This window comes from Ursus arctos, unplaced genomic scaffold (assembly GCF_023065955.2).
Source record: "Ursus arctos isolate Adak ecotype North America unplaced genomic scaffold, UrsArc2.0 scaffold_9, whole genome shotgun sequence".
Classification (NCBI taxonomy): Eukaryota; Metazoa; Chordata; class Mammalia; order Carnivora; family Ursidae; genus Ursus; species Ursus arctos.
In genome coordinates this window covers 34686248-34758336 of record NW_026623111.1, presented here as the reverse complement: position 1 = coordinate 34758336, position 72089 = coordinate 34686248, and the positions used below count along the sequence as shown (strand labels likewise).

Below are 72089 nucleotides of genomic sequence, written 5' to 3'. Positions count from 1 at the left end.
TTTTCCATGCCCGCAGAAATTCCCCAAGATTGTTTCAGTTTTATGTATTTATCATTAAGCACTTTAATTTCCAGTCTGTGTACAAAAATTGATAGAGGAGCACGTTATTTTCGTGATTCTAGGGAAACCGCTTCCTCCCGCTTACTAGCTGCATAAACTTTCAAACTATAAAAACTCAGCAGAGTCCGTTAATTCCTTTGAGTCATCTCTTTGTATGTCAAGGTAAGGGCGAGAACGGCTCGTAGGACAAAGCCGATCCTTCTGAAATGTGATTTCCCTTCCCTCTTGCTTTCCTCTCCAGAGAGTTCAGTATATTAAGACCTTTTGAGAAAAATGCATTTTGTTAATGTTTGCAACATTTTATTTAAAAAGTTTCAGGCCTTCAGAAAAGTTCAAAAAATAAGGGAGGTGGAGCATATAAGACTATGGTCAAATGGGCCTTTTTTTTTAAGATTTTATTTATTTATTTATTTATTTATTTATTTATTTATTTATTTATTGAGACAGAGAGAGAGAGAGAGAGATAGCGAGAGAGAGCACAAGCGGGGAGGAGAGGGAGAAGCAGGGTCTCCGCTCAGCAGGGAGCCCCATGTGGGGCTCGATGCCAGGACCCTGAGATAATGACCTGAGCCGAAGGCAGCCATTTAACAGACTGAGCTACCCAAGCGCCCTCCAAATGGGACTTTTTAATTTGCAAAAACATCGGTGAACTAGGTGAAAAGTATGGGAGCCTTCTTTTTATTTTATTTTATTATTTTATTTTATTTTATTTTTTATAGTAATTTTTATTATGTTATGTTAGTCATCATACAGTACATCCCAAGTTTTTGATGTAAAGTTCCATGATTCATTACTTGCATATAACACCCAGTGCTCCATGCAATATGTGCCCTCCTTAATACCCATCACCGGCCTATCCCAATCCCCCATTGCCATCCCCTCTGAAGCCCTGAGTTTGTTTCCCAGAGTCCATAGTCTCTCATGCTTCATTCCCCCTTCTGTTTACCCCCCCTTCCTTCTTCCCTTTCTTCTCCTACCAATCTTCCTACTTCTTATGTTCCATAAATGAGTGAAACCATATGATAATTGTCTTTCTTTGCTTGCCTTATTTCGCTTAGCATTATCTCCTCCAGTCCCGTCCATGTTGCTGCAAATGTTGGGTAATCACTCTTTCTGATGGCTGAGTAATATTCCATTGTATATAGGACCACATCTTCTTAATCCAGTCATCTGTTGAAGGGCATCTTGGCTCCCTCCATGATTTAGCTATTGTGGACAATGCTGCTATGAACATTGGGGTGCATATGGCTCTTCTCTTTACTATGTCTGTATCTTTGGGGTAAATACCCAGTAGTGCAATGGCTGGATCATAGGATAGCTCAATTTTTAACTTTTTAAGGGACCTCCGCACTGTTTTCCAAAGTGGCTGTACCAACTTGCATTCCCACCAACAATGTAAGAGGGATCCCCTTTCTCCACATCCTCTCCAACATTTGTTGTTTCTTGCCTTGTCAATTTTTGCCATGCTAACTGGTGTAAGGTGGTATCTCAATGTGGTTTTGATTTGAATTCTTTGTACCTAGGTTGAACCATGGAACTGCTATTTTTATAGGGTAAAAGTGCTTAATATCTGCAGTTTCACGTGATTCAAAGTAAATACAGCTAACATACATATACCTTTTGCCTAGGTTCACCAATTGTTCATGTTTTGCTGATTTGGTCACCCTTCTAGACACAGAAATAAATGCAGGTAAAGATGTATAGATTTATTCATTCATATGTCTATTCATTTATTCACTGCCTGCCTCACACACATAATATTCATATTTCTTGTTCTTTTTTAAAGGTACATAGTACGCCATTGTGGGGTTGGAGACGTGCCATAGATGAGTCAAGCATTCTCTGTATGAGATTAAGGATATTCTCGGTATTCTGCTATTATAACTAATTTAAAAATGATTATGATTATGCATAATTATTGTTGTTTTAGTTTTTTGTTGCTTTAAACTAATGGAATTCAATTCCTAGGAGCAGAATTGTTGAGTAAATGGGTAAATACATATATACTTAATGCTATATACTGCTGAATGTCCCTCCAAAGAAGAACACTATTTTAAAATTCTATCAGTGTATGAGAATGCCTATTTCCTCATAGGGTATTGTCAATCTGTGGTCAGTCTAATAGCTGGGAAAGACAATCACAGCGTGATTTTGTGTTTCTCTTATTTTAAGAGAAAATGAGTGTATTTTTGTATGTTTGGTTAAATAAGGGCCATTTGTACATATGATTTAAGAGTTTTAAAAAGCATATTAAAAACTTAAATTTTAACTTCTCTCTATTGTAAATACATATTCTCAATTTGTTATTTACTTCTTTTACTTTGTATATGTATTTTTCCAGGCAGGTTCTTTGCTGTCGTTGTTTTTTAGGGGGGCTTTTGGTAGTCAAATTTATCACTTTTTCTGTATTGCATACCCAGGTTATAAAGAAAGCTATTCATATTTTCTTCAAGGATTTATATGTTTTCTGAGTTTGATCTCATACCCATTTTGAGTCTATTCTCAATTTTTTATTGTTTTGTGAGGTACAGCTACAGTTTCATCTTTTTTCAAATGGCTATCCAAATTATTGATACTATTTGTTTAAATGTCCATCCTTTCTCAAGGTGCCTGGCTGGCTCAGTCAGGGGAGAATGTGACTCTTGATCTCAGGGTTGTGAGTTCAAGCCCCAAGTTGAGTGTAGAGATTACTTAAATAAATAAATCTTTAAAAATAAAGTTTTTAAATAAAAAATAAAATAAATGTCCATCCTTTCTCTATGGTTTTGAATACCACCCTTCACATATACTAAATTTCTGTTTGAACTATGTATATGTCTGAACTTTCTTTCTGTTCTATATATTCATGTGTGCATTCTACACTTTGGTTGTTTTTTTAACTGGGGTTTGTAATATGTTCAAAACCTAGTAGTTCTATTGACAGAACTCCTTCAATGCTCCTTTTTCCCCATTTCTTCTGTGCTGTACTAGCATGTTAAATTTTTTTTTTAAATTTGAACCTAAAAATAAACTTTTCTAGTTCTAGGACAAAACCCAATCCAAACAAGCAAACATTTATTAATTTGGCATTTTGTGATGTGAAATTAACATACTTAAATTAAAATTAGATCTTTATTTGTTCAAGTCTAGTTCTTTGTCTTTTTGTAGTATTTGATAATTTCTTGTTTGAATAAAGCTTTTCCCCTAACAGGAATTCCTCCTCTTAGGAACGCCTCTCGAGATAATCTTCCCTGAGCTCTTGTCTATTTAAAGCTATTTTCCTATACGCTTGATACTTTAAGAACAACTTAGCTCACTATAAAATCCTTGGCCCCCAATTTGTTTGTTTTTAATGTGTGATTGAGAAGTTGAAGAAAATCCAGTGTGCTTTCTTTTGCAATTTGGTCTATTTTTTTTCCTTAATGTTTGAAGTCTAATAATTTTATTAGTCTGTTTCTCATGATTTTCTGTTCTAGTACATTCTTCCCAGGTACATGGTGATTTTTAAAATTGAGTCATTTATTTCCAGAATTTTTTTTTTTGTGGACAAAGGTTTTAAATATTACATCGCTTCATTATTTTTGCTTTTTCAAGAACTAAAATTATAGGTACAATGGACTGTCTTTCCTGTTCTCTACATCAATTGCCTTGTCTGAATCTTTTCACCTTTTTATTTATTTCATTTTGTTCTCAGAGATATTTTCATGTAATTTTTCAAGACTCTCATTATATTTTCAGTCAAATGTATTTTATTCTGACACCTTATAATTTAATTTTTCTAAAGTTACTTTTTCTCTTTCTCCCATTTCTTTCCTGAGTTTATATGAGCTTTCATTTCACAGATTCTTATGTTTTTTTCCACTTACATTATAAACTTTGAATCATGTATTCAATTACTTTTTCAAATCTATAAATGCTTGATAAAAGATATTTCATTCTATTCAAATGTTGTGTCATAGTTTCCTTCTGTTTTTTGTTGTTTGGTGGAGAGCATTTTCAACAGCTAAAATATTTTGATCTGCCTTCTTTTGTTAGTTGCTACTTCCTGTTTATTTTTAAATGTCTTTTTTTTTTTTTTAAGATTTTATTATTTATTTGACAGAGAGAGAGAGACAGCCATCGAGAGAGGGAACACAAGTGGGGAGGGGGGGAGTGGGAGAGGAAGAAGCAGGCTCCCAGCAGAGCAGGGAGCCCGAAGTGGGGCTGGATACCAGGACTTCAGGATCACACCCTCAGCTGAAGACAGAAGCTTAACGACCAAGCCACGCAGGCGCCCCTATTTTTAAATGTCTTGTTACAGTTTCATGTGGAGAGCAGTAAGGGGTTTGGGCTGCAGCAGCCATTGTTGGGGCTCTGCTTGGCTCTCGTAGGATCTCTTTGCTGACTGGATGTGTCACTCCGTAGGTGCTGTGGCCCTTGCTGCTAATACCTCACACTTTCTCATTTCTCCAGGGGATTGCTCTTGGACAACTGGAACTGTATCACCTGGAAATTCCCATTTCCCCCATGATAACCCAATAACTGATCTGTAAAGACCTACAGAAAAACAGTTCCCTTGCCTTAAGGTACAATAAAGTCTATGGTTCCACTTATGCTCGGGAGTTCCTGTAGGATATGGTGAATCTGAATGTCCCCTGAAACTACAGCCTTGCTTAGCGTCTTCCCTTTCGTTATCAAGGTGTTCTTCCTGTCTTCCTCCCTTTCTGTAATGCTTCTTCCTTCCAGTTTATCCTGGGACTACTCATTTAATATCACTTGCACATGGATTCACCTTTTGGCTTCTAGGAACCCCAATCTAAGGTAGTCATTTACAAGCTTTTTGTTGTGGTGGTTTTATTCAAGGGCACCATTTTAGGGGGGCTGGTATATCTTCTAACTTTGTGATTTAATTTTCTTTCTTAATTGTAATTTCAATTACAATTCAATTGTAAGTTCAATTGCAATTGAATTATGTAATTCCTTTTCTTTATATAGAGGGATAGAGGACCCAAGTCACGTCCCCTCATTCCAAGCAACATGCCACCTCTGTTCTTATGCACTTTCAAGGCCTTGTCTTTGGATTCCTCAGAAGTTGGCCCTTTAATCTATCAGTTCTTGATTATGATCTTAGAATTTCCCAACTCAATGGCAAGGCTTTCTCTTTCTGAGATGAATTTATCTGTTGTAGCTTACACTTTTGCCTTCCTTTTTCACCAAGTCTCCCCTGGAGTCTGTACTCATTGTGAGATCTGGAGATGGTGCTGTTGGATTTGGTTATATTTTTCCCTATCTATATATAATATAAATATATGATATTAAATTATTTAGTGTTTTCTGTTTTCTAGTTTTGTCTAATTTATTTATTTATATAAATCAATTTTAATAAATGTGCCCTTAAATCCATGGGATTGAGTACCTTCGGGTCACAGAAAAACTAACAATGAGTCTCAGTAATTTCCTAACCAAGGGTGAAAAAAAATTAACCTTCTTCAGACTTTATCTCTACTGCTTCTATAACTAAAATACATCAAAAAGGAAGTTATGAGACTCTGACAATTTGAAATAAAGTACACATGTCTGGGCCACCGGGGTGGCTTAGTCAGTTAAGCATCTGCCTTCATTCTCAGTTCATGATCCTGGGGTCCTGGGATTGAGTCCTGGCATCTGGCTCCCTGCTCTGTGGGGAGTCTGCATCTCCTTCTGCCCCTCTTCCTCGCTCATGCATACTCCCTTTTTCTCACTCTCTCTAGTAAAAACAAATAAATAAAATCTTTTAAAAAAAAAGAGTGTACATGTCTGCTTTTATTTATGACGAACAACCAGAGTTTACTCAAATGCAAAGAATTTTCTTGGAACCAAACAACTTCTTGGGAAAATCCTTCTACAGAAAAGGAAATCCTTCTGGAATTCCTTAATCTGACAAAGTTTAAAACCCTGCCTTGCTGTAGAATAGCTATTTATTGTGTTAATTTGTTAGATTTTTAAAGTAACTATATTAAGTATCTTATTTAAATTTTTGACATTCGTTATTTACTTAATAAAATAAATTAGATAATTACAACTAATTCACAAAATTTCTCTGGCCCTATTTTGCTCAAATGAAATTAGACACCGAATTTAAAATAAATCAGGTAATTTTTATGTGATTAATATTCAGACATATCACCTAAGTAACATGGTTTTTAGAGCTGACCCAAAACTTTAAAAATTTGTCTATATTTTCATCATTTTCTATTTTTTCATTGATTTGTGTTATTCTGGTTGTGTTACTGTAATAAGAAGCAATAAAAGGAGAGAATTGAAAATTACTATTTCAAAATGTTGCAATTCTACATAAAATATGAGCCTAGAGATTATTGAAAATAATTTTTGTACTTTTGTCATTTATCTTCAGAAATGTAATAGTTGTTATTTTACTATCCTGATAATAATAGCTTCCTTCATAGAGTATAAACTGCCTGTTCATTGGTATATCTCTAGGTCCTATGAGAATACATAGAATAAAGTATGTCCTTAAAAGGTATTTATTGAATGATGGAATGGTGCATATTTTAAAAAGGTTTAAAACCACTTTTTCCTCCTTCTTGGACTTTCTCTCCCATTTCTCCTCTGTACACTTTTCCTTATCTTTCCCTCACTCTTTGGTTCTCCCCTGAGGCAGCACCTTTTCAAGGAACGCCTTCTCTGATTTCCCTGAGTAGGACAATTCACCGGGGCTCTCCATGCACCCAGAAACTCTCATCAAGAATATTTGTTCACCACTGCAGTTTGGCATTTGTTTATCAAAATTTCACTTGTATATAGCTCTGATGAGTGTCCTAGGGCTGCTGGTGGCTTAAAAACATCCAAACTGTTAGTCTATCACAGTTCAAGAGGTCAGACATCTGAAATCTAGGTGTGGGTTGGTGTTGGCAGGGTTGTTTCCTTGCGGAAGCTCTAAAGGACAATCTTTCCTAGTTCAGGCTGCTGTAGATTAAAGAACAATTTATTTCTCATGGTTCTGGAGGCTGGAAGTCAAACACTCAGGTGCCAGCAGATCTCTGTTTGGTGAGAGCACTCCTGATATGCCAATGACCATCTTCTCACTGTTTCCTGACATGGCAGAGAAAGAGAGCCCTAGTCTCTTTCTCTTCTTTCAATCCCATCCTTTGGGCCATACTCTCGTTGTCTCATCCCAACCTGATTACCTCTCAAGATCCCACCTCCTTCTACTTCACTGGGGGTTAGGGTTTCAACATAAATTTCTGGTGGGGGGAAGCAAACATGCAATTCATAGTATTTCATCCCTGACCCTCCAGATTTCTAGCCTTCCCAGATGCAAAATACCTCCATTCCATCTCAAAGGCCCCCAAAGTCTTTATGGCAGCATTAAAAGTTTAATGTCCAAAGTCCTACCTGACCATTATCTAAATCATAAATAATTCATCCTGAAAGGAAATTCCTTTTCAGTGGTGAACCTGTGAAACCAAACGAGTCATGAGCTCCCAAAATGCAATGGCGGGACAGCCGTGGGAGAGACATTTCCATTCCAAAAGGGAGAAACTGAAGAGAAGGAAGGAGTGAAAGGAGCCAAGCAAGTTCACAACAGAAGGTAAATCCCGTGAGATCTTAAGGCTCAAGAGTAATCCTCTTTGGTTTGATGCTCTGTCTTCCAGGACCACTGGGGTGGTAAATGTCACCCCCACAGCTGGACAAGGCACTGGCCCTGCTCACGCTGCCATTCTGCCAGGCCTCACCCACGCTGAGCCTCTGCCGGTGCCTGGGTCACATTCCCACAGCTTCTGCTGTAAGACACCTTCCTTATTGAAATCTTGACAGGGAGCTCGATGACTTCTGAATCAATCTCAGGGCAATTTTACTAGTTTCTTGAACAATGCAGGTTTATAGCTGAATAGTGTTGCAGGAATTCTCTGCCTTTAATGCCCTCAGTTCTTGGTCACGCCAGTTCGAAGAATGAAGAGGTAGACCAGACGAAGAGTGGTGGGCAGCAAAGCAAAGTTTATTGAGCGATAGTATAAAGCTCCCAGAGAGGGAGGGGCTCCTGATACAGTTGCCCTTGGAGTTTCTAAGTTTAGGGGTTTTTATGAACTCTTTTGCGGAACTATCTTAAGCAATCAGGGTGTGCTGAGTCATGCCAATCAGGGCTTTGGTCACCTACCTGTCTACCTATTAGGTTAATGTCCACATGCTGATGGTCTTTTTTGCTGACATCTGGGGGTGTTATGTCTTAACTGCCCCTTGCCTGTGATAGTGACAGATGCTCTGTGGTTAATCGTCTTACTTTAGGACATTTTGCATAAGTCTTATCTTCAAAGGCTATAAAACAGAATGCTAAACTGCAAAACAAGATGTTAGTGTGTTTTATTTTAGCTATCCTGACTCCATATTTTCTTGTTGGGGACCCTGGCCCCAACTACCTGTCTACTAACTCCTAACAATAGCTTTATCATTCTGTCCTGTAGGCTCTAAGTGTGACAGCCTTCTTTCAGTCTTGCCCATTTTCCCCTCAGTTCAAACTGGCAGCTTTCCTGCTGGGGTTGCTGATTAAGTTTGGGTCGCACCCATACTAATCTCCTTATCAAAAGTTTACTCGGCCACACCCCTCATTCTCTTTTCAGAATATGCTTTCTTGGGGTGCCTGGGTGGCACAGTCTGTTAAGCCTCGAACTCTTGGTTTCTGCTCAGGTTGTGATTTCAGGGTCATGATCTCAGGATCGTGAATCAGGCCCCAAACTGGGCTGCTTGGTGAGGAGTTTGCTTGAGAGTCTTTCTTCCTCTCCCCTTGCCCCCCTACTCATGCTTTCACTCTTTCTTGCTCTCAAATAAACAAATAATTCTTTAGAAAAAAAAAGAATATGTTTTCTTATTTCTTGCAATATGGATAGGCTGAAAATTTTCCAAATCTTTAATTCTGGTTCTTTTTTGCTGAACAACTCCCTTCTTTCTTCTTGGGTTTTACTAGGAACCAAGCCTCTCCTGAAACATTTTGCTTAGTAATCTTCTCAGCTAAGAATCCAATTTCATCACTTGCAAGTTCTATCTTCTGCAACAAAACTAGAACACAAACAATTCAGCTAAGTTCTCTGACACTTTATAACAATGTTACTTTTCCTCCAGTTTTGAATAACATGTTCATTTCTGCCTGAGATGGCCTTTATTTTCCATATTTCCACCAACATTTGGTTCATGGTTATTTTCATATTCTCGGAGAAGATAGAGGCTTTCTCTCCCGCTCTTCTTTTTTTCTTTCTAAACTCTCATTGGAGTCACTTTTGAAAGTCACTCTGTGGCCGTTTCAGTTTTTCCTAGCGTGCATCCCAAACTTATTCCAGCCTCTACTCATTATCCATTTTCAAAGCTGCTTTCAAACAGACCCTCACTTCTCAGTATCAGTCGGTGTCTGTCTTAGTTTGGACTATTACAAAGAATATCATAAACAGTGTATTAAACAATAAAAATTTATTTCTCACAGTTCTGGAGGCTGGAAAGTCCAAGTTCAAGGTGCTAGCCAATCTCTTGTCTGGTGAGAACACTCTTCCTGGTTTGCAGATGGCGATCTTCTTGTTATATCCTCATCTGACAGGAAAACTAATCTCTTTATCTTGTTATAAAAACAATACTCTCATCATTTGGACCCCACTTTCATATTTTATCTAAACCTAATTACTTTCCCAAGATCCTCTTCCTAATACTATCTCATTGGGGATTAGGATTTCAACATATGAATTGTGAGGGGACATAGAAGCATGCGGTCCCTAACACCGCTCCGCGCTTCTCTCCTAGCTTCCTGGGCATTGCTGGCAGTCTTTGGTTCGTAGATGTACCAGTCTATTGCCTCCACTGTCACATGAACTTCTTCGCTGTATATCTTCACATAACCTTCTCCTAAAGACACTAGTCATGGGACTTAGGGCCCACTATAATCCGATATGACCTCATTTTAACCAATTCCATCTGCAAAGATCCTATTTCCTAATAAGGTCACATGTGTCTGGACATAAATTGAGGGGAAGCAATATTCATCCCAATATATTCTCCCACTAGATTTTAAATTATACTGGGACAGAAATAGAGTAGGTGTCTGGTCACGGTTGTACTCCTATCATCCATCTATGTAGATGCTCGGTACATAAACAGGAATGAATGACACACTTTCCGACTTTATCTGATTACAAATATATTGTGGTACTTGTGGCAATGGTGAGAAGGCAGAATATGAATGTTCCAGTAGAATAGGTTTTTACTGATAAAAAATTACTGAACAACTGATTACTGAATCACTCTGATTACTCGTCATTTTGCAACTGGAATCAAAAAGGGGGGGGGGACCAAAACAATACATTTTTGTTTAAGAGGGAAAATGAGATGTGCATTCCAGAGCTCGCTAGAATCACAACTTCTTAAAGTGAATATTTTAACCAGCCTGAGAGATTATTACAATTATTGTTTATAAAATAGATAGTATAGGGATTTCAAAAGTGAACATTACTCCTTTCTTTCCTTTGTGTGTCTGGCAACTTAATGGTTCTGCTGTCATATAATGTCTGTGATAGTGCCTGATAATGCTTATGTGGCGAAGTGAGCTGAGATCAGCACAGTAAACATTTGAGATTAAGATCAATTCATAGTATTTTGAAGACTCTGGCATGATCATAAAATTATTTTTTATTTCATATTTAATATGAAATACCAAGTTTTCATTGCCTTATTCCATGAAAAGATGTTCTTAAATCTGAACAAGTTATACCACCTATTCTGATATGAGCTAAAATGCTTTATGGACTTTTTAATAACAGATCACAAGAAAAATCTTTTAGCTAAGGCATTAATATAAGTAATACCTGGATATTCCTGTAATGTAACTGAAATAAAAAATAAAATATCGGGGCGCCTGGGTAGCACAGTCGTTAAGCGTCTGCCTTCGGCTCAGGGCGTGATCCCGGCGTTCCGGGATCGAGTCCCACATCGGGCTTCTCTGCTGGGAGCCTGCTTCTTCCTCTCCTACTCCCCTGCTATGTTCCCTCTCTCGCTGGCTGTCTCTCTGTCACATATATAAATAAAATCTTAAATAAATAAATAAATAAATTATCAATTCTTTTTTGGAGAGGGTAGAATTTACTTGTGGAAGCACAAGAAGACTTTCTGGAGTGATAGAAACATTCTGGATCATGACTGTGGACTGGTTACATGACTATATACATTTTTAAAAATTAATTTTATACTTAAAACTAGCAAATTTTATTATATGTAAATTATATCTTAATAAGATAATTTTTACTATTTTAATATTTTTATTGAATTAAAATTAACATACAGTGTTATATTAGTTTCACATGTACAATATAGTGATTCAACAATTCTATGTGTTACTCAGTGCTCATCACAATAAATGTCCTCTTAACCCCCTTCACCTATTTCACCCATCCCACCCACCCTTCCTCTGGTAACCATCAGTTTGTTCTCTGTATTTAAGAATCTTTTTGCTTCTCTCTCTTTTTAAAATTTGTTCATTTGTTTTATTTCTTAAATTCCACCTATGAATAAAATCATATGGTATTTGTCTTTCTCTTACTGACTTAGCATTATACCCTCCAGGTCCATCCATGTATTGCAAAAGTCAAGATCTCATTCTTCTTTATAGCCTAATAATATATATAATAACATAATGTATATACCATATTTTCTTTATGCATTCATCCATGGGTGGACACTTGATTTGCTTCCATAACTTAGCTAATGTAGGGATGCCTGAGTGGCTCAGTTGGTTAAGTGTCTGCCTTTGGCTCAGGTCATGATACCAGGGTCCTGGGATCAAGTCCCACATAGGGCTCCTTGCTCAGCAGGGAGCCTGCTGCTCTTCTTGCTTGTGTGCTCTCTCTCTTTCTCTGGCAAATAAATAAATAAAACCTTAAAAAAAAACTTAGCTATTATAAATAGTGATGCAGTAAGCATAAGGATGCATATATCTTTTTGAATTAGTGTTTTCATTTTGGTGAGAGGGGGTAGATACCAGTATTGGAATTACTGGGTTATACGGTAATTCTATTTTTAATTTTTTAAGGAACCTCCATACTGTTTTCTAAAGAAAACACAATTTGCCAACAGACACATGAAAAGATGATCAGCATGACTATTCGTCAGGGAAATGCAAATCCAAACCACAATGAGTTATCACATGACACCTGTCAGTATGGCTAGAATCAAAAAGATGAGAAATAACAAGTGTTGGTGAGGATGTGAAGAAAACGGAACCCTTGTTCGCTGTTGATGGGAATGCAAATACCATAGTTTTAAAAAAATGTTGATTCTCATGTTTTTCTGATGACCCAAGGACATATTTAATCTTTGCCTAATCTTTGATCTTGACTCAAATAATACAAGAGCTGGTCTGATGATTTATGTTTTGCTTTGTATATAAGGTTGTTCTTAATTAGATTAAGCAGTCAGTCGTTCAATAACATCTGCCATTTCCTGAGTAAGCACCTTGCAAACACAGGAAGGTGATGAGCACCGACTGTGAGAAACACCTCTGGTTCAGAACAGTGCAAGCTGCGCCTGGACTCTAATAACTGTGTGACATTTTGGACAGCCTTCTTATGCTGAAAAGTCCAGTCCTAAAATATGTCCTTTCTCTGGTAATGAAGGACTTTAACTTTAAACATGTTTTTAAGGAAACTGATATTTCTTAAAAATACTTATAATATTGAAATGTCTCTACAAAATGTTTGTTTCTTACTTTTACAGAAGTGGGGTAGTGTTTCAACTCAGTGGGGAGGCTAAGAGAAGCATGGATAAAGTAGTGCAAAAAATTAGTAGTTTATATTGTATTTATTTTTCTTTTACCACTCAATTATTTTACTAATCTTACTAATGGAGCATATTAAACATCTTGAATCAATCAGAATCTCCAGGGAAACAACGTATGAAATTATACATGATTAACTCTAATTATTTTTCAATGAACTAATATAATTTGGGCATCTGCAGTAGCATCATTGATGGTGATCTGATAATTAGTTTGAGTAACGCTTCGTTGTTATGGACCGAATTTTTGTGTTGCCCCCAATCCCAAAATTAATGGATTGGGTCCTAACCCCCAGTGTAATGATACTAGGAGGTGAGGCCTTTGGGAGGTAATTAGGTGGAACCTCTGTGAATGGGATTGATGTTCTGAAAATAAATGAAAGAGATGAGAATTAAAATAAAATCTTTTAAGTTTTATTAAGAATGATCTCTTTCCGCCATGTAAGATTACAATAAGACAACCCTCCCAACTCAGAAAGAGTGCTCTCACCAGACACTGGATCTGCTGGGACCTTGATCTTGGACTTGCCAGCCTCCAGAACTGAGAGACAAATTTCTGTTTAAGGCTTCCCTCCCCCACCCCACAATTTATGATATTCTGTTATACCAGCCCAAACTGATTAAGGTGGTTGTACCAAGGCCTTCCTTTTCACCAAGGTATTAGGGACATAAGTAACTGCAGGCCCCGGATCTTGCTGCTACTTTATATTCACAGTGCTCTAGTAGTTTTCATAAATATTAGATTCTTATGACAAAAGCATGGGTGTAGCCAATTGACTTTTTAAGATTAATTAAAAAAAAAACATGTTTACTTTGATTCATAAACTCTTCTTCAAATGTGACTTACATGACAAAGCTTACTTTTTAACACACACACACACACACACACACACACACACACACACACATATATATATATATATATATATATATATTTGGTTCAATAAGTAAATTCCATTTAAATTGAATTTGTGACTACTGATATCTCCAAAGATACCTTGGGAAGTCTGAAACAACTTTCTGTAGATAGTCTATTCTAATGAGGCTGTCATTATAAAATGATGGTTAGTGATACAAACCAATTCTTTCCAAAGAGTTCATTAAGTGTGAATGCAAGTGGAAGATTCTGGATTAGAAAATCACACTGCAATGCTATTGCATTGCTTCCAGTCTATCAAATGTATTAATAAACAATTGTTCTAAGAGAGACTGTGACACATAATAGACTCCACTGCTAGCTGCAATTTTGTATTTACCATTGTTATGATTGTCACAGTCCTTGAATATAAGAATAGAACCTTAGTGTTGATTGCCGGAAATCCTATGCAAATTTCTAAAAATAAGAAAAAAAAATCTGCTGTGTTAAATGGGCCTGATATTATGTAGTTAATTGAAAATTAAATTCTGAGAAACATACCAATGCATTTTGATTGGCTAATTCATTTTTCTGAGCCAATCAAAATCAATGTCTTTTGGTCTTGATTTCTACCGAAAGTTCTATTAATTACAAATTAGTGTATCATGTCACATAAAACACTCCTGATGTGAGGTGGTAGAGGCATAGCTCTGGGGTGTAGAGTTCTGTACTTAACGCCTTCAAATTATGAAGAAGGGATACAGGTTTTGGTTACCTCTGCTGATATTTTATTGTAAATCATAGAGAAGCTAGAAAACAAGAGATTCATTCTTTCAGCAGATTCAAGAAGTGGAACCTCTCTCATGGGTATTCATATTAAATAGGAGTTCCAGTGATCTAGTGGCAACACCGATGAGCCTGTGATCAGGCAGTCAGCCTCATGTACCCATTCATGTACCCTCCTTCCTGTAGTGAATCCACTTCTTTGCTTGTGAACTAGCTCATCTCTGGCTCTTTCTCAACCTCTCCTCCTGCTTTTTCTGTAGCATCTGCTTCTCTGCTACGAAAAGTTACCTGTCTGTGACCTAGGAGGTCAGGTCAACCCACTTTCACTGAACATATCAGTAAAGCACCACAAAGACAGGTGTCTCAGTCTATTTGGGCTGCTAAAAAAATACCACAGATCGAGTGGCTTATAGAGAAACTAATTTCTCACAGTTCTGGAGGCTGAGTCGTCCAAGGTCAAAACGCTCACATGGTTGCTTTCTGGTGAGGGTCTACTTAATGGTTCATAGCTGGCCTTCTTGCTCTCTCCTCCAATGATGGAAAGGGGCTTATGCACTCTCTGGGTTCTTTTTTACAAGAGCACTCATCCCATTCATGAAGGATCCACCTTCATGACTAAGCACCTTCCAAATGCCCCACCTTCTAATGCCATCATCTTTGGGGATTAAGATCTCAAAATATAAATATTGAGGGGGGCATAAATATTCAAATGATAGCGGAGGTTATGTCTAGTACATTAAACTCATAGTAGGTGACTGACAGATTGGGAGAGTAATATTTTTGATAAAAAAAGATGGAATAATATTTAAAATATACAAAGACCTCTTGTAAATCAACAATAACAACAAAAATGATGGGGGGAAAAACAAGTACAAATGGAGAAATAAATTGCAAAAAGTCCCCAGAAATTTTAGATGGAGAAATGCACATGACTAGCCTTACTAGTAATTAGGGAAAGGAAAACTAAAATAACCAGAAAGGACTCCTTACCCATCAGATTGGTGAAAGATAAAAAAAAAAGATATTTTAAAAGGTTGATAATACCAAAAAAGAGGGATAATGGGATCCTCATGCAGTGCTGGCAAGAGTGTAATAGAGTGAAGTCATTATATAGTGGAACCCATCAGTATTTAGGGAAATAAAATAGATGTAAATTTTGTCATTCACCAGGCTGATTCCTGGGTATGGATGCCAAGGGAATTTTGCCTGGGTCTCTGAGGTTTCTCATAAAAGGCTATCCATTGTCATGAAATTTCAGTGGTTGAGGTTTAAAACCAGGTAGGTTATCTATCAATAGGCAAGTGGATGAATAAAATTTGGTAGATGCATAACATTGAGTAAATGCAGAGAAAACTATTTGAAACATTCAAACATGAAACAAGACTGATTAAACAAATTCTCTTCTTTATTATCGCTTCCTAAAAAGTTGAAGCTGAAAATAATTCTCGGCCCTTAAAATACTGTTTAATGTCATAAAGGATGAGCAGATTGAAAAAAAAAATTATAGAACACTTTTACTCCCTTTCAGTGGGGCAAATGCACTTCAATATTCTGAAGTTCAGTATCCTGATCCATCAACATAAAGATTTGCAAAGATGTAATATATGCCGTTGCTATGCAATTCACTTTTTGATTGAATCTAAAAATTACTTCATAGGCAGTCAACCCAGTCTGACTGTACCAAAAGACAAACTTAAAAACAGCACATATTCATTCACTTTAGTCCTAAAAAAAAAAAAAAAAAGGTGAACTTGAGCATTGTAGTAATTTACCTGAAATACATAATATTTAAGTGGCTTTACCCTCAGGACCAAAATCCCCAAGTCAAGTACCTCTTGGACCATGTAGGCACAATAACTAAGAGGCTGTATATAGCTATGAAATATATGTGTATAAGGTGGCCAATTTCATACTCGCAGAGCTCCATTGAAAAGAGGCATTTGTCCACTTTTGTTCATCCTTCCGTCATACTAGTCAGTGGAAGCTATTTAACATATAGAAAACAGCATCCCATAGATTATTCCAAAGTAGCTCTGGTATAGTATAGGACCAGGCAAAATTGTGAAGTAGGAAATAGTCTTTCAAGATTTGTTTCCTCTTCCCATTCTTCTGCTGCCTATATCACCATCCCATTCACTTACCCTGTTTATTCCCTTTACCTGGTATCTTTTCCATCTCACTTTTTTTTTTGAACTTTGGGTTTGAGTAGGCCATGGGGAAAAGTCAAGTAGGAGGGCTTGCAGCTAAGAAACTGATATTGCCACTCAACTTCAGGCCCCAAGGCACAAAAATAGCTTTAGGTTATGGGAGGAATCAAGACATGATGGAGGGTAGGTTGCGTTGTTTTGATGACTGCTGACAGGTGGCCAATTACCCTCTGGAAAAGTCCAGCAAGGAATGAGTATGTCCCAAGAGTTGAAGGACCATGGTAATGGCAAATTCAGAAGTAGGCAATGTACAGAGGCTCAGGTCAGCAAGCTAGGAATCAAATTTTCAACTTTCAACAAATTAACAGAAACAAGTTCCACATCATAGGGCTAGAGATCAGTGGAAGGAAACATGGCAATCAGAGTAAGACTGACCAAAGCAAGACAGGATAACAATTACTGGGCATGTATTTCAGGTAAATACCAATAACTATCAGGACTGAGTGCCATCACTGAAAACCAACTTTTTAATCAGAGAAACACAACATATATGATGTCTAGATTATGCACTGTTGCTATGGAATTTACTTCATTATTGAATGTATAAATTGTGCCATATAAGCTTGACAGGGACAAATGCCACTGTACTTGCTTAAGTACTTTGTATTAGTGATTAGAAATGAGACAAGGGGGGCATAATGTAGAAGGTTAACTATATGGTGAGACATTGAAGTATTGATTGAAGTTTCCCTTTCCATACTAAACCAAGGGCATGATTATTCCTAAAGTGCTGATTATCTTGAATTTACAGTCCAGGGTCAAGGAGGCTAGTTCTGTGGACTACCAATCAGTCAGAGCTTCAGAACCAGTAACTGATAAGCTGTTAGAAGAAAATGACTTCCAGATATATTTGCATTTTAATAAGAGAAATCTTCAGTTCTCTAGAAATTAGTCTTTGAAGTTGGAACTATCAGGAAGTGATAAAGATATTTATAAGTAAGAAGTCTTATCGAGGTACTCAATATGTATGTAGCACAGATAACCATTTTCTTAAGTGTAAAGTTAATATCTTACACATATCTTAATTATGTGTAAGAACAAACAGAACTGAAGCTTTCCCTTATAGTCAGTCATTTTTTCACAGACACACGAAAATGTAATACTGGCTCATCGCGTTTGAACAAAAATCTAGATCAGATGCCATGTCTCAGTTGGTTCTCGGACTTCTGCCATACTTAAACTAAATTGTTCCCTCAATTCTGCACCCATAATTCTTAATAATATTCTTATATTATCCTGTGCTACAGTGAGACTCAGATGTTTGTATCTCCAGCCAGAACATGATCGTTTTTGAGTATAAAAATTTTATACAATTTTTTCTGCCTTTTTAATAAGCAGTATACTGGTATTCGGTTCTCCAAAGGAAACAAACAAACAAAAAATCTCTGACTTGTGGCATCTTCCAATTTCTGAGCTAGAAATATTCCCACCATGCCACACATTGAGTGACAAATCTGACTTCAAACTGAACGTACAGCTGGGGAGGAATATACACAGTTGGTTCTGAAAAAGCCTGTAAGATCTGGCTTCTTCAGACTTCAACTCTCTGGATTTGAATATTGGTTCAAATATCTACAAGCTACATGATCTTGGTCAAAAGATCTGTCATGAAGATGATTATAGCTTTTCTATCACAGGATTGCTGTGTGGACTGGGTGTGTTTGTATGTTTGAAGTAATTAGCATACGATGAGGGAAGGGAAGGCTGGCTGAAGGCAAAGCAGAAGCTGACACGCGGCACCCTTCCCCCACACCCCCACTCCTGGGTGGGATACACGTGATGTTCTTCCAGGAATCTCCCAGGAATCCTAATGTTAATGCTTTACTAGAGGGATAAACAACCGGAACCTGACAATGGCAAGGCCTGGGTTATCTTGTAGGTCCTCTTTAGCATATGAAAGTTCTTTCAAACCTCCCTTTTTCCTTATCTCCCCCAACCCCTTAGTATATAATCAGCCACACACCCTCACAACCCCAGTGCCGCCCTCGGGGTCCTATCCCCTTGCTTTAATAAAATCACCGTTTTGTACCAAAGACGTCTCAAGAATTCTTTCTTAGTCATCAGCTCTGGACCTCACCCCACTGAACCCCGCCTATATTCCAAAACCACATCACCGAACACAGAGCAAGCAAGTCAAATTTCTTTCTTTTTTTTTTTTTTTAAAGATTTTATTTATTTATTTGACACAGAGAGAGAGAGACAGCCAGCGAGAGAGGGAGCACAAGCAGGGCGAGTGGGAGAGGAAGAAGCAGGCTCCCAGCAAAGGAGCCTGATGTGGGGCTCGATCCCAGAACCCTGGGATCACGCCCTGAGCCGAAGGCAGACACTTAACGACTGCGCCACCCAGGTGCCCCAGCAAGTCAAATTTCTAACTTATTTTACTTTACTGTCATAATTGGAGAGACATGTAGAAGTCATGCACAGTAGAGATCCCCTGTTCTGATGACAAAAAGTTTAGAATCATTGGTTAAGCACGAAAGAGGATTTCGAAGGAAATTCCTTTCTGAGAGGAGTGGAAATACATATTTTAGAAAAGTGTTTAACCAGAATCATGAAAGTGATTTTTTAATAGAATGTAGATTCTGTTGCTACATCAAAGATAATAAATAATGGACTAATTTATAAGAGAAAAGCTCATTTCTTTTTTATCTAATACCCTGAGTTTATGTAATCCAGGCTTGATATGACGGGGTCCCAAGTGCATTCTATTTTCTGCCGTTCTTCAAATATAGCCCGTGTCTACATCGTCTAAGGTGGTTCACTACCAAATTCAGAAGAGAGAAGTTCCAAGAAGTCAAGTAAAGAGCAAATATAGGGCAGGATGGAGAAGGTCTGTCATGAGCTCGCTATGAAGGCACGCACGTGACGTGTGTCTTTCCACAATGTCAGCTTTATTCAATCATAAAGCCAAGTTAAATCACAATTATAAAGCAGGTTCAGGATGTCAAACTCAATGACAGTTCACCATGTGATTAAACTTGGCTTCTTCCACAGCACACAGAGCAGGACAGAAGACAAACCACACAACAAACAAGATAACAGAAGGGGTGCAGGAAGGTAACAAACCAAACGCCAAGTCAGTCTGTGGGCACGCAGTTGAGATAAGGACTCGGTCTCCGGTCAGCTCTCGGCATGACTGCTTCTGATGTTCAAGCCGGGAAGGATCTTGGTTCTGTTTGGAGAGCAATGGGCCGAGCCTGTCGCAGCAGTTGCCTTTTTTAAGTGGTCAGACCTAGAGGGGTCAGGTCTGAAGAGTCTAACAGTTTGCTGTCAAAATCCTTCCCTTTTTAAAGGGATTTAATTGGTTTTGGGTCCCTGCGGACCTCCTCTGGTTCTGCTCGATATCGGTTCTGGGGGGTCAGCTGACGTTGGTCCCAGCCATATCTCTTAGCTGCCATACCTTACCTGCTTGCATCATTGCTGGACACAGACCCCTGCTTGACACAGGCTCCTGCTTGACGTGAGAGACTCCATTTTGATCTCCGCAAGGAGCATCAGTCAGCTTCACTCACAGCTATTGGTGAGAACGTATTTGTGAGGGCATCTCTGTGGCTGCAAAGTAGTCTGAGACATGTTGGCTTGATTCTGGGGCAGATTGAGCTAAAATGCAAAGTTTCTATTCCTAAGGAAAGAAAAGGAGAATGGCTATGAGGGTAAAAGAAGACCTCTTTGCCAGCTGCGGTAGTCATGTGTGATGCCTTCCTTCTGCTCATGGGTCATGTGGGGGTCCATGCAATGTGAAAGAGTATGTGATCCTCTAGAAGACGATCTAGATATGCACTAATAGCCTAATTCCTGTTATTTCCTTTCCACAGGACCTTCAGAACCATGGCAATCCCTGATTGCCCTATTTTAGATACTATAATTATTTTGCCTTGGTTGCTATTCTAACTTTAAATGCAATTTGTACATCCTGGGTTGATAATGTAGCTAAGTGCATTCAGGTGAAGTGGGAGTTCTCATGTCTCAGAAAGTAATGAACCTTATCATAGGCATAATCCAGCTGGTTCAGGCACGTTAGCTATTAGCAGATGTTCCTTTTGGCTCTCCTTGATTGACGGCTCTCCTTGATTCTCCTCATCCTGATTTTTTTTTTTTTTTTTACGGTGCCAAAGATCATTATCTCCAAGGAGACACCACAAATAAGGAAACAGGATTCACAGAAATTCACCAATAAAGTATACGTAATTTTTGAGTCATGATATGACAGGAATATTCTGCATGTTTCAGAATATATGGCTGAAGGCAACGTTTCGTGGTACCTGAATTAAAGATCTTTAAAGCACAAGTAGCTTGCTTGAGAATTAGTGTCGTAATGTGATGCTGGAAGGGAAGGGAAGGAGAAAAGCAGATCTCGATTGGTAATTTATTTTTATTTTGTTTTGTTCTGACTGTTTCTTAAACTTTTTTTTTAACCCAAGCTATGTCAAAGAATGTCTTTGAAAATAATTATCCCCCCTTATTAATAAGTAATATTTTTAAATGTGGAACTTGTTTACAATTAACCAATTATTTCAGGAACAAGCCCTTAGCCACGTGGATTACATAATGAATAAAAAATAATTGTTCTGAGATTTAAAAAACTCTGATAACTTATTTTTCATTCATGATTCTACAAATCTTACTACCTTTCATGGGCTCTAAAAATAATGATAGTATTGATGAGGGAGCAGAAGGCTGGCTGAAGACAAGGCATAAGCTGACACCCTGTGATCTCCCCCCAACACCTCCCCCCTCCTGGGTGGAATATGTGTGATATTCTTCCAGCAAGATCCCAATTGTCTTAATGTTATTGCTTTACTAGAGGGAAAAACAACCTTAACTTGACATTGGCAAGGCCTCCGGTATCTCATAGGTCCTCTTTGGCATATGAAAGTTCTTTTGGAAACCTCCCTTTTTCCTTACCTCCCTCAACTCCATTGTGTATAATCAATTGCTCTCACTGCTCTTTCTGCCCTCGGGCCTGTCCCCGTGCTTTAATAAAACCACCTTTTTGCACCAAAGATGTCTCAAGAATTCTTTCTTGGCCATCAGCTTCAGAACCCACCCAACAAACCGCACCTATATTCCAAATCCGCATCAGTATGTTTCCCATGTTGAGAGTGTAGCTCAATTGAGAGGAGGGCGGTCTAACTCATACTCCACCTCTCACTCCCAGGGCTCTTGTCTGTCAGGACTGGGGCTTAGAGAGACAGAAGGAAAGAGCGTGTGCTTTAGAATCAGACTTTCGGAGTTCGACTCATGATCTCACTCTTCTGTAGCTTTGTGAACCTGGATGATAGGCTTGTCCTTCTGTGTTCTTTCTCACTCTTTATCACCATTCACATCCTCCCTGACTCCTTCAGATAGACTCACCTGGGTCTCTAGTTTCCGTTTGGGCTCAGCCAAGAGTCGGCCCTTTCAGAAGCAGGGGCATATCATGCTCTCAGAGACCTGAAATTTTGAGGACTCCCTGATGGAAGAATATATACAAATTACATACAAATTATACATACAAAATTAGGTAGGAAAGTAAATAATTATTTACGCTGAGGGAAGAAACCACAATAGATTATACATTTTAAGAATACATAGAACAAACTCTTTTTTTTAATAAGAAAATTAAAATGTTGTATTGGTTTGCTCTGAAAAACACTTTCTCTACAAAAATTCTATAGGTTATATATTTCTGATTTCAATGTTGATGGGGTTTTGGAATATAGGTGAAGTTTGGTGGGGTAAGCCAAGCCAAGAAAGATTTCGTCTCTGGGGCAAAAAGGTGCTTTTATTAAAGCACGGGGACAGGACCCGTGGGCAGAAAAAGCTACCCCAGGTTTGTGAGGGGTGGCTGATTATATACTTGGGAATTGGAGGAGGTATGGAAAAGGGAGGTTTCAAAGGATCTTTGTATGTTGAAGAAGACTCACAGGATACCAGAGGCCTTGCCCTTGTCAGATAAGGTTATTTATCCTTCTAGTAAAGCATTAACAGTAAGATAGTTGGGACCTTCCTGGAGGAACATTACACTCTGCCCACTTCGAGTATCTGTCAATGGGCTGTAGATTATAAGGACATTTAATTGTATCTACATTCCCTTCTAGAAGCTAGACCATTGATAGAAATGCTTTATTCTTGTAAATTGCTGAAACTTTTGTAAACTGAGGGAGACTCCTGTCCTGCTGGATTGTAATCTCTATAAATTAACTATTTGTTTTTCCTTTAGGGCAACCAGGAGTGCCATAGGAGTGTCACATACATCCCAATGGGGGGGGGGGGGCTGTCAGCTTCTGCCCCTCCTCAGGAAGCCTTCTGCTCCCTCATCAAATGTTTTCTTTTTAGTATTTATTTAAGTTCCAGTTAGTTAACATACAGTGTAATGAGTTTCAAGTATACAGTTTAGTGATTCAACGCTTACATAAACAAACTGATGGTTACCAGAGGGGAGATGGGTGGGGGATGGGTTAAATGAGTGATGGGGATTAAGGAGTGCACTTGTGATGAGCCCTGGGTGTTTCAGGTAAACTTTGCATCACTAAATTGTACATAGGACAAATTCTTAAAGAAATGTTCAAGACAAATGCCACGGATATCACAAAATATAAGGAAAAAGCATATTTTTCTATTAACTATCTCTTCAATGTTTTCCCCTTACATTACTTTTCATATGATGCTGATTTTAATAATAACATTCTCTCTAGAAAGAATAGAAAGATAATTCTGTATTTATTCCTGCATGATTGAACATAACATAATTTTGTTTCTTACTATATAAAGAGTTTAGAAAGTTTCTTTCAACCTTACAAATTTGGGGGCTGGGGTAATATGTAAATATTTGAGATTTTTGGTGAAAAGAAACAATAGACCCAATTGGAGCCACTTATGTTAAGCTCCACCAAGATACAATACCTAACCTAATTGTAGTTTCAGCCTCTCCTGGAAGTGGAATTTTAAACCAGTCAGTCTGAAATTTCCTGATTTGTACTAGGAATTACATCTGCATGATAAGACACCCTACCCTTCCACCTAAGGGAAGGTGACCTTTCCTGAATGCATCCTTTCTTTTCTTTTGTAGTAACTTCCTTTTCCCACCCTGTTTCTGCCTGTAGAAGCCTTCTCTGTGCACCTTCTAGTAGAGGGGATGCTCCCCCACTTAGGGATTATTAAATAAAGCCAGTTAGATCTTTAAATTTATGCAGTCGAAGTTTTGTTCAACATTGTCAAATATGGGAAAATGTCAGGGTTTTGGGGTTTTACGTATTAAGTATAAGATTTGGAACATTTTTCCAAAGATAGATTTCAATATTTTAACCTTGTTGCTCCTTTTTTTTTAAAGGTTTTTATTTTTAAGTAATCTCCACACTTAATGTGGGGCTCAAACTTACGACCCCAAGAGTCGCAGGCTCTACCAACTGAGCCAGCCAAGCGCTCCTTCTCCTTGCTGCTTTTAAATCTTGCTGCCCTTTTTCTGCCTACATACTTCCTGTCCCAGGTATCCTAGACACGTTCCTATAGAACAGAGCTCTGTCTCTGCCTCTTCTTGTTATGAAGACAGGTGAACTGACACAGGGGTTGTAGGATTTCTGGAAGCCATTCTTAGGGTTACATGACTGACAATGACTTTACTATACAAAAAAGGGACAGTGAACCATAAAAATATATTCCATGAAAAAGCCCTGGTTTTATCCCTAACTCAATTTCCCCTTAACTTGGTCCCCAAACTGCCAGCCAGCTGTCCAATACGTCAATCAGGAGGGAGAGGGAAATTAGAAAGGAAAAGAATTCATAATGACTAGTTGATGTAGGAAAGATGTTAGGGTTCGAAGCTGATGGCCAAGAAAGAATTCTTGAGATGTTTTTGATGCAAAAGGTGGTTTTATTAAAGCATGGGGAAAGGACCTGTGGGGAGAAAGAGCTGCACTGGGGTCCAGAAGAGTGGCCCATTATATGCTTTCGAGTTGGGAGGGGGTTAGGGATAGCATAAGTCTCTAAGGAATTTTGGAAGCAAGGCTTCCAGGACCTTGAGGAGGCTAGCTGTTGTTGGGAAAGGGTCATTTATTACTGTAATAAAACCTGAGTCATGAGACCCTTTGATGTACATCGGTGGGTCATATGCTTGGGGGATGACTGCCAACATATATCTTCAGGGGTAGAGATAAAGGAAATTTCCAAAGGAATTTTTATATGTTACAGTAGACTCACAGGATCCTGGGGGCCGGGCTAAGATTGCCTTTGCTCTTAGCAAAGTATAAACATCGAGGCAGCTGAGTTCCTAGAGGAATGTCACTCTGCCTGTTTCAAGGACTCATTAGTGGGCTGTTGACAGTAAGGAAATTTAATTTTTCTTTTGCCTTTGTTTCCATATCATAGTGATTGAAAAAATAGTGCTCATTCAAATTTTACAGAAAGAGTGACTTCTGAATATACTGATAAGTTCCTTCCCCAAACCTTGGAAGGGATTCATGTCAGACAGGACCTGATAGTTCGAGGCATATACACTTCTGGCCAAGAAATATGCAAGTGGGTGAGAAGCAAGTTTGGCGTATATCTTCCCTGCTTCCTCTCTGCTCTGGGCTGTCACCTCTGGTGGTGGGGGGGGGGAGTGTCTCTCCCTTACTCTCAGTTATTGGGTGGCCTCTGACACATTACCAGTTCTCCGGGGAGAGAGAAGTTGGTATGTATTACTTTGGTTCTCTCCTTGCCAGGCTGCAAGTTGGCAGGGCTGTGGTCCTCCACCTCACGGCCCAGTACCTAGAGGGCAGTCTTTCTCCTAAGGGTATGGCTTTCTCTCCAGTAACAACTTTATTCTCCTGTCCACACAGATCCAAGTGCTCTAATGGCTTGCTGCTTTTGCCAATTTCTGGGTACTTCAATATCCCTTCTTGATTTTTTTTGATTCTTCTCACACCTCTCTAAGGTCTGTCTATACCCTTCATTAAGGTATCTTAACTCATCTGAGCTGCATTCTATTTCCAGCAGCATCCTGACTGATACAGACATGGTCCTTTAATCTTCTTAAGCATCAGTTTCTTTACCTGTAAAATGGACAAAATATCTATTTCATAGGCGGGTTATAAAGACGAAAGGAGAGAGTGCATGCAGAGTATATGCCCCATTTAATATGCACCACTCATTCATTCAAGGGCACAGAGACAGAGAAACCCAGGTTCCCAGTATAATCCAGTGTCAACCATGGGCTTTACCCATAGATGGGGGTTGGCAGCCCTGGTGGTGAAAGAATTCACTTGAAACAGAAAAAAGGAGATAGAAGTTTATTGAATACACCACAAGGGAGTGGTGGGCAGGACAGCAAAGCAGAGATTGTCTGACATGAGGTAGGGCTGGGGGCTCTAGTTAATGGATGATGGGGGGGCGGTTGGGAACATATGGAATTTTCCTTTTTGGGTACCAGCGTCCTGGTGTAAGTAACCCATTGGTCAGCTAGGGCTTCTGGCTCTTTTGAGGTGGGTCCACTAATGGGCCAGTTTGTGTTCAGCCAGGGGGTTACCGAGGGCCCTGCTACCTTCCTCAGGCTTCCATTATTCAAGCTGATTGTCTAAAGGTGGCCTCTACCTCAACCATACAGCACTTCTCACACATTAAAAAAAAATCGTTATATTATTATATTATTGCAACAATACTTGTGTAGTATAAACAGACATGAATTCTTAGAAAAAATTTAAAAAACAAAACCATACGAACAGAAGCTCCATTTGTATTAGTCAATATATATACAATTGCATTTTCCATAAATATAATCATGGTAAACATAATAGAGAAGAAATGAATTAAAACACACATACACACACATTGGAAAATGTAAGCACTGGGAACTAACATAGACTGAACTTGCCTGTACGAGAACCAGTAACAAACCGCTGGAGGACCAGCGCCGCTCCATAGCCCACACATCAAAGGGCACGGGACTGCAGCATTTTATTGTGATTTATTCATTTTGGTTGATATCTGCAAGGGTCAATTTCTTTACACATCAGCTAACTCTTTCACCCCATCCCTTTGTCTTTATTTATTCTCTTTTTGCTCTTGGTTACTTTGTAGTAAAACTCTCTTGGCAAATTCACCATAACCCAGATTTCTCCTAGGGAGTTATTTACCAGAAATGGCTTATGCCTTTATGAAATGCCAGCTACTAACATCAGAATCTCTGCTTTATCAATATACAAATCACCTGATAATAAATCAGGAAGGCTGCCAATATGCAAAACACAGTCTGCTCTCAGCTCAATTCCCATCTTCAGGCGGCCCAACAAGAATTCCTAGTGTATTGTTGCATGTTTGCAACAATCACATGCCCTAGCTTCTGTCTCAGGTTTCTAATTCAGAATTAAGTTTGAGCCCTCACCATCATTTTCCCTGTCCAAAGCTAGTTCTGACGATTCTTCATGTGATATAATAAAGGAGAATATCAATGTCCAGTGACACTGTGTGTGCGTGTGTGTACGTGTGTTTTCCTTCTAAACGTCATATTAGGGCAAATGGAGAACCGGGGCCCGCTGGTAGGTTTTAGCCTCTTAAAGATCAAGGTACTTATTTTTAATAAAAAAGGGGAGGTAAGGAGAAGAAAAGGGAAAAAATCTTGAAGGGAAAAAGAGAAGTTTCATTTGAGTGCATACAGGGAGGGTTGCCATGGGAACCCTGCTCCAAGTGTGAAAAAGAACATTCGTCCGCCTGTTATTGGGAAGTCCATCATGTGCTGGCAGCTGCAGGAAACCTGCTCTGATTAGTGCGAAATTTTAATTTTCCAAAGGGATTGGGTATGGATGAATGGCTTTAATAGTGATAAGGCCTCCCCCAAAAGCTATAGTCATTATCTAAAACTCTGGTCCTGATGACAGAATTATCTCTTATCTCCTCTAATTAGTGTCATTTTCTAAATGCCTCCTGCAACTGCTGAAGACGACAGGGAAGAAAATGTTGGAGGACACAGAATCACTTTATTATCTCTTTATTTGTTGTTATTTGTCTCAGGCCAGCTAAACGCCATATATATCATTCATATAAAATTCTTTAGACTCTCTAGTAGTATTTACAGAGAATAATAGAGAAGTTCTGCATTATATTACAAAGGTAGTGGATTTTACTATCTGATATCTGTACCAACAGAAAGTGGCCAGAGGTTTAGTCTTAAAATCTGCATTAGCTCACAATTGCAAGGTACGTTATGCTTTGGGGAAAAACGATGAGTGCCCAATTTCTGTTGATAGAAATATGTTTGAATAGGGGCGCCTGGGTGGCACAGCGGTTAAGCATCTGCCTTCAGCTCAGGGCGTGATCCCGGCGCTGCGGGATCGAGCCCCACGTCAGGCTCCTCCACTGTGAGCCTGCTTCTTCCTCTCCCACTCCCCCTGCTTGTGTTCCCTCTCTCGCTGGCTGTCTCTATCTCTGTCAAATAAATAAATAAAATCTTAAAAAAAAAAAAAAGAAATATGTTTGAATAATTGCTCCTTCACAGGCAGCAAACAGAATTCTCCATTTGAGATGCAGGTTAGCAGAGTTGAGAATGGGGACTGCAGAGCCGGTTGCCTGGGTTTAATCCCGCTTTCCCATTTACAAGCAGTGTATGGCCTTGGGCAAGTCACTTAAGCTCTCATGGGCCCATTTGTTTCATCTTCAAAATAGAGATTGAGACGAGAGTGATACTCCACAGTGTTGTCCAGGAACTCCAAAGTTTTAATGAAAAGTTTGGCAAACTTCTGCAAAGTACTAAATAGTAAATATGTTAGGCTTCATTGGCCGTACGGTCTCTGTGGCAACTCGTCAACTCTGTTACTGTCATGTGAAAGCCCCCATACACAATACAAAAATTAATGGGTGTTGGGGGGGGTTCCAATAAAACTTTATGTACAAAAACAAGCAGTGGGGCTGGACTTGGCTCATGAGATGTAGTTTGTCAACCAATGATTTAGTACCTAAAACGTTTAAAACAGTGCCTAATTCAGAATTCAGTGCCAAAGAAGTGTTCACTAGAGGAGTTGCACTGTGCATTTTTGTTGTTGATTTTAGTTAAAAATGAACAAGTACTTTGGAATTATCCATATATCTTCAGTATTAGTAATTCAACTGAATCATATTTAATTCAGGAAGAAATTTTTAAAGCCTGCAAATGACTCCGAGTTTTGAGCTCCTCTGTACAATAGAAGATAACACTCCAAGGAAATATTACTGTGCAGATATGTCTACTGCAGTAGAAGTGAGGGTTACAATCTGCCTGTTATAAAACAGAAGAAATGAATAATTAAAATGTGATGAGTAGGATAAGTTGCTGTGTAAAGATTTTTAATGTGCTTTTGCATTAAAGGTATAATTTTTAAAAAGCGAGAGTAAGGTGGGCAACAATAGAAACATCAGTTGAACTGAGATGGAATGAAAGACTTTGAAAAAAGTAGTATTTGCTGTGAGAGAAAAGTATCATTAAACTGTGATCACAGTTGATTATACAAAATAAGATTTTAATGTCACTGATAATTCTACTTGTGCTTGCCTTTTGTAATTAAAATATGGAAACCACTTGAAGTTGTAACCATGAAGTGGCAGGTGGTGAAATTTCAAATGCCTAGTTCAATAGCACTAGTGATATTTTAGTTGGAAAGCCTCAAGATTTAAAGGACCATGGTGCCGTATTTTTCCCTCCAGGAAGTGGACTTTCGGACTGATCCTTAATTAGGTAATATTCTGACTGCAGTTTACCAAAATGGTCATGAAATAACTGCGTTTCTCAAATCATTCAATCCCAAATCAACACAGTCCTCTAAGTTTCACTTGCAAATTTATCCATCATATGTGTAAATTGTGTAACAAGAGCAATATTTTAAAAAGAAAATAAGAATTAGCGCTAAGTAGCGTGTATTATTTCTCCTGAAACAAAATTTATTGACCAATAAAGACCCCAAAAGAAACATCTGTAGTGGAAGATTAAATTTTCTTTTCATCTGGAACAGTTGTTTCTTTGAATAATTTAATTACTAAGCCCCTGGAAACCTATATTCAAATTGATTTAACTAATCATGAAAATATATAAAAACTTTAGATGGGTTTGAGGATTTATGCTTAACTCATCCAATGAACATGCACTGTCCAAAGATTTGAAGTTGAGCTCTCCATAAATTATTTTTTTAAGTCAAATTTTATAAATTTTCAATGACGTTCAGTTACAGTTGTTAAAAAGGACACGGCAGATCCAAAATGGAGTCCCTTACGGGACGCCTGGGTGGCTCAGTTGGTTGGGCATCTGCCTTCAGCTCTGGCCATGATCTCAGGGTCTTGGGATTAGCCCTGAGTCGGGCTCTCTGCTCAGCGAGAAGTCCGCCTCTCCCTCTGATCCTCCCCCCCACGTGTACTCTCTCTCTGTCTCAAATAAATAAATAAAATCTTAAAAAAAAAAATGGAATCCCTTATGCTACACCCCACCAAGACTTAATTGCAGCTTCAACTTCTCCCAGAAATGTGACCTTGAATCAGCCAACCCCGAATTTCCTAGTCAGCACTAGGAGGTAATCTATTGATACAGCTCTTTCATTCCCTTTGGGAGGTCAACCTTGCCTAAACCAAGGCATTCTTGCTAATTGTTTCCTTTCTTGTGCTCCCTTTCCGCCTTTAAAAGCCTTTCCTTTTCTGCAGCTTGATGAAGCTCCTTTCTATTTGTTTTGTTAGGTAAGATGCTACCTGCTTCACAAGCCATTGAATAAAGCCAATCTGATCATTAAATTTACTCCGGTTAATTTTTGTTATTTAACACAATGATCATCATGTTGTCCTAGATAATAAATTTAGAGCTGCCTTTGGAAAACTGAAAGCCTGAAAATCTTAAATGTCAATTTCCTATGCTGTACCTTTCATCTCTGTGACTTATTTGTTTTATAACTGGAAGCTTGTATCTCTTAATCCCCTTTATTTCACAATCCTCCCACCCATCTCCCCTCTGATCACCACCAGTTTTTCTCTGTGTTTAAGAGTCTGTGGCTTTTTGTTTGTTTTGTTTGTTTTTGTTTTGTTATGTTTTTTAGATTCTACATGTAAGTAAAATCATACGGTATTTGTCTTTCCTTGTCTGACTTACTTCATTTAGCATCATACCCGCTAGGTATTTAACTATTTTTTATGGCTAAGTAATATTCCATGGTATGTATATATCACATCTTCCTTATCCATTCATCTATCAATGGACACTTGAGCTCTCTCCATATCTTGGCTATTGTAAATAATGCTGCAATAAACATAGGAGTACATACATCTTTCTGAATTAATGTTTTTGTTTTCTTTGGGAAAATACCCAGTGGTGAAATTACTGGATCATATGGTAGTTCTATTTTTAATTTTTAGGAACCTCCTTACCATTTCCCACGTGTTTCTCTTACATGTCAATTTTTGAGTTCTCAGAGTTTCAGAACTTTGAGAATCCCAGTTTAGGGGGTTTTGGGTGGCTCAGTCGGTTGAGCGTCCGACTCTTGGTTTTGGGTCAGGTCCTGATCTCAAGGTCATGAGGTCGAGCCCCCTGTCAGGTTCCAAGCTCAATGAGGAGTATGCTTGAGACTCCCTCTCCCTCTGCCCTTTCTCCTCCTCACTATCTCTCTCTCAAATAAATAAATAAATCTTAAAAAAAAGAAAGAGTATCCCAGTTTAGAAAATAATGTATGTAGATGCACTAGCTTTCAGTTACTTATTTATTCCTACATGCTGTCAACCTACCATGTGCCAAGCACTCTTCTAGGCCCCATGTGTTTTTTTGCTTTAATAAATTTATAAATAAATCTGTATTAATTATTGAAGAGCCCGTAGAGGTTTTTGCTTTCCCCAGGGTATGAAAGCAACTATTACAAGCTATTACTGCTCATAAGTAACTGCCTTGGCTTCTGACACTGATGGACTTCATTGGCAAGCTAAGTAGTCCTGACTGAAATTAGAAAATTAAACAGAAATAATTGTCACAGTTGGCTGGCGTACAGCCCTGGCATCAATATAGCATCAAGGTCTAGAACAAAATTAAAGATTTCCAGGCTTTCATATAGCTGTGAGTTTTGAGCTACCAGGCATTACATATTAATATGAACTTCCACACACGGGATAAAGATAAGGTTGCACTTCTAACACAGAGGCAAATGGAATTAAATTCAACTTTACTAACCAAGACACGATGAAGGCAAAGTTAGAACAGGGTATTTGAAATTGCTTTGTATGGAAATTGAGGTAAGCAGATTGGAAATAATCCAATAAATATTACCTAGCACAACACATCATCCATTGTTGACTTTCAGATGAATTCCCATATCAATCTTGAGTGTGCCATATGCTTCTTCACACATAACTCGATCCTCACAAAAATCTTAAGATGGGTTCAGCCAACATGATTCCCATTCTACAGATGAGAGAACTAAGGTTTACAAAAGTTAATATACTGACTTCTGTAATGGCAAGAAGCTGTCTCACTTACAGGACATGCAAGTTTATAAAATGTAAATTGAGATACATTTTTAAATCATCTTCCACATTTAGATGCTCAGAATTAAACCTACCCCTGAAATAAAAGTGCTGCCTGTACCTGTATCTGCTCCCCAGCCTTCAGAGATGTTACTTCTCCTACCTACCATGATGGGACTTGACCTCTTCTGTGCCCTATTCCCTTTGGGCTCTGCTAGATGTCCAAAGGATGGAAACCATGATCTTTTTATATCCTAATCACAGAAATGACATCCCATAACTTCCATATTCTATTTGGTAGAAGGCAGTCAATAAATCCAGCCCACACTCAACGAGAGGGTATTTATACAAGGGTGGGAATACCTGGAGGCAAGGGTCATTGGGTACCATAGCAAACGGAGGCTGCCTCCCATTCCAAACATGCAAATGATTCCAGGGTCCTTGCATCCCTTTCAGGAAGGCACAGCTCCAGATTGAGAAGAAGTCAAGGTTGGGGGAGAGGCATTGTGTGGAAGGATAACATTTCCTAATATAAAGGGTCTGCCTCATCCGACAATGGGAGAAATGACAATTCTGCAAATGCTTCTGTTTCTAAACAAGACTACCTCTCTCAGACTGTACCAGAGGGAGGGAGAGCCCTGGGGTCCTTTCTTTAAGAAACTGTCAAAGCTTTTATCATGACTCTTAATCTAGAGTGACCAGGTATTCAAGGGTTATGAGACCCAAGCAAGAATTATTTATCAAATCTTTTAAATTATATTTTTAAAAACTGGTCACACATTCCATTTCCAAAAGAGTTTTGGGCATAAATTTAAATTGCTGCACTATAAACCGGGTGAATCAACCTGTTTTTAACCTGAGGCATCCAGTCCTCAATGAATTTAGAGGACAGTCTTATCCTCTTGACGGCAAAGGAGGGAAAAAAAGAAAGAAAAGGAAAAAGGGAGACAAGAAGAGAAACTTTAAAAAGAAAGGAAAAGAAAAGGCAATACCTCCACTAACAATAGCACAAACATTGTCTTTTTTAAACCAAAAGGATTCATAAAATCATCTTTTTAAATAAAACAGTCCCCCAAATGAGCATATGACCCAGCCATAGCCATAGTTACAAAAATGATACCTGTGCATTTAAACGCCCTTTCTCCACTTTTATACATAGCAAAACCCTGTCTTCAGGGCCAAAGTCAAATACATCTGCTCTAAGGAATTTTCGGTAATGTCATCCTCTGTCCCCAAATAGCAGAATCTAACACTCCATGTTCTGTCAAAGTTAGTTCCAAAGTTCCACCATACGTCTTGCCTGTCTCTTCTCATATTCCATTCTTTTCTCCTCACTTCTTCTAAGAATTAGTAACACTTGGGAATAATAAAATCTGAGAACTTATGATATAATAGGCGATCTAGTGACTACTTACATTATTTTATTAAAAATCTATGATTCACAAATATTGATTTATTTAGTCCTTTGTTTTCTGAAGAGGAAAGAAGCTGAGAGGAAAGAACTTGTACAAGTCACAGATGTAGAAGGTTGTGGCAAAAGAATTCAACCTCAGCCAATCTGATTCAAATGAATAATGATCTAAGAGGATATTAGTATATCAGTTTTCAGTCAGGACACTGACTCATTCTGTCTCCCCAGATACTAAAGTAGTATGAACGATTTGCAGAGGACTCGGGTTTCAATCATGCAGTCATAAAAATGAGCTTAAAAGTAAATGTCATTCATTTCCTTAACAAATCATTGCAAAGCTAAGCAGTGATACCTAATTTGCAAGGGTGGGGCCTGGGTCTCACACATCCAAGCGTGCCTAGCACCTAGCAGAAGGTCTGGCACATCGTCAGAACTCAGATTCTGTTGAATACAGGTAGCCCCCACTTTTGGAAAGTTTACATTAAGCTGCTTCGCGTTTACGAAAGACCTACATTAGTACCTATTTTCGCTAACCAAGAATTCCAAGAGGATTTTTGCTTTTATGAAAAAAAGGTGAAAAGCAAAAATAGCGTTCCGTGTCTGTGTTGCAGAGGACTGTTAGAGAGGCAGCGAGCACCCCGGGCGGCGAGAATGGTCCCTTCCCCGGGACCTTCACTCAGCATCTCAGCAGCAAGCCGCCAGAGCTTTGAACTGTCTGTGAGCATCTGTGCTTTATCTTAATTTATTTTGTACATCCATTAACAAGATGTATCCTAAGATATCAGAAAAGCCTATGAGAGATTATTTTTGGGGGTCTGGGAATGCTCAAAAAATTTTCCATACAAATTAATGGTAATTGCTTCTTTGCTCTATGCTATTTTGGCTCACGAAAGGTTTCATAGGGACACTTTATGTTCAGATAGCAGGAGAAACCTGTGTATTCATAAATAATACTTTTTATATACATACAAACTATTGTATATAAATGTATTTAAAAATTAGGCTGCTACTGGATATATCCTTTCTCTTTAAGCTTGGCAATACGTGGTGAGAGCTTCAATACATGATTATCGATAGCAACATAAGGTTTCACATATAAATATATTTGTGAATATAAATATATTCAATATATTTCAATATTTCAATATAAATATATTGTGTATTTGATTCACCATATCTATTACCATATTATGATATATTTAGGATGTATACATATTTTTTGTTAGTCAAATGTCAAATCTCTCCATATATATGTTTTTATTATCTCCATCTTTGAATATACAGATGCAAGGATACACAGAATTTTGTAATTTATATTGCACACTTCCAGTTGGCCTTTCAGAAAAATGTTTTTACCAATTTAAATTCATCTTAATAGTTAACCCAGTCTTCGAGAAAAAACATAATGATTTCTTTTCTAACACACTGGTCAGTTATGCCAGCTACTGTCGGTAAAAGAGCAGAGGAGACACAACTCCTGCCCTTAAAACCAGGTGCACTGAACAACTGTCAGTGATAATCTCTACACTAAGTAAAACATGGAGGACAGTTTTGTGCTGAGAGTGTGTTTAGCGGGAGAAGGGAAGCCAGCTTGGGTGAGGGTGATATGTATGGAGGAGAAGACGACAAATTCATCTTGCACAATTGCCTCTGGGAATGTAAAAGGAATTACTTCGTGGGCAATTGGGTCTCTTACTCACGAAGTGAGGTCTGTGCTTGAGATATAAATCTGGAAGTTAAGGATTCATGACACAATTCATTTTGATTTCCAAATTCTTTACTATGGAATTATAAGCAACACTCATAAATGGGTATATGTATGTATTTATTCCTCACCTCTAAGTAATTTGTGCTTTTCTTATTTTTTTCACGATTAAAATTCAAGGAAAATACTTAATCACAGTGTATGGGTATGTGATAATACTGAATCGTTTTTAGAGTTATCTGTTGCTTCCTGTTGATAATTTATTAGTTTCTACTTTTAATTTTCATTCATAATTTTCTTTCTCAAGTTTCCTCTATATGTTTCACTTGTCGTAATGGCTTATTTTTGACTCTTTAGTCTATTTACGTATATTATCTATTACATCTAAAAATAATGCAACTGCTCTTGCTTGTGCAACCATTTCCTTGATATTTTCCTGTTAACTCATTCATTATTTATGCTTCCACAATACTGTGTTTTAGGTATGCTTTATATACAGTATGAAGTTAGATTTTATTTGCTCACCCATTTTGGTATTTCAGTGTATTTGAGTGGTGTTTTCCGAGTTGATGGATTCAGGCTTATTTCTGTCATCGTTTATTATGCTTACTGTTTTCTTGCCAACATGTTTTCATTTGTGAACTGTCTTATTCCATTAGATCCACACACTATGGCGATAACGGACATTACAAAGATCAAAAATGCAAGACCTTCCACTGATTATCCTCTCCATTTTAATTTCTAGCTACTCTGTCCTTGACCACTTAGAATCAACAGTCTGATTTTGTTTTCTCTGCCATGCTCTTTCCTGCTTCTATATTTTTTTTATTATGCATTTTACCTAGAATTTTACTTTCTCACTACAGACATCGGCTTGACTAATGTTTATTTTGTAAATGTTTTTTCAATTTCATTTACTACAATCTGCGTTTCCCAGACCATCTTCAAAAAGAGCTCTTCAATGGTGTTTCCCATTTCTCTGTGCTTATTTATACCCTGCTTTATAATTAACTGCTTATGTCAATTTTCTTCACTGAACTGTGAAATTCTTGAGTGCATAAAACTGATATTATTTATGTTGGTCTTTCTAGCAACTGAACATTATTTAGCATTTAATAAAACATAATAAATGTACATTAGCATTGTTTGATTGAATAGATTAATGGACTATAAGATTTTAAAGGTATACTTCAGACTATGTTTTCCTGAAAATTATCAGGCAACTTGCATTTTCTCTCACATCTGATTTCTGGGATTTGATTTTATCAACTTCATAGCTATAAAAATTTCTTAGATGTAAACAAATACTCAAAATGAAGTGCCTGCATTTTCTGGCCATGTGTTCATTTATTATGATCTTAGTTTAGTTTTCTTTCCCTGGCATTCTGGATTGCATCGCTATATTTTTTTTTTCTAAGAAGTTTACACAGGTGTGAGCTGTATCACACCTGATTGTTCTTGAAATGATTTTTGCACATGAAACTCAATTTGGCTACATATAAAACCCTTGATTCAAATCTTTCTTTCCCCCTTTACAATTACCCAGTAGGTGCTTCATCATCTTCCAATATCTAGTCATACAGAGAAATTCTATTCCACATTGATGTTTATCTTGAAGGTAGTTTATTTCTCCTTTTTTAATTCAAAAATGTTTTAGGTAATCCATAGATATATTGTATTAGTAAATGATGTTGGAGTGAGAAAACCCTTCCTATCCAGGTATAGGTTGGTAATTTCAGGTATGGTTGGAACCATAAAGGAAAAGAAATTCTGCGTCTTAAATGTCTTATAACTTCACTATCTTCCTATAGACATCTAGAGTCTACTTTAATGTAGAGCTGGCTTTTGAAATAATATTAGGGGTTCTAGACTTATACCAGAGTAACATGAAGACAATAATATTCATTTAGGGTTTCCATTCTTCATGTAAAGTTTTAGTATTTCAGGTATTATATATGTCAGTACCAGCCACATTACACCATATTAAGAAACGATTCCAAAATCTTAGTGGCTTACCGCAAGAATGATTTATTTATCATTAATGTTACATATCCTCTGCAGATCAACAGACTCTTTTCACTTCATCAGGGACTGAAGGTAAAGGAGCAGCCACCATTTCAAACGTTGTCAAGTTTCTATGCTGGGAAGAGGTTTAAATGATCAGAGCTTAGCTGTTAGAAGCATCAGATGACCCATGCAATCATAAGAGGACCAAGAAGTAGTCCAGCCTTGTACCTAGAAGGGGACAGAACCAAAAATATTTGGTTAATGGATCTATTGATTACTAGAGTCCTCTCTTCTTGTTATTGTATATTTATTGCAATCGCTTTCTTACTAACCGTGTAAGTTTCATTCAAAAATGAAACTGTATTGAAAGTTTAGCACCTCTGAGGAATAAACACTTGCTTGCATAAGAAGTCTGGATGCAACCTGTTATGATTTGAAAACAGTGATTTAGAAGACTATTAATCTGCCTTTTACACGTCTGATATACAAAATCTATTAGTTATCTATTGCTGAGAGACAAACTACTGAAAATTCAACATTATTGTCTTACTGTGAGTTTCTGTAAGTCAGGAATTTGGGGATGAGTTAAGCTCCAATGTCTCAGCCTTCAAGGTTTCATTAGTGGCAGGATATACTTCCACATTCACTCAGTGATTGTTGGAAACATCTATTCCTTTTAGGTCATTGGACTGAGGGTCTTGTTTTCTCTCAAGCTGTTGGATAGTAACCTCCATTAGCTCCTTACCATGTAGACCTCTCTATGGGCATATAAACATAGCATCTGACTTCAATAAAGCTAACAAGTGAGTAGCAGTTGAGTGATGATAACATGCTTAAGCAAGTGTTGCTTTTTTTATTCTATCAACCTTAAGATTAGTAAAATTACAGCCATATATAGAATATAATATAAGCTAACAAGTGAAAGGACAAGAGAAAGCTCAAACAAGATGGAAGTCTCACTCTCTTATAATCTAATGTTAGAATTGATATCCAAACACTTTTGCCATCTCCTATTTATTAGAAGCAAGTCATCAGTCCCAGCCCAAGGTCAGGAGAGAGGAATTTACAAGGGCATCAATATCAATAGGGCACACATCCTTGAGAGTTGCTTCCTTTTTTTTTTTTTTTTAAGATTTATTTATTTATTTGAGAGAGAGAGAGACAGAGACAGAGAGCACAACTTGGGGAGAGGCAGAGGGAGAGGGAGAAGCAGATTGTCTGCTGAGCTGGGACCCCAATGTGGGGCTCCATCCCAGGACCTGGAGATCATGACCTGAGCCAAAGGCAGATGCTTAACCATCTGAGCCACCCAGGTGCCCCTTTTTAACATTAAATAAAAATTTTTTAAAAGATTTATTTATTTGAGAGAGGGAGAGAGAGAGAGTTTGAGAGATACTTCAAAGCGACCTACCACTGCTATAGAAGGACAGGAAAACTCCAAATAATACTATCTGGAAGGATAAAAATGGAGACACAGCAGTTTTTGGTTCATAAGAATTAAAAAATTTGATTGGGCAGATATTGCAAAGACTTACTACCCTTGATATGTAGACTGTTTCTGAACTAAACCCTGAGTATTATTTCTGGAATGTACACCTCAATCTTTTGTTTATGGTGACCTTGGAAAAATTCTGTTTCCAAGACTCCAATGGAGTCTTCCTACTCCATTACCACCCCCGAAGTGTTGGAGATGAAGCTATTCCAGGGGGCTGTGCAACTTTCTGAGCCCAATTTCTATGCCTAGAAAGTTGGGAATCCAAGGGTTGTTTTATGTCTTGATCAAATAATTCTTTTTAGCCCAGGTTTATGATTTCTTTTTCAGTACAAATTTTACAAGACTTAACAGAGGTCATATATCTCATTCCTCCTTGTGCCCAAAGCCGCAATTGTAGTTATTTTCAACTCAATTGCAGACATTTTGCGTCTCTGCTCATCCTTTTCCCAGCCATTTTGTTTAACTGAAAGAATTTTGGGGGAAAGCTTTACTCTAACTAGAGGTTTTAACAATGAGAGAGCTATCACACTTTGATTTGATTCCTGCAAAATGAACAATATCTAATTGGTCTCAGTTTTTCAAAAGAATTGTTTACTATTACAAATCGATGATGAGATTTCTGTCTTGCCCGTTACTATTGCAAGTCTCCATATTTCTGTGCTCTTTCTATTCTCTTTAGTCTGTTTCAAATTGTGCTTTTTCTTTCTTTCTGTGCTTGTAATACCTTGCAAATATAGCCAACGGCCTCTAAAATATGCTTTCTATTTTTCAGTTTCTTTACCTAAAACTATGTTCTCATTAGGGACATTGTATCCTTTCCATGTTATTGAGGGAACCAATTTTAAGAAATTTTGCACTGCAGAAGAAGGTTCCCAACCTTTTAGCATCTGGTAATAGTTTCTTTGCTATCCGCTAACAAGTTTCTATGCTGATGACACATTTAGGGTTTTCCAATGGAGTCAACTGACTTCTAGCTCTCAGTATTTCTATTAGTCACGATAGGAGAAGTTTACATGGTGATAAAAAGAAGAAAGAAAATTCGGATGCATAACTCAGCAAAAATTTATTATTCATCTATTCTGCCTGTTCATTGTGAGTTTTTAAGGGGCCCCAATTGTTATGGTCACTCAGGGATATAGAATAATAGAATAGTAACCATTTTAAATATTGTCAGTTGCCACGACAAAGGAGAAGATGTTGGAGCTTGTACAATGAATTACATGTTCTGGCCTAGAGGTAACAGTGCCTCTGCAAAAGTTATCTAGCCTGTGACCTGAGGAGACCATGAAAGTCAATCCTATTTTGTTCCCAGAAGGAGAGAGAACCAGAAATATTTGGCAAACAGTGACCGATAACTAGCAAACATATATTACCTCATTTAATTCTCACACAACTCCACAAGGTGGGTGTTAGTTTCACTATTTTAAAAATGAAGAGACTAACCAGAGAAAGATTAGGTGACGTGCTCAGTGTCTCACAGACAGTAAGTAATGGCGCAGTGATGCAAAGCCAGCCAGTCTTATCACAGCTTCCTTAAGCATTACACGATGGTACCTGACAAGAGGGAGAGAAGGTGCCTAAAAATCTATGAGATTAAAAACCAAGTAGCAATCACACTACTATTGCAGATATGCTGCTTTTTATTCATGACTTCTCTAATCTCTTTTCATAACTATTCCAAGAAGTAATCTGTAGAAACCTTTTTGACCTTAACCCTAATAAGCCTTTCCAAAATGTTTAGTTTATGTCTCGCTCTTTCTGACTTTTAATAATGAGCCAAAAGAGAGTGTCAGGTGCTGCTTGCTTGGGAATATCACACTCGTGCAAGTAATCCCACTTGCACTCTTAAGTCTAATCATGAAGAAGAGCTTTTATTACTGAAGTTGATGTCTTTAGTTCAAATAAAAGTGCCTCACAGGCACTACTCTTTATTTGATTTCCTTTCTATTTCGTCTTTGAGTCAGATATTTAAAGAACCAGAGTGGCTTACATCAGTAAAGGATACTTATTATGCTAAACAAAAATATTTATAGAATATGGAAACTGAACCTGAAGGGTAAAACAAATTAGGATGAGAAAATATGACCAAGTATTTATGTGGAAAACATAGAATTAGCATAGACATAGAAAACCATAGACAGTAATACGAAGTTTATGTGATAAAAATTTACAAAGTACAGAGAACGAAATTTGAATGAAGCTCAAGTGTAACCATCAAAGTAATAAAATAAAATCTCTGTGAGCCACTAAATTGCTCCTACATTTGCCTAAACAAATATAACAAACTATCGGGTAGCTTATAGAAGTTTTAAAATTTTGTTCTTCCTATGTATTTTTAAGAGTTTCATTTCCTTCTATTTAAATACCATCAAAATTAAGGCTCTCAAATCCATATTTTACTTCCCAGGTGAATCCATGCATTCAAGTGTCCTCATGCCAAGTTTCTTGAGCTGTTCAATAAATCTGTCATAAAGAAGATGATCTAAAACCTGCAACAGATGCACTGATCTAATCAGTTGCAGCAAAATACCCCATTTAGTGTCATAAACATTTCAATATTCAAAGCATTGGCATTTAGTAGACCAGAAAGCTGACTCATAGGAATATTTTTTTTTAATGTAGCAAAAGCAGCAACCAGTAAACATTTTTCAATACACAGTAGTTACTGTGGACATAAAATATTTCCTACTAAAGACTTAAGCATTGCACAAATAAAATTAGATGCTTCGCTCTTCAGATAGGGAGCCAATACCGTGTTTAGTAGTGTTATAAAATACCACTTGAGAGAATAATCATATTGAAAGGTAACTCAAAATTTAACAGTCTTATGCTTTCAGATAAATACAGAATCACAATTTAAAAACTCTTATAATGAATTTATGGTTGAGTGGAAATCAGAAAACCAGGGCTCTGTTCATAACTTTAATCTATTTACCTGGGTGATCTTAAACACTGTGCTTTAAAGCTAGTAAAAGCACTGAGCTGGGTTATTCTTTAGTGTGGTCCTTCTCATTGCCAATTTTTTTTTCTGATAGGAAAGTTTTAAATGTTTGTCAATAAACTCTCGTAGGATTAACAAACATTATCTGAGGACGCTGCTCTAAAAAAAAAACCTGAGAGACATGTCATACTATTATTTTTGTTTTGTGTTATGTTGTATAATTCTTCTCTCCTTGAAGACATAGAACAGAATGTTATTGTACGTGCCACAAAAAACAAAACCAAAAACTCCTGAATTATGAAATAGAAAGGATGCTTTTGTCAAAATATTATTTTCAAATGGATGAAAACATGATTCCCATACAAATTCAAATGACCACATAAAAAAATGTAGTTACATTATTAAGGAGGGAACCAGTGGAATGTAGTATTTACGAACTTTTTTTCTTTTTCAGAGAGCGCACAGGTGGGAGGAGAGGGAGAGAGAGAATCCTAAGCAGGCTCAGTGGTGAGTGCAGAGCCCCACTAGCACCGCATTCCCACGACCCTGAGATCACGGCCTCGGGTGAAACCAAGAGTCAGATACCTAACTGACTATGCCACCTAAGTGCCTGGAACCTGTGTTTTTGTTTTTGTTTTTGTTTTTTTAAAGTCAGAATAAGATTGTCAGGTTAGAAGCAACACTGGTTAATGTTGTTTTACAGGGCAGGAAAAACCATCATCTTTGACATTATCTTCCATATCAGTCAGAAATCTATAAATTAATATGTTCCTTTGTAGTCTCTGTGTTCTGTCAAATAGTAAATTCCAAAGCACATTCTAGTTCTTGTAGAGAATTTAATATTCCTTGAACAGCAAAAATAACACGTTAATACAGAGAAACAAGTTAGCTCAACTGGAACATCTAGAGTCCATAGGTTTGACCCTTTGTTGGAAAAAAAAATACAAAATCCGTGTGGCCTCAGCTCAGTGAGAGATTGGATTGGAAAGCTTTGTATAAAGCCCGGATTGTCATAAATTGACCTTTTGGAGTAAAAAGCAATTCCTCGCTGGAGAAGGAGATTTAGCATACATGCTTATAGCACCCTTGGCCTGGTAAAGTGGAAAGACAAAAATGATTTCTCAGAAGATTTCTCAATGACAAGTCTATACTTAGCAGAGACTTGGGGTCAGAATGCATACAATATATGTGGCCAAAGGGACATTCGAGAATTAGAAGTTGTTACTCTCAGTAGTCTGGGAAACAGCAACCAAAATATCCTTTCTGGAAGAAACTATTTTAAACTCAGTCCTTTAAGAATTCCCGTTTAAAAAATTACAAGTAAAGAGTTCATAATTTTTTAAAATAATAAAAAAACTTTACAGTCCTTATAAGCAGGTATAAACAGAATCAACTGGCTGCAGAATGAGGTCAGCAAAGACTGAAGATAATATAATGAACAAAACAAAAATAAGCTTATTTCATATGCTTTAGAGAAATAAAAAGAAGGAATAAAAAAGAATGAAAGTAAATCAAATATTATTTCTAAAAATAAAAAATAGGTAAGACATGACTGATAAAATAGAATAAGCAATCCCAACAAACTGGAAAATAGATTTTTTTAAAAAATTATACAGAAGGTGGCCCAGAGACGCAAAGAGAAGAAAAATTTGAGAAAGTAGTTAAAAAACAGAGGACATCTTTAGAAGTTCTGACCCAAAGCTACACAGGAATCCTGAGGAGATGTGACAACATTAAAATATATATGTATAAAATGGCTGACAATTTTCCTATAATTAACTAAGGACACTGATTGTCTGAACCAGGAATTTCATGAATCCCAAGCAAGACAGGTGTAAAGATATCCACACCTAGACACATGTTAATGAACTGGAGGCCACCCAAGATACTGAGTTTTAGGAGCCAGAAATAAGGCAGATGACCTGTAAAGGAATTGAAATTGGACAAACAGCTGACTTAACAACAGGTTTAGAAGCCAGAATGTGGTAAGATTTATTTTAAAAGTACGACACAAAAATATCTGCCGACAACCTAAAATTCTATAATATGGTAAATTTTATTCTATAATAAGAGTCAAATCAAACATGGACAGATGAACAAAAATTTAAAAATTTTACTACCAATTGATTACAGTGAGAAACATCTACAGTATATATGTGAAGAAAAAGCATAATCGCAAAAGAAAAATAATCATAAAATTTTCTTCAGATGTTAAGCATACAAGTAAGTCTAAACAAACACTGACTGTATAAAAATAACCACAATGTCTGATTTGTGGAGTTCATAAAAACAAAGATAGAATTAAATCATGGATACCTAACATTAATGAAGATGTTATTAAGGAAAAGTGTTTTAAGAATATTTATTATTTTCCAAGAGGGTAAAGATATTCATCAATCTTAGAGTTTCATTTAAAACTACACACTAAAATGTCAAGTATAAATAACAAATAAATTTGAAAACCCACAGAGGCAAAAAATAAAACAGAAGATTCCTTCAAAAGATTCAAGAAAAGAGTAGGGAGTCGGGAGGAAACAGGTGGCTAGGTAAAGAAAAAACATAGCCCCCCCTGGAGAAGAGTGGACTCATCCTAGGTCTTAGTGAACACTATAAATAATTTTCTTGCCTATATGTATATCTTCACTGACCATTCTCCGCTTGTCTTAACTCACAGCCCTCAAGAAAACTCTGCTCCTTCTTTTCAGCGTCCAAATTGGGAAATCATAGAATTTCTCAACTTTATTTGGTCACAGTGCCCTTAGTGTCTAGTAAGTTTTTTCACAGTGCTCCTAGGCCAAAGGAGACACTTAAATAATTTATCACAGTAGGATATACCAGCATGTTTAGTGGAAAGATACCAAAGGGAAAGTGTTAGTAAGAGATGTGGTCAGTGAAGTTCAGGGTTTAGATCAAAGAGCAGGAAAAGAAAGTCCTGAGGAAATAGCTCCCAGGATTTGCAAAGTTGGTGCGATGCCTTGTGGTTTTCTAAAATTAACGTGCTCCTGCACTGCCTTAGTGGATAGCCTCTTTCTCGAGACAGCAGTAACAGCCTTCACTGGCTGTTTCTTGAGGGAGTCCTAGGCAGGCTGGGGTAAGAACAGCATTAGTTGGTTCCTAGGATCATCGCCAGATAACCACAGAAAGAAGAGGAGAATGTGATGCCTTTTGTCTTTAGGGAACACCCTGATTGTGTTTTGCAAGTAGTCCCTATCCAGGTAAAAAAAAAAAAAAAAAAAAAAGGTAAAACTGTACATAATGTATCATGCATGTTATATATTTAGAGGGAAAACATCTTCCACAGATTGGTATGAAAGGAAAAATACAATTTTGTTATCTCTCAGAAGTTTACTCAACATTAAATAGCACTTTATACCATCTTAACTATTTTCCCCCCAGAAATCTCCTTGTTTAGATTATTTGTCTAGCCAATTTGATTCAGGGACCATAATTCTTAGGATAGGTTTTAGTTTTACAGAGTTCTGATGAATGGTTATTCAGCCAACACTGCAAGAATTCTGATAGGAAAATGAAGACATAATCACTAATAGGGCCTCTTATTTAAAGACGTAAGTGAAACTCCCCCTAGAGTTATCGTAGACATCGCTGCTTAAAATTATTAAATTGTGATAATAAATGACTTTAGAGAGAGTCCTCTTTAATTTTTAGAAATAGCTCTCTTCCTGGCTTTTCTCCTTTCCCACTCACCCCTTAGAGTCTCTGACCACTCCCAGGATGCAGTGCGGAAAATGACGAAAGGATGGCGCTGCAGAACGACTCTCACTTGACTGGTTCATGTTCTCCAAACCTGACTGGGGATGAAATCGGACTCTTTCTCTCAAGAGAAGCTTGCATGGCTTCTCCACGGGCTCCTTGCTGCCCTCTTGATTCGGGTTCCCTTGACTACCACTCCTCTCAGCCTGCCAGTAGCCAGCTGCATTCGGATTTACTTTTAGCCCATTGCCCAACCAGGCATTTTTACAGGAAGGAATCAGACTGCACCGGGTGGAAATCACCCCTCATGACTCATGCCTAGGGCACAGGAAAAAACATATTCGTCCTTTTTCCCCAAATTCCAGGTAGCCTCATTGAAGATGTTCTCAGTAGATTTAAGGTGAGAATTACCTACCACCAGTATTCCTTGCTGACGTGTCTGAAACTCCTAAAACAGCTGCAATTCTTTGGGGAAAAAAAAATCACACAAACCGACTCTCAATCACCCTTCTTGAAATTGTTTACACCTCTTTAGGGTCTTACACCTTCCAAGATAATTAAAGCACTCTGGCAGGAGCATCAGCCAGAGTTTGGTGATAATTTTCCTGTTTTCGTGAATCATTTTGGAAATACAAGGTGTAAAATTATCTGCCTTCTTCATCAAAAGCCATCTGAGCAAAAGTCTCTAGAAATATTTTACTAACAAATTTGGCTTTTAGTTATAGGAAGGAAGCACATTACTTGATATAACTAGAAAACAAAGACAATTTGTAATGAATATCTTTTTGGTTTTTATTGTTATTGAAGTATAATGAACATATAGTGTTATATTAGTTTCAGGTGTATGGTATTATGATTTGACAATTCTATATGTTACTCAGTTTTCATCATAATAAGAATCCTCTTAACCCGTTTAAGTATTTCACCCATCTCCCCAACTCCCTGCCCTTAGGCAACCATCAATTCATTCTCTGTATTTAAGAGTCTGGTTTATTTTGTCTCTTTTTTTTTGTTTATTTGTTTTGTTTCTTTAATTACTCATATGAATGAAATGAAATGGTATTTATCTTTTCTGTCTATTTCAGTTAACATTAACTGCTCTAGGTCCATCCATGTTGTTGCAAATAGCAAGATCTCATTCTTTTTTACAGCTGAGTAATATTCCATATTTTCTTTATCCATTCATCTATTGATGGACACTTGGGTTGCTTCCATATCTTGACTATTGTAAATAATGCTACAATAAACACAGGTGTGTATGCATCTTTTCAAATTAGTGTTTTTGTTCTCTTTGAGTAAATACCCAGTAGTGGAATTACTGGATCATATGATAATTCTATTTTTAATTTTCCGAGGAAACTCTGTACTGTTTTCCACAGTGGTTGCACCAATCTGCATTCCCACTATCAGTGCACAAGGGTTTGTTTTCCCTACATTCTTGCCAACACCTGTTATTTCTTGTCTTTGTGATTCTAGCCATTCAGCCAGGTGTGAGGTGGTATCTCACTGTGGTTTTGATTTGCATCACCCTGATGACTAATGATGCTGAGCATTGTCTCATGTGTTTGTTGGTTTTGTGTGTCTTCTTTGGAAAAATGTCTGCTCAGGTACTTTTCAATTCTGTAACTTATTTAACACCTTTTATTTTGAGTTTTTAAAGTGCTTGAAAACTTTGGCACATTCATAGAGTGTATTAAAAATCAATTTTGATTTTAATGAAATTGAACTGGAAAATAACAGAGAATTAAGGTTTTTGTACTCAGAGAAATCATTACATGCAAATTTATTTATTGCAGAATCACTGGGCACAGTAGGTTGCTTTGAGTTACAGCTCTGATAAAAGCACAACTTCAATTTTACAAATATGAAGCCACCCTGTTGAAAGACAACAACTGAGAGTTGTAGCAAAATTTTTCATTGATTAAAAAAGCAAGTAATAAAATATTTTGATACTTAAAAAGTGCTTTGATTTTCTTCCCTGGAAAAAAGAACTTCCCATTCATGAGATTTTAGTTGTTTTCTCATTTTTTGTCCTCTTGAAAATAAGACTGTAAAGGGTGCTATTAGTATTTTTGTCTGAGAGTGTAGAGTAGATCTGAAGAATATGCTGTAATTTTTGGACAACACAGTTAGAATAGGAAGAAAAATAATGTTGTCATTGACAAAAGTGTTATTCATTCATTAATGAAATGCTTTCTTAAGTCCTACCATGTGAGGGGCAATATGGATACAGTGTGATAGATTGGAAAAGGATAAAACTGTTGAGATCGATGTGCCCCTGTAACAACTGATTAGGGAAACAATTGTAGTGGAAAGAGAGATGAAAGGAGAAAAATGCATTGTGGGAATATCTTTAGAGAGTTATTTTCATGAGGAAACTTATTGTACTCCCTGGGTTTAAAGATTTGCTTCTAGATCATAGTGTTGCCAGACAGACTGAGTTGACCTTGGGCCATGCTGTGAAGCCTTGACCCAACCCATCCAAAAGATGTCACCGGAGGCTTCTGGTGTCATTACAAGAAAGAATTCAAGAACAGACACAAACAGTAAATGAGCAGTACAAGCAGGAAATTTTGTTAAATCAGAAGTACACTGTTAGGATGTAAGAGCAGGCAAGCTCAAAGGCGAGCTGTGCCCACTGAGTTTGGGTTTCTGTCTTTTATTGACAGTTGTTAACAAGGGGTGGAATAGTCACTTCTTGAAGCTGGGATTTCTTGGAAGCAGGATGGTCTCTTTAGGAATATGGGTTCTGAGCTTGTTCCTTATTTAGTCAGGAGTTTTCTGTTATGACACCTTTAGGGAGGATATTTTAATATGCTAATATAGCATAAGGAAGGAATAATGTGAACTTTGGTCTGCTTTGTCAGCCATCTTGGGCCTGTCTGGTGTGATCCAGTTTCTTATGGTTTTGTTTTGGAATGCTGCCAGGACAGGCCTCTGACTTCATCATAGTTGCCTATGGCTTCCTCTTTGCTGGACTCCAGGCAATCTGTTAAAGCCTAATTAACTGTCTATTCTAATTATAGAACATAACAAATACAATTAGTAAAATTTCTGAAAAGATGTATCCTGAGTCACCCCTTGACCCATATACATTATATCTAATCTCTTCTTTCACTTTGACCACTTACTGAGCCTTCCTGACTTCCTGAATGTTTTCCTTTCTCTTGACCATGCTGCTCTTTTCCCTATATATTGTTTATCTTTGATTGTCATCCTGAAAACAAACTTCTTTTTCTTGGTACTGGGGCTCCTTCCTTCGAATTATACTTTGCTGAGTCATACAGCACAGTACAGCCACGGTCAAAAGTCTCCATTTTTCTACAAGGTCTTATGCAACCCTGAGTACCCCAAAATGAGTGGAATAGAGGATTTCATAGGAACCATGAGAGGTGGTGATGATTCTTCTACTGATCAGTGTTCAGTGTTGCAAATAGAGAATCTATGTAGCTAATTTGAGAAAGAAAAGTCTTATAACAGGGTGATACAGGACAAATAAATTTTTAGGGGCGTTGAAGTGGATTCTGGATTTGGCTGATGGGAATGACTGTCCATGTGACACCACAGACTGTGACTCCAAGCAATCTGCTCTTACTGTCACATCAAGGAGCTGCTATAGAGTCAGAGAGTTTGGGCTACAGTCATGAGCTTCACCATGCCTCCTCTGCTGTTGTCCATATCTGAAAATGGATGCCTTGCAGCCTACTTTTCTATGGAATTCATAGGGGTATGTCTGATTCACTGATCTTAAATCAAATCTCCAATTATAATTGAGAGTATTAGGGATCTGGGATATGTATTCCTCTATTTCCATCCTTTTGAAGTTCAGAAAGGCGGTCTATGTGAAGATTGGAGCGGACTTCTTTCCATCCAATCACAGTATCAGTTATACTATGGTTTATCTCCAGAAGATATATACTAGGACGCATGGGAATTCATTATTATCTTTGTGTATGATTAAAAGATTCCATAATCAGAAAAAGGAAAAAAAGGCAAATAAATTTTAAATGCTACTGTAATCAGGTAGCTAATAACAAGCAAGAAGGTGTTGCTTGTCTGAACAACACAACTTTTCCAGTCAGTTCGGAAAGCCTGAAAAGACTTTTCTCTGACAAATGTGATGGGGAATGGGTACTAGAGATACAATGAACTTCGACACTGTACACACCATCAGATAACTTACAACTCATAGGGAAGGCAGATGCTAACCCAGCCATTATAAATACTAGAAATCTCACAAAAAAGAAATATTCTATTCTATAAAGCATATGGAAAATTCCTAAATAATCTACTTTCAGATGGTGTGAGGTTGAGGAGAGCTTCCTGAGAGATTATGTTAAAGATAAGGCTTAAAGGGTGAGTAGTAGATAAAAAAGGGGTGTAAGTGCAATATGACAATTTGGAGACCAGTAATGTGGGATGAGTCTGGGCTCTTGATAGGAAATAACAGTCAGGTCATACAAGACTTTGTAGCCATGTTAAGGATTTACACCTTATACCCTGGCTAGCAGAAAGCCATTGATGAGTTTTAATTAGGGGATCAATAGAATATGATTTGGGTCTTCAAGATTTTATTTTGTCAACCATATAGAAATGTGCTTATAGAGGCATCATTAAGAATCCATTGTAACGATCCAGACAATAGACTAGGGGTGGAGAATAGATGGAATTTAATTAAATTAATTATATTTAAAAAAACAATAAAACCCACAGCTTATCATTTCCTAATTACTTTACTACATTTCACTATCATTTGTACTTTCAAGATTATCTACACCTACTATATCTATATGGTAGATTATTCTATAATGGTGTACTATTGCCATCTCTTCCCAACCGCGTGCAGTGATAGCACATTAGGAATTTGAAATTGACCATCATGGGAGAGTATTTACACAGTGGAAATCAGTCAGAGCTACCAATTTGGGCTTGACTGGTTGTTTTGTTGATTGTTTCCTTACTCAAATGATGGGGAAAATGTTAGCAATGCAAATTTTATTTGAATGTGTTGTGTCTCTATTTCATTATGAATAGCAAAAAATTTCAGAAAATGTTTTTCCAATATATGAAAACGATTATCTGATTCGGCATTTGTTCATATCATCAAGTAAGTGAAATAGTGTTACACTTCCATAGTGTTAAGGATAAAAGTAGCTTCATTTGTATGAAATTTATGTATGAATTTAATTTGTATGAAGATCAGGAATAGTTTAGTATTAGATCACATCTCATATTTTTAGTTTAGTATTAGATCACATATATTTAAAGACAATAAAATTACTGAGAAAAGAGTGGATTGAAATGCAATTCCATTTTGTCAAATTCTGGTTGAACTGCAGCCATATGTTGCCTACAGATACACAAATTTGGCTGAGATCTATATAGTATTTTGTGGAAAACAATTAGCTACCTGGAATTTACAATGAAAGAAATGCATGTTTATGATTACATATTATACTATTATTTTTGAATTTTGTGCCAGACATTCTTCATGACAGTAAAATTCATAGCAAACTATGTGTATACGTGTGTGTGTATTTATATACACACATACACAAAAATTTTTTAATCTGGAGACTTTTTTTTTTTAGAGATTCTATTTTAAAGTAATCTCTATACCCAACCTGGAGCTCAAAGTCATGACCCTGACATTGGGTTGCATGTTCTACCGACTGAGCCAACCAGGCACCTCAAATTTGGGGAGTTGTTAACTTTTATGGGCACACTACTGAGTATAGAGCTCTCTTTGCTGTTTGATGAACACTTGGTCTCAATACTATCACTTTTAAATGTTATTGGATGAATTTGAATTTTTACTTCTTATTGTTTCCTTCATGAATTGATGTGTTGAATAAAATCTTTGACAGATGTTCATTTTACACGTACATGGAACCCATGCTTTTATGTCTTGGAAAATTACACTTTAACATCAATTATGAGCCAGATTCAAAGATTATTCTAAATAACTGCTTCTTGATTTTGTTCTATGAAAATCACTTCGAGGGCTTATAAAAACACAGATTGCTGGTCACCAGAATTTCTGACTCAATAAATTAGGGTGAGGTCCAAGAATTTGCATTTTCAATAAGTTCCCAGGTGATGATGATGGGAGCAGATGCTGACAATTATTGTCCGAATTTATCATTTACTGTCTAGCTCTCTAATATTCTCTTTAAACTGCTAAACGTCACCTATTACAATACTCTTCGCATAAGATTTGGGAAGTTTTGACTTTATAGGGGGAATGTTATATAAATTTGTGAGTTACACAATTTTCCAGTCATTTTACCACGTAGTAAATTAGAGTCAAATCCTCCCAAGAACTTCATATCTTTGCTATATAATAAGAATAATTGCTTATTTTTAACATAAGAAATACAGAATGTGCAAAATAATGAGTCTGGGGTTTTGACTTCTCTGTTGTGTTTCCATAATTCTAAAGAACTTCCCTGTACTTTCATGATGAAGGGGGATCTCTATCTCCTAAAGAGTAAGGGAATTAAATACTGTTAATTTTCATACTGTTGTAGAACAAATATACTTCTATTTTGAAAACAGGGATACCTAAAGAATTTCTCTCCACAGCAGGATCCCCTCCCCTGATAAAGGAATTTTAAAAAATCACCTGGGATTTTTGCTCAGGAGGGGTATTGTTTTCCAATAAGTTCTCTATTATCAATCACCTCTTAATGTTTCCTAAACTTCACTGAGCTAAGAATCACTAGGAGGTACTTGTTAAAAATACATATTCCTAGGTGTCCTCTCCAGACCAGCTTAATCAGAATCTCCAAGAGAAGAGCTGGGGGTGATCAGTTGTTCAGTAGAGTTCAAGATGACTTTTATTGTCAGGAAAACTTGAAAGACACTGAAGGACAGAGAGGGTGACACAGGGTCGACATACGACTAACCACTTCCTTGAGACATTTCAGTAGTTTCCCAACTTGGCTTCATTGGGATCTTTTAAGAATATTGATTCCTCTTACCCCCAGACATTCTGATTTAATTGGTATAGTGTGCCACCGAGGCATTGGGACTTTTTAGAGCTCTGCATATTACTGTGGTATACAGCAAAGTTTGGGAGTCACTGACCCAGTTGGTAAGACTTGTTCCATCTTCTCTGGACTCAGTGTCTCTGAGTTTTTTTTTTTGTTTTGTTTTGTTTTTGTTTTTGTTTTTGTTTTTGTTTTTGTTTTTTGTAGTTCCTGGTGAAAAAAGGAAAGGTTAAACACTTCAAGTCTATTCATTTCCCTAGAGCGGAAGATGGTGGATTGGAATACTGACACTGACCTTTTTCACTAGTTTGCTGTATTTTTACATTATGGGAACTAAGGAGTATTCAATGCACTGCTAATTAGTTAGTGGAATCTTTCACAAAAGAGGCAGTGAGCTAACAATGAGAAACCACTTCACTTTTCTCTTGGCTCTTAGTGCTCTACTTAAAGGCCCCTGTCTTTTCCAGGCCTCTACAGCCTTATCTTCAAGATTGGGCCACTACTTGTCATGACCTTCTGCACAAAATTGCTGTGAATCTGTGAATGTGAAGTGTTTCACAAAGTAAACAGTGCTAATAATATGAAACAGTATCATTCCCTTTTTGTGGCAGCAAGACTATGAAAGTAATCTATTTTATTTTAGTCATTACATGCTAATCTTCTTTTCCTTTAAAAATATTTCCTGAAGTAAACCATGCATACTCAAGAGTGACAAATTAAAAACATAGAGATAGATGGTTCTTAAAATGAAGTATTCTCAGTAAATTTAGTCCCCTAAGTATTTTTAATGTTTGTGTGATTGATATCTTCATGATCATGTTTATTATTATTTAAAATATTTGCTATGAGAAAAGTAAAATATTTGTCAAAGAGTTTCCTAAAATCCGAATTCAATTTTATTGTCCTTTGGACAAGCATTCATATTTTACTTTTTATTGAATTTCAGCAAGTTGCTTTTAAAATATTTACCTCTTTTGTTTCAGTTAGTTTTCAGTAAATGACATTAGCAGATATAGGGCCATTTAGTTTTTCCGCATTTGTATGTTATACAAGAAACAGATTGGAAATAGTTTCATGTTACTCATGTGTCCTAGATAATAGGTACTTGGATTCTATCAAGATAAAAGATTTTCTTTATTAGTTTCTTTCCCCAGAGTTTCTGTTTTCCCTGCTTATATTTCAGTTATTTAAAAGGTTTTACCAGATCTACAGAAAAAAAAAAAAGTGAGACTAATGTTTTCAAGTGACACTTGTACAACTTCTGTTCATCATACTAGTGTCCTGATGCTTTCTTTTCCTTTTCCTTCTCTTTTTTTCCCTCTTCCTCTTCTTCTTCCTCTTCCACTTTCTCTTCTCCTTCTTCTGCACCACTTCCTCCTCCTCCTCCTCTTGCCTCTCCCTCTCCTTCTTCTCATCCTCCTTGTCCTAGTCCTTGTCCTCCTTATCCTCAACCTTCTTCTCCTCTCCTTCTTTTCCTTCTTCTTCAATTCACTACACAAGAGTAGTACAATATTTTTCCAACATAAGCGGAAACAAAGTTGAGAAGGTTACAATAGACGTGTGACATTCCATTTCACCTTTGTGGAAGTTTAAGCAAAATGTCTTTAAGTAAATGTTCTGGGTTATGGTATTTCAACTCTTTTAATAATGCCCTATCAGATACTATTGTTTTTTGTTGCGGTAATCTGCTCTTTAAAGTCACAGAAGTGACTTCAATATTTTTTTTAATTTTTTCCCCACTTTTTCAGATTTTGTTGTTGTTGCAGACCAAGATCCTATTTATGAGAGTTCAAATCCTATTTGGTTGGCATTATTTAATTAATTCTTACATTTCTCAGGAATCTAAAGACCTTACTTGTTAATAGTTTGAAGTTGTATGAATTTGCAGCAAAGCACCCTAATGAAAATTGTATTGTGTGTGCTCTAGGCTTGTCTACCCAGCCATAGCTCACAAACCTGAGAATAGACTTTTCAACAGGGAATACTACAGAGGAGAAACTGGACAAGTGAGTTTCTTTCTACATTTGCAAATTCCTACATAGATATTTGTGTCTGTATCTATCTACATCTGCAGCAGACTTTCTTAGATTCAGTCTAACCCCATATTCATGAATATTTTATTAACAGTGAGCACACGGGTCTTAGCACCCAGTACATTCTGCACAATAAATTGGCAAATGTGCACTGAGTCCTGCTGTGTTGAAAGTACTACACCATATGCTGAGGCAGCCTGGTGAATGGGAGAAACGCGATCTATGTCCTCCAAGAACTTGAGGTTAAGTAGAGACAAACATGCTATAGCAATACCAGGAGACTAAGCTCCATGAGCTAGGGACCATGTCTCCCTCCCACCGAGAAATCTTTGAAATCTAGCCAAGTGAAATCTCGTAACACATTTTGTTCGCTCTACATGAGATAATGAATCAATGTAGGATATTTTCAAGAAAACTCTCCTCTCTTATTTTCAATATTCCTCTTCCTCTGAAGCTCACTTGGGCCATGCCAGAAATCTTCTCTTTACTTTCATCTTTCCAGCAGATGATGGGAATTCAGAAGCTTATCAGGCCTCTGAATTAGTTCCTGGGTTCCAGTTCCCCTCAGTTTGGTAACTGCATCAGTACTGTGGCTCAAGGCCAGCTAAGTAAAAGGCATTATTGTGTTTGCTGTTTGCCATTTCCCCATAGGCCCTGTTGAGGAGAGATAGCTGTTATCTGAATCAAAATGCATCTGTTCACAAGATATTGATTTAATATTCCCTTTCAACACTCACATCTCACCAATATTTTGTATGAGTATGATAAATGTCCTTAAAGGGAAATTAAGACAAAGCACAAAGGATGGACTGCTGACCCATGGTTATGGCCCATGGGAAGGATTTCTGGAGGAAATGATATTTGAGTTTGAACTTGTTGTCAAGGATATTTCCTAAAATGTGAAGATAGATCTTTCCTTTAATGTATCAGAATTACTTGCCACTTGGGAGATATGGAAGTATTTTTTTTTTTAAGATTTTATTTATTTTTTTGACAGAGATAGAGACAGCCAGCGAGAGAGGGAACACAAGCAGGGGAAGTGGGAGAGGAAGAAGCAGGCTCATAATGGAGGAGCCTGATGTGGGGCTCGATCCCGTAACGCTGGGATCACACCCTGAGCCAAAGGCAGACGCTTAACCACTGTGCCACCCAGGCGCCCCAGAAGTATTTTAAATATCTAAATTTCTAAGCTTGAGTACACTTTCTTTTCTTTCTTTCTTTCTTTCTTTCTTTCTTTCTTTCTTTCTTTCTTTTTTTCTTTTTCTTTTTTTTTTTAAGATTTTATTTATTTATTTGAGAGAGAGAGTGAGAGGGAGAGAGCATGACCAGAGGGGAAGGGCAAAGGGAGAGGGAGAAGCAGGGTCCCTGCGGGGCTTGATCCCAGGACCCTGGGAATCATGACCTGTGCCAAAAGCAGACACTTAACTGACTGAGCCACCCAGGCACCCCCACTTCTTTTTCTTGAATAACACAACTTTTCAATATCTTTTCCATATTCCAAATAAAATAATTCAACAAGAAAAATGAAAGTAAAATCACAATAATTTGACAAAGAAATATTAGCAGAAAAATTGTTGACTGCTTTATAATATATACATATATATTTGCACAATATAACAATTAAATTAATTTAATAAAAATAATCACTATTAATAGATTTGCAGAGGAATATCAAATGATTCTCTTTAACGCTATAAAAATTTACTCATTTAGGTGTGACATATACAAAAAACTAGTTAAGATTTTGTCATTTATATCATAGTTTGCATATCTTAATAAGATTATGAAGTGTCATTAATTTGGGAGCACATAAAGTTAGATGAATAAATTAAGCCTTTGAAAAGGAGTACGTGCAGTTCTAAAAGCCATTCAAATTATTTAGAATTGTGAACTTTGAAGGAATCATACAAAACACAGCTTGCTCCTCCTTTGGCCACCAGGACGTCTGGCGGGCAGACGCAAATGACTTGCAGAAGACTTCAAAGAGAGCAGTAATACGGACCACTGTGAGCTGGATGAACAGGTTGAAGGTGTCAGAGAGCAAATGTGTACACATTATGGCTAACAAAGAAGTGAAAGCACTTAATGGACTGAAGAAGAGCAAATAACAAGTTTGATGCTTTTTAGAAAAAGTAAGTCCAAATAGAAGTCTATTTAGGGAAGATTTAAAAATACAATTGAAACATGAGGGACTATGGACTCTGAGAAACAAACTGAGGGCTTCAGAGGGGAGGGGGGTGGGGGAATGGGAGAGGCTGGTGATGGGTAGTAAGGAGGGCACGTATTGCATGGTGCACTGGGTGTTATATGCAACTAATGAATCATCGAACTTTACATCAAAAACCAGGAATGTACTGTATGGTGACTAACATAATATAATAAAAAATATTATTATAATTAAAATAAATAAATAAATAAATAAAAATACAATTGATTATTTCCATTGTCTGAATCCACTAGATAACTGACCAGATAGTTGATCCAAACAATTATGGCTCTTACTGTTTTTATCTTTGTTTTTGTTTGTTTGTTTGTTTGATTGCTTGCTTTTTTTTTTTTTTTTTTTGGTGCAGAAAGGTGGTTTTATTAAAGCATGGGGACAGGACATGTGGGCAGAAAGAGCTGCCTGGCTGTAACTGTTTTGACTTGCCCTCTGTCTGCCTCCATTTTCTCATTTATAAAAAGCAGGGATAGTAATAATATTTAGTCATAACATTGCTTGATAATTAAGTAAATTAATATGTGAAAAGTGCTTTAATCAGTGGCCACCACATAGTAAGTGCTTATAACTGTGTTAGTATTAATAAAATGACTTAGCTTTTGTGCTTTTGAGATCCAAAAAAGTTATTTCTGCCATGAAATTATTGTAATTGCTCCCTTCTTTACACTCACATAACTATTTGCACTTCATTCTATGCCATTAAATCCATCCATTCATTCATGGGCTTTGTTTTTGTATTTCCCTTCCCCACCCCCACCTCCATGGCCCCTGCCCAAGATTTTTTCCCCAGCAGCTTCAGAGACTATGTCCCTTTCCTTTTTTCCAATTGGCCAAACACTGAACCTCCACCTAGTGTCTTCCACTTATTCAACTCCTCACTCACTCATTAAATATTTATTGAGTATGTGTTGAATAGATCAGACTCAGGATAGACAGTGGTGAACAAGATAATTTTGGCCCCACCCTTGCAAATTTACAATCCACTATCTATTAAGGAATCAGTTGTCATCATATGAGTATCTTCAGTGTAATAGTACGCTTATTTTTCTTGAATAACATAACTTTTCTATATCTTTTCCATATTCCAGATAAAAGAATTCAACAAGCAAAATGAAAATATGGTCAGACTAAAAAGTATGTATAAAGTACTAATGAATTACTAAAGTACTAATGAATTACTAAAGTACTAATGAGTCACTAAAAACTAGGTATAAAATACTAATGAATTGAAGGAAATCTTCCCTTAATTAGTATTAGTTGGTTGGAGAGGTAAAGAAAAGCACTGATGAAGAAGGTATATTTTAGTTGCTATTGGGAAGTACTTGGCTAGATGAAACGTTTGGTGGGAGGGAAGAGGAGATTCAAGTAGAGCGAATGAGATATAGAAGTCCTGAAGTAAAGGAAAGAATGATCCATTGAAGAAAAGAAAGTCTAGAAGTGCTGAAACACAAAAGCTAATGGAGAAATGATGCAAGATAAGGCTGACATAACAGAAGCCAAGTAGAGTAATGCTTCTCAAAGCACCTGATATGAAGGAGCCTCTGCACACCCGTGCAAACATACACACACATACACACACAGGCCCCAGTCTTTCAGGAACCAATTATTTTTCAATGTAATAACAATGAATAAATACAAAAAAAGACATCCAAAATAAAAGCTTAGATTATTACTATTTTCTAAATTAATAGATTCAACAGACATGAAATTATTCTGTCAAATTGCTATGAAAGTTTCTAGATCTTTCCTCTCAATTTTTGTATTTATCTTATCAGACTTTACGGACTGGCATGAGTTTGTGGGCCACAATTTAAGTGGCAGGGATCAGCAAACATTTTGTATAAAAAGCTAGGGTGCTATAAAGTGTTTTACAATTATCTAACTCTAGCATTGTAGTTTGAAAATAGTCTTAGATAACTAAAGTAATAGATGAGGTCGTATTCCAATAAAACTTTATTTACAAAATCAGCCTGACTGGATTTGGCTATAGGTTGCCAATCCTTGACATTGTTATAGAGAATGAAGAGGCTTTTGGATGCCGTCCTAAAGGCAATATGAGGAGAATGAAGGATACTAAAATGCAAATAATAAAATTTGATTTCACCTTTACTTTGTTCAGTCTGAATAATGAAATGAAAAAAAGAAAGTTTCTAGGAGACAGAGGAGATATTACGAGAGGTATGCACTCAGGTGATAACATTTGCTATGAAAGAACTATCTACAGTCAAGAGATGTTTAGCAAGTGTAAATTGGTATCAGGCGATCCAATGTCGTGGTTTTCCTGGGACTGAGGATTCTCTCAGGACACAAGGCTTTCAGTGCCAATATGGAAAGTAACAGATGACTCCAATAATTCTGTTTTAAAAAAACTTGGTGGGTCATCATAATAGATATATGTCTCAATACATTTGTCCAATCCCATACGCTGTATAACACCAAGAGTGAACCCTAATGTAAGCTGTGAATTTTGGGTGATTTTGATGTGTCAATGTAGGTTCAATAAATGATAACAAATGTACCACTCTGCTGGGAACCATTGATAATGGGAGAGACTATGCCTGTGTAGGGGCAGAGGATATATAGTAAGTCACTATACCTTCCCCTCAATTTTGCTGTGATCCTAAAATTGCTCTAATAAAATAAAGTCAGTCAAAAAATGCTTGATGGAAAGTAATGTCTTTAATGAAAATAAATAATAAATGTAAAAATGCAAGTGAGGGAGACATGTAATGTTTCAGTTTGGAATTCACTAATTATCCACTCACTGGGAAATAAGACTTGGGACTGAACAGTAGACAGTTGATAGATGGTTCTGGATTCCACAAAAGAATACTAAACTAGAGATAAATTCTGGGAAGTTAGCAGACTTTCAAGGCCAATGTGACAAAGGCCACATGAAACACATTTGTCATCAAATATAGTTGAGTCGTTGACCTTTGCAGTGAAGAAAACCATGCACCACGGGGAAATGTGGGGTATGTCAGTGAGAGGGTGTTAGAAAGGCCTTGACTCAGGAGTTGGATGTTAATGTCATTAACGATTTAATGTCATTTACAGATTAAAGTTGGACGTTAATGTCATTAAAGTTTTATTCTGCTTTATATTTTAAAAGATTTGGTGTGGAATAATTTTGGACAGGGCAGAAAGAAAATGTTCTGGGTTGGTTGGGCACTTTTAGAGAGCAAGGCAATTCTATGATTGTGTACCCTAGTAATTTTTATCTATGAGGTAGGAGGAATGGAGTAGGGCTAGAGCTAACTGGTGAAGGAACATTCACTCCCATTAGACCAGAAAGGGCTGTGTTTGGTGATTGCACAGTGTTCTAGCTTTTGTCTACACTCAAACATGATTGCAAAATGCTCTTATTTTTGTCTCATTTCACCAGTCACCCCGTGATCCTGTTTGATGTTGGTATTGTATGAAATTGTTTATGTTAAGTAGGGAACACTGTGGTCTAGTTTTTTTGGTCAGGACAAATATCAGTTGATGGGTGTCAGGAGTCGTGCCTTTTTTTTCCCCTCTCAAAACTGAAGCTTTTATTTAGGAGTGCCTGGGTGGCATGGTCAGTCAATAAGGTGTCCAGCTCTTGGTTTCGGTTCAATCCGTGAGCTCAGGGTCGTGAGATCGAGCTCTGCCTTGGGCTCTGTGCTCAGTGTAGAGTCAGCTTAAGATTCTCTTTTCCCAGGGCTCCTGGATGGCTTAGTCAGTTAAGTGTCTGACTTTGGCTCAGGTCATGATCTTAGGGTCCTGGGATGGAGCCTCACGTTGGGCTCCTTGCTCAGCAGGAAGTCTGCTTGTTCCTCTCCCTCTGCCCCTCCCTCCACTCATGCTCCCTTTCTCTCTCAAATAAACAAAATCTTTTAAAAAAACTAAAAAAAAAAAAAAAAGATTCTCTCCTCCCTCTGCCCCTCCCCCATGCTCACATACACACACTCTCTATCTCTCTCTCTCTAAAATCAATCAATCAATCTTAAAAACAAACAAACAAACTAAAGCTTCTATTTAAAGCTATGAGCATCTCAGAAATTTCCTAGGGACAGTGTACAGATTGCAAGGAATAAAGGATAGAGTGTGGAACTCTGAGTTGTATAATCAGTGCTTTGAAATCTCTATCTTCCTTCCCTTCTCAACCATTCCCATTGCCAATCCCTAAGATCACCTTTAGGTCCTGGAGTAATCTAGAAAAGACAAGTCAAGTTTTGCCTTTCGTAAATTGAAGAATTTGGTTGACATAAAACCAGCTGTTTCCAAATGAGACGGCAATGTGACATCTCAAACTCTTTTCAAAAGCAGTTATACTGTTTTAAAAATCTAAAGATCACAGTATCCACTTCTCTCAACATTTATATCAGGAAAAGAGGCTTCTGATAGCTATTTTTGAGCACATTAAAAGGAGTATGGAGAACACTTAAAATAATGGTTTCAAGGAGTGTGAGAGAAAGCTGACTAGACCACAAGAAACTATTCAAGATACTATTAAGATACTATTAAGAATTCAAATGAATTTAAACATCATGCATTTGGCATCACTCAATTTAGAGCCTCTTCCGTGGTTTGACCATTCTCTGTAGCTCAGAAGTGTAGGATCTTAAAAGGTCAGCACCTTTGGCCCTCATTTCCTATCTAGCCCTGTCTCCTAATGCTGACATCTTGTTTCCAGATTTAATTTCAGATACCCCTACAGACAGGCAGCATAATATTGTTGTTAAAAACAAACACAGATTTAAGGACAATTTCCTAGATCCAATCCTATGTCTACATCCTTCTTAATCTTTGGCTTTGGGCAAGTTAATTTATTCAGGCCTCAGTTTCTTTATCTGTAATGTGAATGCACTAGCTTCATAGGATTATTATGAGAATTAACAAATTACTACATGCAAATTTCCATAGTATGCAGTAAGTGCTTTTTAATCATTTGCTATTAGTATTGCTTTTGTTGTTACTAGTGCCATCAGCATCATCAAGAATCAATCCTACCCAAAGAGGGATCTGGCCTTTGTGCCAGCTCTAGTAGGTAACCCTTGGAATTTCCCAAGTTACAGGAGGGACTTTGTTATTTATAGTGGGCCCATAAAACCACATCTGATCATTTATGCTATTGGCATAACTCAAGATAGGGCCAACTACACCTGATAATCTCAGTGTGAGGGCTGTCCAGCAGAGAGATCAATGATGTGATTATAGCATTGAAATGTTGAAGCACATGATACCAGCCTGACCTCTGGGGAGGGCAGGGGGTTCAACCACATGGACCATGATTCAATCAATCATGCTTATGTAATAAAGCCTCGATAAAATCTCTGGACACTGCATTTGGGGTGAGCTTCTTAAGTTGGTGATACTCCATTTGTGTGTTACCATACATGAATGCTGGGAGGGTACCACTTCCCTGAGGACACAAAGGCTTCGTGCTTGGAATCTTTCAGTCTCAGATGCCACCCTCTGCCTCTCTTCCTTTGTCTGATTTTGATTTGTATCCTTTGGCTATAATAATGAAATTATAAGTAGTATGACAGTGCTTTCCTGAGTTCTGTGAGTTGTTCTAAAGAATTATATAGAAACTGAGGGTGGTTATAGGATCCCCCAACTTTGTAGTCACCTGATCAGAAGTGAGGGTGGCTCTGGGGACCTTTTGATTTGTGGCTGATATCTGAAGTTTGGGCAGACCTGGCAGTGTGGAAGGCTATGCTCATAAACTTGAATTTGGCTAACTCTTTGTGGAGATAAGCAAATTCATATACACAGATTTTCTTACTATGTAGTAAGTACTGCTTAACCATTAGCTATTACCATTATTTTTGATGTTGCTTCTATTTTTTTTTCAGAATCATGTCCTATTTTCCTGGCAAAAAAAAAAAAATTACACTTGAATTTGCTCATGTGTTAAAATCACTGCTCTTCTCCCCAGTTTTCTGTGATGCCTTGGGCTCCTAATTTAGGTGTTTTTGATGTGACATTCCGCTCTATACCCCACCAGTTTCTTTGCGTCCTACGGTATATTCTCCCCATAATATTTAGAGCTATTCTTTGAAAATGAAGGCCAGACCATTCTCTTCTGAGAAAAATTGTTTAATAGTATCTCATCTAAGTCAGTACTGTACTTGTGTCTTTCACTAAGGCCCCAAGGATCCTTGGTAATACGGCTCCCGATCTCCACCAGTCCTCATCACATATCATTTTCCCAGGCTCAGGCTTTACTCTAACAACCTGAATTTCATACTCTGCCTCAAACACATCTTTATGATCCTTTTTTAAAGATAATTTTATTTTCTATTAATATGTCGTCTTCTCAGAAAAAGCTCATTAAGTGTGTGTTGAATGAATGGATTAATGGATGAGTGTGTAAATGAAGAAGAAAAAGAAGAATTGGGTGAATGAATGAATGAATAAATGAATGCATTTCAGGCCTGGTAATGGGAGTTGGTTTATGTAAATAAAGCTCTTTAGAACGAATACATTGACATTATTAAATATGTGTATGAATATAATTCTTGCTTTTTTTAATGTGAAAGGAAAATTGAGTGAATATTACATCCCGAGGCAACTGGAAAATAGATTTATCATTGAAGTGAGAAAACAATTAGTGAAGAAAATTAAAGCATAGGAATAGAACTTTGATTTTGTAGTGAGTATGGGGGACTTTAATTGCAAGTTGTGATTAAGATAATAGCTCGCAGCTCACATTAGTTCTAAGTGCAGTGTTATACTACACATAATTATGTACATATGTACATATAAAATTTTGCATAAAATTATATTTTAAGTTACTATCCTAATGTACGTTATACAATAAACTACATCATTAAAACTTTTAAAATATAAATACGACAAAGCTTTGTATCTTCAATGATGTTAATTTCTACATATTGTATTTCATTTTTAAACTATTCCTTAAGATTACCGAATTAGAATTAGGTCAACACAATTTCTACCACGTATAAGGAATATTTAAGTACCACTCTTTTACAACTGGAGATTGTTTTCATGACATATGCTTATGTAGGGATTTTTTAAAACATATCTTGAATAATCAAAGTTAATTATTCCCACCACAAAAGTGATAATTACGTGACTTGATAAAGGTGCTAACACTACAATGGCAATTGTATTGTATTTTACGAATGAACAAGTAAACATGTTTCACACCTTTAATTTTCACAATATTATGTGCCAAATATATTTCAGTTAAAAAGATTTTTAAAGAAAATTGGTCCAGCTCTTTCATATATATTTTCTGAGCATATTTGAAAAGTAACAACATAGAAGCAGCATTGCTGATGGTTTGATACCCATGTATGTACTTAATAATCTCAAAATCTTGAAGTTTATGTATTATAACTCCAATCTATGACAGGAAAGACTATTTTAAAAATACGTAATTTGTAAATGAGCTTGTGGGTAAACACCTTAGTTTAATACAGACAGTATTTAATATATATCTGTAGAAATATATATTTTTTATTTGCATAGACCCCACAAAATCTTCATTTGAAACAGAAGGTAGTTAAAAATAATAATACTGCTTAAAAATAAAAATATCTATGGATATTCCTACAAAATTCTAATAATATTAAAATTTTCAAGAAGCTTTGTTTTCTCTTTACTTTTAATCTATCCAGGCTGTCTCCCTGGAATTAACAAGTTATGAGTTCCCTGTGATTCTTCCAGATATTCATTTTGTCCATTCGCGCATTCATTCATTCATTAACTATTAAATGGATATGTTTTGAATACTTACTATATAATAAATGCTTTTCTAGTCATGGGAGACACAGGAGTGAACAAAACAAAGTATGTCATGAGTTTTACAATACAGACAATGAGGCAGATCGTTAATAAATTAAACCAGTAAAAATGAATTGCAGTGAAAAATGCCATGAAGAAAAAACTGTAACAATATAACAAGAGGAAAGCATTGTGGGCTAATTTTCAGTTCGATCCAGAGTTTTTGGAGGCTGCTTTGCAGAAGTAGCATGTGAGCAGATACCTGAATAAAGTAAGCCCCACACAATTTAAGGGAAGTCTCTCTTATACAGAAGGAGCATCAAGGTATACATCCTATAAGCTTGAGTTGATGTCCTATTTTCTACCAGATAGTATGAAAAATATTGGAGGCACAAGGTGGAAGATCTGAGTCCAGTCCCTAATAAGCTCACCAGGAAGCTACTTAATAATTCTGCTTGAGTAATGTCATGATAAAGGGTCTGCAAGGTGCACAGGACAGGCTAACTGGATTAAGGCAGAATTTCTGGAGGCAGTAAAATGTGGTGGTTACAAGCACGGGTTTTAGGGCTCAAGAGACAGAGTTCGAATTCTGACTCTGCTACCAATTAGCTAAATTTCCTCAGGTTAGCTATTTAACCTCTTGGTGCTTCTGTTCTCTTATCTGAAAAACGGGGTTAAAATCAATCAATACCAATCTCATTAGACTGTTGTGATGATCAAAGAATTTACTATCGGTACAGAATTTAGGACTGTATTGATACATCACAAGTACTCTATCGAAGTTAGCTAGTAGTAGTAATAACAGTAGTATTATTGGTATTATTGTTTATTTTTATACCCTGCCTCCAAGAGACTATAACTGGAAGTTTTTCAGGTTATTTTTTTCCCTTTTTAATCTCTTATTTTCCCTAGAAAACCTCCTAGGGAAATAATATGTTAAGATCAGAATCCATAAAAGACAGGTGGATAGTAGACAGTTTATTCAGTTAACTCTGTCTCCATTTAACAAAAGTATAATGGGGGCAATTCTAGAAAAGTAAAAGACAAAAAAAGATGAGTATCTTGGCTACGTCATCTAATCTTTCCTGAATGTTTGTTGCAGCAATATTACTTGTCATTTAAGTCAATGGAATTAAATTCAACAGTTAATAGATTTTTAAAAATAATATTATTTCTTTGATAAAACAGTGTTCTAAACATTTTGTTGTAGCAGAATGTAATATAATATAATATAATATAATATAATATAATATAATATAATATAATATAATATAACTAAATATTGGCAGTGTTTCTTACAAAGATGGGACCTTAACCTCCTATTTTTCCATAATTCAAATTGTCTCTTTCCTTCATTTAATTTTGTCGTAGGGTTGCTATGAAGTTGTAGAGTGAGAGATGAAAAGAGAGTTATAAATTTTTGTAGACTTTCATGAGTATAAAACTTGGATAGATTGACATCCTTTTACAAGGACCTATAAGGATTGCCTGGCATGAAGAATTGACCCCATTAACAGTGTGCTGTAAAGGGCAGAGATAAGCTATCATAAACTTGTAGATTCAGCAGGAGAAGCTGTGTGACTCTAGCCATGGTAATAGAATGATTTAGAGTTTGAGTCCCACTGGCAAAGTGCCTGAAGATCATAACATGAATATCAGCATGACATGAAGTCATAAAGAGGATTTTCACTCAGGTTCAGGTCTAAGTATCTCACAGCGTTCTTCTCCATCAAGTTCTGCTTCTGCTGCTGCTTCTTCTTCTTCTTTTTTTTTTTTTTAACCAAACCTATCCTTTCTGTTCATCTACCACATTTCTTTGGTTTGGTTCTCCTTTCCCAAACTTCCCCGAGCCCTGTCTTCATACCACTTAATAATATTTAAATGGCTTTATTTGGCAGTGTGCTTATAATCTTGGAATCTTCTTAATGACTACAATGTTTGTGTTCATATTAAGAGAAAATATGTCGTGCATGTAAAAGAAAATGCTTTAAATATATCAATTCAATTTAATCCTCCGACGACCCTGTAGGAGAGAGCGGCGTTGTCATCTGCATTGAACAGGCGAGGACAGTTAGCCATCAAGAATTGAAGTAGCTGGCTTATACTCAAACAGCCTCACCACCACTTAAGCCAGGATCGGAACTCAGTCTCTCCCAGAATCTTTCCTTTCAAACTCTTAGTTTGATAAGTTCTCTTCTAGAACTTAATACTAGTTTTACTCAGACCCTCAGAGGCTATGAAGGGATCTTAATGAAATGCTTTGGTATTTTAACCTGTGTTCCTTTTTTTAAAAATATATAGTTTAATTGGCCCATATTACAACCCAACCACATATCACATGCACAATATAGATTTGACAAGAGTAAAAAGCTCAAACGCCTCAGGAAGGCTGGTCTTTGTAAATCTCCCAGGATATAAACCAATGCTAAGTCATGGCATTCTGCTGCCTTCCAGAACTCTAAACTTGTTATAACTAAAGAATAAATTTCATAAAAATTTCCATGGAGAATAAGAAATTCTTTTCAAAATGTGCTACTGAAGCTGAGTGACCATGCTTTTATATGATAAACCACTCTGAAGTCTCTAGTCTCTAGCTAGTCTCTAGCTAAGGATATGAGCTCAGGTCGATGTTCTTGGAGCAAGTGACTTCACTTGTCTCAGGCTCAGTTCCCTATTCTAAAATCCAAGGAAGGGAAGGGAAAGTGGTCCCTCTCACTATTATTTCTCTTAACCTACCAGCAAAGCTTTTATCATGATTTCACTTATTTGTTACTATGGACTTTGATATCACACGCTAAGCATAGGGAAGAACGTGTGAGGAAGGTAGGGGCTCCTCTTAGGTACTTGGATAATACTGCTACATCCAATGGGTAAGGCACCTAGATGACTTCAGTGACTTCATTTAGAAATGAAAACTCTAGAATGAAAACTCCATCTTCCCTTCAGGTCAAGCGTAATGGCAGTGGAGACACCAGATGAGCAGGAAAGAGACGTCTCATGGTTAATAAAGTTATGGAATCTCTGTATGGCCTCATGTTAGGCAGGAGAAACAGGAGGTATAGTATCTTCTCAACTCCTTTTCTGGTTGTGCCATTTATATATTTGACTTAATTTTCCCTTTCTTTTGGCTCCTAGTGCGTTCTACCATTTGATATGTTGTTTAGTGGTGGTGGCTAATAGCCCCCAGATTATAGATACCAAGATAGGATTGTGATCACTAGCAAAACCAGAACTAGAACTGATTACAGTCGGCTATTTGGGGAAAGAGTGGGTATGTTCGCTTTTGAATGAAAGGATAGCTGCCTATCCATGTGGGCATCTGGGTGGGAACATGATGCAATTTTTACTGACATTTGGAAGTCTAAGCGCAGAGGAAGATACTAATGATGGTAGGAAAGTAAGGAGTGGCTGCCATGGAATGTGTGACCACTAACATCTTTGAACAGCTTTCCTATTTTTTGACCGTCTCTTACGCTACGTGCTCAGCTTTCTGCGGTGGAAAACCAGAAAACTTTCTTTCTCAGCCTTCCTGGCTGCACCTGCACAAACTGTGATGTGATGTGAAGAAGTGGATATGTGAAGAATCCTTGTTTTAGCGAAGGTGGCAACTTTAGATGAGGTGTCGGGCTTGACCTGGAGCTGCAGCCCCAGGGTCAGGTGCGTAAGATGGACACTCCGTGCAAGCTACCATGCGGGTGCATCAGTAGCAGCCACGGCCCTTTTGCTAGAACACCCTCAAATTTGGGGATTCTTGCTGCATAATTTAGGAGCCTAACTCTCTGACTTCCAGAGATTCTGCAATCTACCTGATACCCTTTACTACCATCCTATTTTCCTCATAAATCAGGACCTCATTCTGTAGTTTGCAACTAAGAATATCTATTGGCACATTGAGCCATAACATATATTTTAAAAATATTAAGATAAAAAGCACAAGCTATTTCAACTTTTCGACACAAAAAGGAAGGCCAGGAGATGAACCAAGTAACAACAAACGACCATTTTCAATAACTTATTACTGTCCTCTTTATAATCACTTTTCATTCTGGAATAGAAAACAATTACAGGCATAGGAGAATTTTCTTTCAATTTTATTGTCAGCTATGATAGGAATTACTCAAAGAAAGAGCATTGTGCCACTTCAATACACAGAATAACTTTCATAAGCAAGAAGAGTCCGACCCTGTAAAGAAGAAATACAGCGATGCAGCAAAAGGTCAGTGAAGAGAGAAAGAAGATGTAATGTAGGCAGAGCAAAATTATTGAGTGATTGAGCAAATAAAAAAAGCAATGAAATAGTGCCCTGTTAGGTCAGCTGGAGTATTTGTTATTGATACTGCAAAGGTCTTACTTCACTCAGAAGTATAAATATTTCATAAGGTCAGGACTTTTTATCTTTGATTTAGTTGGGATAAAACTGGTTATTTAAGACAAAAACAAAAACAAAAAAAATTCAAAATAGAAATCTATTTTTAAAAATCAAAGAGGTTAGCAAGAGCTGGCAGAGTAGATGGAAATCTGAGATGGCAGAAAGATTTCAAAATCAATAAGAAATAAAAGGGATTTTTTTTTTACCTTTAAATAACACTTGAGTTAAGTTCAATTTGAACTTAGACAAAAAGTTTCAGAATCAGTTGTTGAGCACTAATTCACTCATCAAACATTTATTCAACACTCAGTATTTCCCTGGCATAATTCAAAGCTCTGTGGCTTAAAGACAAATAACTGTCTTTCTATCCTCAAATAGTTCCAGTTAAGGGAGAAGACAGAAAGTCCATCAGTGAATTTAGAGACCCACTTAAAATGTTACAACAGCGGAAAGCACCAGATGACATGGGGGTCCTAGGGCTACGGCTGTCTGGAGGAGACCAGCTAGGTGATGCGTAGACTGGGAAGGAGAACTACAAAGGGCTGGTGTGAACAAAAATTTCCTATAAAAGTTAACTGAACTAAGAAAAGGAGCAGCATTAGGTGTGCTGTTATTTTATTACCATGTGTTAACATTTTTTGCCACTAACAAATGGTGAGTATCCCAATGATATACCATTGATATATTCATTTGGTATACCAATCACTTGGTATACCAATTATTTCACTTATAATTCAGAGTTAGAAAAATATAAAATTCATTTGCTCCAACAATCCATCAGTTTACTCACCCAGTATATGTGTATTAAGCACCCATTATATGCCAAACACTCTTCTAGAGCTGGCGATTCAGCTTTGAGCAATACAGACAAATACTGTATCCTCTTGGAGTTTACATTCTGATAGGAAAAAAAAATCAGTACGGTCACTCATATACATCAGGCAGTGACTATTTATTTGGCCATTGCTGTACTAGTGAAAGTTGAGTTCTAGATTGGGTGTAAATCATACACCTAGCCTTTTTCGCTTTTGCTCTGTGAAATTTCTCCCCCTTTCCATTGCCTAACTTTTCTTATCTATCCTTTAGTTTTTGGCTTACCCAACCAACATCTTTATTATATCAGCCTCTAGTTCTTCTTGGAGCTCTGTGCATTTCTTCTCTGTAACATTTAGCACATTGACAATTACTTGAGTGCTCCTTTCTAGTGGAATATAAATTTCAGAGGAAAGGAATTTGCCTGTCTTACTCACCTCTTTATTCTCAGTCACTAGTATGGCCTTTGGGACATAATAGGTGGTTGGTTTGTTATATTAGCAGATAGAGTAATTACATTTTCCTTTTAAATTCTGAATTTTCAGTCTTCAGGCTGAAGACTCTTGGTCTGTAATGACCGTGTGGCTGCATGAACAGTGGTTTCTCTATTTTTCCTTTGCTCTTCAACAAGATCTTCCGTGCTTCATAGGAATCCAAGGTAGAGGGCTTGGTGTTTGGGAGTAAGTTTAGCCTAAATGGAAATTCATTTGTTAATGGTTAATTTACCTGTAGTGATCTAATGATGAAAATAGAAGTTTTCCTATTTCTCAACTCACTGTATTTCTAATTCAGTCATGCTTCAAGTCACTTTGTAAGTCATAATTTTTTTACATCATCTTGTGAAGTTTTTTTCTTCTCTAATGAGGAAAGAAACTTAAAAATTATCTCTATATTCTATTTATGTTAGATAATGAAGAGTTCATTTTGAATTTGTAATGGATATGAGTGGTTGAGACTATTCTAGGAGCAATAAGTAACAAAGAAACACAACTGTGTGCATTTTGTCTTAAGGCAGAGACCCTTTATGGTCTTCAGAGCTCCTTACACTTTTAAAATTTAGTAAAGATCTCCAAAAGTTGTTTTTTTTTTAAATGAGGGTTATAATCATTGATATTTATTATATTAGAAATTAAAACTGAGAAAACTTAAATACATTAATTTATTAATTTATCAGATAATGGTAACATTTATTATATATATATATAAACATAAAACATTTATTATTATCAAAATAGTTTTAACCTTATTAACCAACTGAGCCAGTATCACACTGTCCCACAGTGTCAATTTGTTCTAGAATATAAAGAAGCATAATTAAGGATAAAACTTACACATGGAATTTGATTTGTTCCCATCCATAATACCGGAGACTAAAGAAAGCCATGAGATGTGTTAAATTTTTCACAAAGCTTGATCAATTTCTAGGTTCTTAATTTCTTACTTTACCAGTTAATGCCTTCACCTACAATATGAAAGGCTCTTCTTTACCTTCTGAGTTTCATCTATTTGTTCAAGAGTCATAATTTTTTAATTTTACCTTTTAAAAATTATCCTTTAATGGTCCTTAAAAATAATACTGTAAAAAGTATTTAAGGATGTTGAAGGATATGTATGACATAAGAAGTTAAAAAGTGGGTTACAAAATAGTATTTATATTAGGATACCAATTTTATGTTTTACCTGCAAAATAAACATACGTGCAATTCTTCATCTTGTTGGTTTGTGAGCATTTGCATATATATGTAAATAACAAACAATATTGTATCTTATATGCATTTGCAAGCCTTAGTGCATTCAAACTTCTGTTTATCTCTAAAGGCTTACATCTTGTTGTGATTTTTTACTCCTGCTGAATTCTCCATCACACTAATTCCTTGTAGGGCGGCTCCCTTCTTTAAGCCATCACGAAACAAAGAATGTTTTCCTGAACTTCCTCAAAATATTCTCACATGTTCAATATCTATGTAGCAAATTTAGTTCCTGTTTCAGGAGTAGTAGAAGGTAGCTACATTGTTTCACCGCACGGAAATTAATATGAATCACGCCTGTCTATGAAATATCTTGGCCATTGCAATGAAAAGAAATCTCTAACCTGCCATATTTTCTCCACAGCCTGGGCAGTTCCCACCACATTGTTACTCTTTTTCTCTTTCTCCTTATTCTCTCATCACTTAGTTCCCAATCCCCGCTCTCTGAGGCAGATCTCAAAGCCTGTCTTACCTTATAATCTTTCTTATCCTAGCCCATCTTATTCATGACTTGGGAACTTCTTTCACAACCGAAAGGATCTTCAGTGAATGCTGCTGCTGATGATGGTAAATAATGTGTGTTGAAATTTTACTATGGGCCAAGTACTGGCTAAAAGAGACTTTCACTTAATTTAAAATCAGCTCTACAGAACAGAAAATGATAGTTTGTGCATTTTACAGATGAGGCCAAATATTTGTTAATGTGTCCAAAGGTACAAAGGCAGTAAGATCAATGCCCTGGGATTTGCACTCACATGGTATGATTCAAAAGCCCATCATCAAGTTATTTTTTAAAAGAAAAACATGTCCCCCCTCAGGGCAGTTCTGTCACCAGT

General features: G+C 37.0%; 1 long non-coding RNA gene across 2 annotated transcripts; it reads right to left on the bottom strand.

Moving 5' to 3' along the window:
• Positions 1 to 19548: 19548 nt before the first annotated feature.
• LOC123001565 (uncharacterized) lies at positions 19549 to 71889 on the bottom strand. Of its 2 annotated transcripts, XR_008958463.1 has the most exons (8): positions 71726 to 71889; positions 69943 to 70196; positions 69483 to 69590; positions 40144 to 40254; positions 37215 to 37433; positions 31886 to 32020; positions 22027 to 22123; positions 19555 to 20293 (listed from the first exon to the last, which is right to left on the bottom strand). It is a non-coding gene; the product is annotated as an uncharacterized LOC123001565 (long non-coding RNA). The 2 variants fall into 2 exon arrangements; XR_006410584.3 differs by lacking the exon at positions 69943 to 70196 and having other exon boundaries at positions 19549 to 20293.
• Positions 71890 to 72089: the final 200 nt, after the last annotated feature.